This window comes from Amblyomma maculatum, chromosome 9 (genome assembly GCF_055883805.1).
Source record: "Amblyomma maculatum isolate TAMU_Amacu chromosome 9, ASM5588380v1, whole genome shotgun sequence".
In the NCBI taxonomy this organism is placed as follows: Eukaryota; Metazoa; Arthropoda; class Arachnida; order Ixodida; family Ixodidae; genus Amblyomma; species Amblyomma maculatum.
The window spans coordinates 25770809-25841963 of record NC_139352.1 but is presented as its reverse complement, the minus strand read 5'-3'; the positions used below and the strand labels follow the sequence as shown (position 1 = coordinate 25841963).

The following is a 71155-nucleotide window of genomic DNA, read 5'->3' as shown; positions in this document are numbered from 1 at the left end:
CACTCTTGGCCCATGTGACGTCACAGGCCAAAAAACTGTTCAGCTTGGTGCCAAATTTCACAGGAAGCTTCCTGCAACCAATGGAAATTGGCGCCTTCGGTAATTTATGGCTTGTAAGATAAGACAACATGCTCCAAATTGCAGATTGGAATATGACATTACATTTCATAAACCTTTGTTTTGGAAGAAAAATTGTGTTTGTTAGGCAACTAAGTGTCTGCAGACATCCTGTATATATACCGTATTTACTCGCGTAATGCTAACACTTTTTCTTCGCGGAAAATTAGTGCGAAGTTTTGGTGGTACGATAATTATGGGGGGGGGGGGGAATTTCGAACAAATGTTTTGGAGGGCTATAAGCAAATTTAAATAGGTGTGAATCAGGATTCTTAGGCCAGCTATTGTAAATATAATGAAAACGTTACTTTCAAGCAGAACTTACCTTTTGGTATAGAAGTGCAGGGTTGTCAAAAGCACGAATTGCTAAGGCACTTTATTTTCTGCATGCAGCCTCACCATCACTCCCCATGTGTCATGTGTAACAAGCTTTAATATAGGGCGAGCTCGCTTGCTGGGGCTAGGTCAAGGTAGGCGCTTGTAGGTCCTCGCTCGAGTCTCGTGCTGGCGCCAGGTCATCTTCTTTACAATCACACCTCAGGCGAAGAGGGAGCCATCCTGGCAACTTCAGGGGATAATAATACTTCTGGGTATACTTTAACCGAGAGACATGGACGGTGTCACGCCCATGGTCTGGCGAAGGTGTGACGAGCTCAACAATGTAGTTGACGGGTGAGGTGTGCTCAAGGACGCGGTAGGGTCCTTGGTATTTCAGTATCAGCTTGGAGGAGAGGCCAGTTGATGTAGAAGGCACATATAGCCAAACACGGGCTTGCGGAAGAAAGCTGTCGGCGGCGTGAGTGGCGTCAAAACGATTTTTCTGTCGGCCCTGGTCGGAAGACGTGAACGAATGGGCGAGCTTCTTGCACTCCTCAGCGTATCTAGAAGCTTCAGACATGGTGATGGCTTCAGAAGAATCAGGCCGGTAAGGAAGTACGGTGTCGAGTGGTGAAGATGGCTCACGTCCATATAATAGGAAAAATGGCTAGAATCCCGTAGTGGTCTGCGTAGCAGTGTTTGCATACGTGACGAAGGGTAGCAATGTGTCCCAGTTCGAATGGTCGGCAGCCACGCACATTGACAACATGTCGCCTAGGGTTTGGTGGAATCTTTCAGTCAGGCCGTTAGTCTGCGGGTGGTAGGCCATAGTAGCGCGGTGAGTGATGTTACATTGCTGCAGGAGGGATGAAACCACTACAGATAAAAATACATGAACACGGTTGCTCAGCAGTTCCCATGGTGCTTCGTGACAAAGGATGGTAAGATGAAGGCGGCAACATCGCGTGCCATAGCAGCAGGTAAAGCGGCGGTTTTGCCATAGCGGATGAGATGATCTACCGCTACAATGACCCAGCAGTTTCCGGCTGCAGTGTAGGGAAGCAGGCCGTAGAGGTCAATGCCTACTCGGTCGAAAGGTCTTTATGGGCAAGGGAGAGGCTGCATGGGGCCGGCGGAATGGCGATGGCTGACCTTGCGGCGTTTACAATCAAGGCATGAGCGGCGAACTTGCAGAAACCATATAGAGGCGTCCACTTTGCACATCACGGAAACATTTATCAAGTTCGGCGGCAAAAAACGAGGGCTTAGATCTTGCGTCTAAAACGCAGTTCTTGCCCCCAGAACTGTGATCACAAGTTTTCCTGCGAAAACTTTTCGAGAAACTCAGCTGGCGTATGCATGTTGAGCCAATCAGGGAAAAAAATGTTGCAAAAGTTAAAACAGGCTGCATGATTATTTCTACAGCACGTTGAAAGCAAAGCTACTGCATACAGGTGGTGTTGAATCAATGCTAGCAATTTGAAGTCTTTGGATGCCAGTCACGTGGTATGTGCTTTGCTGTTCAGTGGAGCAGAAAGCTTTGAGGTTGCTGATGCAAAATTTTTCACAATTTAATGGTGCCATGGCAAAGGACCGAGCAAGCACACAGGACCAGCACTGCCTTTTGAGCTGAAATAATGAAAAAGAAGCAATGAATGCATTTTTTTTTTCGCAACAAAGTATGCATGTCCAAGAAGGAAATCAAATATCAATAGTTAGTCAGGTGTGTCACTATATTAGCTCACTGCAACAGAACGTGAGCTTTCTCACACGTCTCTGTTACGTATGAGAGGATACGGTAATTTCACTTGTGGATCTTATTATGTCTGTACTGCATTGTAGAGAGTGAGCCTAATGGCATTCTTTGTGACTCAAGGCTAACTTCTGCCGCTGCCGGACTAAATGCAGCGGTGGACGCACGCTTTTTTCTTATGGCCTGTATAGGGGGGGTAGTTGCCACCTGCGACTGCAGCTTGGAGGAGGGCGCTGCAGCCCTGACCCTGCACAGCCGCCGCCCGCACTCCGGAATGCATTCGCGCGGGTGCTGCATCATTGAGTCTGAAGGGTTTTTGGGCTCGTCACCATTGCCCGCCATGCGAGAGCAGACAAGCAGAAAATTTTTCATCCTTGACCTTCTATCAGGAAATCAACCCACTACGAGATGCTGCATTGGCAAGCTGCGAAATGAGAGCACAACCACCCTACAACACATTTCTGGCGAGTTTAACTTTTCAGTCTCTTTAACTGAAGAACCAAAGTGCAATACCTGTCAATGTTTCACAGTAAGTGGGATGAGTGCGTGCGTGTGCGCTTGTATGTCGGGATCAGATTCCCCAGCAGTAAGCGCTATGGCAGGTTGTAGCTGCGCATCGCTACATGGTAAAGGTTCCGAACTAAACGAAGATCAACAGCAACAAAATTTATCGCAATAATGCACATCAACGAAGCCTGGCACTGTATGCCAGTTTGTTTAATATGATGTAAGTTACGAAACACCATTTGAACATTAACACTCTTAAATGCTTAACACACTTATTAAGTTATTGATTTGCGACTTTCACATGAAAAGAAAAAGCTGCGATTGATGAAACACCTTTTTTTTTGACGCAAATATTTTGCTACAGAACCTATCACACAAGCAGGAGTAACTAGCTCATTAGACCTACAAATGCTTCTTCGAAGGCTTGTGAACACAGATGACGTCTCATTTTTGTCAGTGACTGCTTTCGTGTAATTAGCAAGGACTATCCTTACGAATTTCTCAGCAGTTAAGCAGGCTGACCTTTTAGCATGGTTGTCCTTTTGGGCACCTGAGCAGAGCTGACCATGAATGCTCCGGCTCGATTATTGTCTTAAGCACCTCAAGATTATTTGTCTAGGTTCAAAGAAATTCACAACTCCGTCCAAAAGAGCCAACAGCTCTGGCTTAGGATAACAAAGTTCACTTCTGTTTTGCGTCTCGAGAAGTTTGAACTTTGGATCACGCCAATTACTGGTCGTGACAAGCAGAGTGTAGGCGGCCAATGACAGCGATTGTTTTGCTATGTACTCACCTAGCTCTCCTACAGCACGAAAAAAATTAAAAAGCGCTTGCTGCCGCCTTGCGTGTGGCTGAAATTCAATGCACTACGGGTGCTACGATGGCAGCTCGGATGGCAGGCCTGGGTAGGTCTGCAGCGCCTTCACACAACAAGCTGTGGCACTAGGCAGTGAGAAAAAGTTTCCTTGTTCTCCGAGCACGAAAAAAATTAAAGCGCTTGCTGCCGCCTTGCGTGTGGCTGAAATTCAATGCACTACGGGTGCTATGATGGCAGCGCGTATGGCAGGCCTGGGTAGGTCTGCAGCGCCTTCACACAACAAGCTGTGGCACTAGGTAGTGAGAAAAAGTTTCCTTGTTCTCCGAGCGAATGCGGAGGCCGAACAAAGCATGCGCGCACATGCCTCGAGACTGGCCGTGCTTCAGCATATATATGCTCATAGTCTGTGATTGCTTGATGTGTGCAGGGCTTGCTTGTTTGTTGCTTTTAGGGAACTAGTATTCCAGTTGACCTGACGGTGTTTTTCGTTACGAGTCATGATGCCATGTTTGCCTGATTTCACAGTTTGTTTTTATCCCTGGGGGTAGCAATTACCTGAACCTACGAGTTGACTGAGCCTCCAGCACCTATGCGTTTTCCATGGGCTTTTAAACGTGGCACGGAAGTTCACTTGGTTTTGTGGTTTGGGTAGCTCAAGTTATAACCGTATTTGCTCGAATGTAACGCGAGTTTTTTCTTTCGTGATTATTGGCTCTCAAAGTCTTCCCTCGCATTATAATCGAATCCTGTGATCTGGTTGGTCTAAATCTGTGCCAGGGTACAGCCGTATTGAATCTGCCGCCACTCGGTTTCAATCTCCGCAATTTTGTGATGTGTTCGCAACAAGCGTACCATGGAAGCCAGATCAACAAATTCCAATTCATCCAAAGTCAAAACGTTGTTGCGCTCTTGGCTCGGACGCTCAGAATCGCGCTGTTGCCTTTATCATGCGCTTGTCGCGTCTTTCGCAGTGGATTAGTGCGATTACTTCTGCTGTAATCTCATTTCGCCCAATGGCTACGTGCCATGCACAGTAAAATGCTCGCTTCGAAGAAGCTATTCTGATAGCAGAAGAAATCGGAAATTCTGCCGCTGCTCGACGGTTGGACGATAACTAACTTACCATACGTGGGTGGCGGATACAGCGGGAGGCGATTTTTAAATGTGAGCGCGACTGCAAAGGCTTCCTATGACATTGTCTGGGAGGACGAGAGTGAAAAGGAAGACTCGATTTTCGAGAATTCAGACTCCGGCGACGAATGAGCATTTTTGATGATACTGAAAGGGTTACATCGTCTATTAAGGGTACTTTTTCAAGCGCTTATCTCATGTTGCATTCATGGTTTTATTTTTATTTTATTTTGGGAAATACGCAAAGTCGCCCCTCGCGTTACATTCGAATAAATACGATAATTATGGACTCTGGTATAGATAGGACTGTTTGGTATTGTGTTTAATGTTTGTGACAGCTGTTCTTGTTTTTCTTTTTATTGTTCCCCGCCCCTTGACCTCTTTTCATTGCAGCGAGAGAATGGACAAGGCTATATGCGATGAATGGCTGAGGCATAGCAAGTGGAGGTCTAGCACTGTTGGTGGCGTCGTCATGCTTTGAAGGTGTTTTTTTTTTCTTCTTCTTAAAGGGGAGTGAAAATAAGAGGCAGACATACAGCAACTCATGGTACTAGGTACACAAATGGAGGAGGAAGAAGAAGAGGACACAAGCACCGCAGATGATGTGTGGCCCAAGCACGGCGGCACGGATGCTGCCATGTCTCTGCCACCGTGATTGTGTTTTTACTTTTTTTTTTTTTTTCGCCGTGTTTTCATCATCCATAGCTTGTGGGGGCTGGCGGGACTCAAGGAGGAAGAACCTGGTGCAAGATTGGTGCGTGCGCGTGCTGCGTGTTTGCTTCTGAAGACTTCTTTTCTTCCTATCTCTCTCCACCGAGCTTTTTGGATCTTTTAAAAATCTTGTGCTTGACATGCCACACTTGCCTTTCTGCGCACCCCTCTTTTTCATTTACCGGTGTCATGGGTGAATTGTCAGTAATACTATCTTTGTGCAGTGTTGGCCTTGTAAATAATTAGTTCTTTTCTCCCCTCTCCCACCCTCTCCTCTTTCATGTTAAGTTCCTCTCAATTTTTTCAAATCACTCAAGGGTGGTCTGTCGTTATGAGAACGCCATTCACTCTCTGACGATGATTTGAAGCAGTGACTTGCGACCCTTACCTTGCTTTCCTGCATGTCCTCCTGCTTGTCCCTGCTCCTCCTGCGGATTTACCTTTTTCTCCACCTTGTGTTTTTTGGTTCAGAGTTGAGAGAAGAGAAAAGACAAGACGCCCACCGCTTCTTTGGATGACGACAACAGTGTACGGACGTGTGCAGTTGGGTTTTGCTAAGCGTTGCGTTTTGTTTCTTATTTTGCGGTATATCCCCCCCTGGGGGCCTGCTATACATGAAACGTGCACTTAGGAAAACAATGGATTTCTTTTCTTCCTTTCTAAGGTCGTGTACAAAGTCTGAAAATAAATTTTTTTTTCTTTTTAAGAATCGAAATTGTGACTTGGCGGTTGATTGTGTACTATTTGTTTAATATGTGAAGTACATTGTTCGTGCTTTTAGTGTAGTGGAAGCTTTCATCTGCTAAGGATATTCGGTAAGCTCAGACTATGGGCTATAGCTGTGTGTTGTGGGGTGCAGTTGAATGACAATTGGAAAGTGATAATTTGGACTCTCCAACACGACTAGAGGTGCATTGATCTCTGCAGAACTTTGTAATGAAATGACTACTCCTGACCACAGCGCTGCATTTTTGATGTTGGTTGTTTTGTTATTGAACATGAAGTGCATATTTTTTCAGCAGGACTGAGAAAGTAGGTGAGTAGGTTAACATGTAGCGCTATCTACTGAAATTTTTATATATTAGGAAGCACTCGTGCTTAAAAAGGCATGCTTTATGTACCATCATGAATCAAACATGACCAAAAGATTTAGTGGTCGGAATGTCGACTTTCTAGCCTGTAAATTAAACTATTCCAGCGCATTTACTTTTTGTATTTCGTGACCTTCGTGACCTTGAAGACTGACAAGCAACGCCGCAAGCCTGTACTCGCTGCTCTTGTGCCTATGACAAAGGGCTTATGCTGTGCAAGGGCGCCACCAGTGAAGGTGCTAATGGGAAGCAAAGGGTAATGGTATCATCCTAAGAATTTGCCGAGTGCTTTTACAGTGTAGTGCTGTACCGGACAAAAAATGGTCTCCTGAGAATGTGGCCCTAGCTCTCGCCGCGGCATGTCATTTTTCATCTTTGTAAAAAATAATGCCATAATGCATCATGGATAGCCAGTCCCCTTCCGCATTTGGCCACTCCACTGACTCCACTATGAATTTCCTGGCGCCGTCCCTGGGTGGCGCTAGAGGCTGATGAAGGACACGAAATAGAAAAGGTTGGAGTAGTTTTTTTTTTCTCGCCAACTGATACAGCTTCCGAGCTTGTCCGCGTCATTTTATTTTTTGTTAATACTGTTTGGTTTATCATTCACGCGATTTTCTTAAAGGCGTGGTGCGGCTATTGAATCTTCTCTAAAGTACAAATTTGGCGGCCTGCAGCGTTCTTTGAAGAACGAAGATGGGACGGAGGGCGCAGCACAAATTTCAATTTTAGGCAGCCAGCCTTACATGTCGCACCAGACCGGCTGCCGGAGTACTGCGAATGTGGTAACGCCAGAGGCTTGAGTTTTCGGGTACTCCTATTTCACTTTACTGCGCCCTGTACATCTATGAAGAGTGGGCAGACTGCCCATTTGAAGCTACATGATTGCAGCCGCAGCAGCTGATGAAAGCCCAGAAGTTGTGAACAAGGCGCTTAAACGTTTTGGCGGGCTAGTTAAGCATCCTGTATCGAACACAGAGAAGCAAAAGATATCAAGGAAACTGGCGAACACAGCGATGCATTCATATTTTTGCTTAGTCTCTTGTGCTTGTCTGTTTTCGCTCTGCTCGACACAGGGAGGTAAATGTATCGCCATAGAATGTCCCACGAACGTCTTTGTGATCAACATTACCAGAACCAGCTTGAAGTTGGTTCCCGTTAATATAGGTTCTAGTAACGACTGAGTAGGGCACGAGTTTCGTGGAATTGCCCTGGTAGATGTGTTGTGCAAGTGACGGGGATTTTGATTTTTTTTAATTCTAGCTGAATTACAGGGCCGACAGTCGGGGAGGGAGGGATGGACGACCGCGTCTGCTTAATGGCACTTCAACTTTTCAGCCGATTTAACTTAACGAGTACTTTGGCTGGCAAGTTGAGCCTGCGTGAAAAGGGACTGCATTGAATCGGGTTATCTTCAGTTGACTTGCCCAGCATCATTTCACCTCTGTCGTCATCGGCCTTGTTGATCTTTTATCCCTCGTCATGTTAAATGCATGCTCATGGCTTATTTCTGCAGGCACCTCCTTAAATAAATCTATATTTTGAGTGAATGATGCAGGCCTATGAAAGTAAATCAGATGGTTTGAGTTATTTCGCTAAAGGCACAAATGAGTGATACGTACCAGTGGAAGCTGGGTTACATCAATAGCCGTGCTCTGTTGACTCACAATTGAATGTGTCGGTGCATCAGGACACTAATTTTGAACTCTAGGTAGGTGACTACCTTCTACTCGCCTGCCATGGCTTTCCTGAATATTAGCGGAATTACCTGAACATGTCGTTTCCGGACAATACGTGGTCAGATTGCAAAAGGGCCACGGCACACGTGAACATTGTTTATGGATATATTGAAGTAGGCGAGGGCTGTGTCCTTAGTCCGGGACTCCATTGGTGTAAGCTGCTGCCCTTGCTGGTTTGATAAACTGACGTCGTATACCGGGTGTGCCAGCTGACTTGAACCATGGTTTACAAAATAATATATTTGAGGTGGGTCAGTGAAGCCAGTTGCATACAACTACCAGCCTCTTTGTGCACCACAGGCAATTTTTTGTTTTGCAATCAATTCGCTAATTACTGAAATTTATATAATTTCAAATTGACATATATTATTTTGTAACTCTTCGTTCAAGTTAGCTGGGACACCTGGTATATTGCATGCACTGGACAGTGCTGCCTCCCACCCCTTTTGCGTTCACTGGGCTAGAATATAGACTTGGGTTTCTTTGGTAGACCCATACCACATGGTACAACGCGGAGTAGCGATTTCCTTGTAGGTTTCATAGAAATCAGTAAAAATACGCATTGAATCTGTTCCGGTGCAATGCACTCCTGACAAGGCTCCCCAAATCGCGAGGAGTTCAGCATGAAGAGGGGTACCTTCAGGTAAGTGGCAGGCATAGGCGCCTGAAAGGGAAGGGTTGTCATCGCATACCCAGCCCATAGATGCAAATTCGCTTGTAATCGATGCGTCGGTGTATATATCAGTCGTATCAGGGATTCGCCCTTGTCGGTGATGGGCAGCGAGGAGCTCGGTGAATGACAAAATCGCGGTTTATAGGTAGGCGATGGAAGCGTGTGACCCATGGCATCTCCCAAGGGGGAAGAGAATCATATAGGGCAGGTGTTTTATCGTTGCACTGTTCATCCCAAGCCAGCAGGCGACGCCCTTGGACAGTGTTCTCTAGACGTATTCAATGACGCGTCTGTGACTCAGAAACAATGGTAGCGAGCGGTGGAAGAGCGGCCAAACGCTCAAGTGTGCTTGGGTAGACCGGTAATAGTGCGTAGTGTTGTGCGATGAAGGCGTTCGACCTTGGCGAAGTCAGTCTTCTACAGTTGGAGGACGTGTGTGCCATAGAGGATTTTTCCAACCGCCGCTGCTCAGGCCAGCGTACGACAGGCATGTTGCCGCGCACCGGCGTGACGGTTGGACAGGCGACGAATAGTGTAGTAGTGCTGGCCAAAGGCACTGTAGCTGATGAACTCATTTCTGGGGACTGTTGCAGCTTGAGATGGGCAGGCCAAGAATGTGGATTTGCCCATTTGAGGAGTTGATGGTGTGGCCTCCGATGTGAAGATGGATCTTCATACTGGGGTTGGTTTTATGTTTTCCGTCGATACTAATCAGTTCTGCTTTATGTGGAGCGAGTTCGAAGCCAATTTTGGTTAGTGTATCTTCAAAACAAAGAAGGGCCGCCTGAAGTTCAGTCTGCATAGAATATTTGTCTACGTAATCCGCTGCCTCAGTCAAGACAGTAATATCATCGGCATATAAGCGAATCTTGCGCTTGTGCCAAGTTCCAGATTCTCGGCGACGCGTGTCATGGCCAAGTTGAACAATATGGGTCCGAGAATGGAGCCCTGGGGTACACCCCTATCCAATTGTAATATGTTTTGGGCACCCATCCCGGAGCTTTGCCACGTAGTTTAATGGATCTAGATGTCAAAAATTGCGGATACAGATTTGGGCGCGAGTATTTGGAAAGCATTTGGCGAGTTTCTCCAGGATAACCTCATGGCAAACATTGTCAAAGGCTTTGTGTATATCGGCAGCCAGGAGATAGGCATGGCTTTACGATGAGCTCTATTCAAAACTCTTCGCAAAAGCCAAAGACAGTCATGAGCTCCGAGGTTAGGGCGGAAGCCAGCTTGAGCTAGATGAAATCCAAGACTGACTTATTCAATGTAGTAACTAATTCGGTTATGCAGCAGGCACTCGATGAGTTTACAGAGATGTGAAGGTAGGGCGATTGGACGCAAACTACTAGGAAGTCGGGGGTTTTTGCCCGGTTTAGGGATGGGAAGAATAAGAGAAAGCTTGAGATCATCCGGTATCGTTCCGGTCTCCTGAATTGATGATTCCGAGAAGGGCATCCTGGGCTGCCCAGTCGAGGTTACGAAGCTCCTGCCAACTGACTCGGCCATGCCCGGGTGTGGCGCGAGCTCGGCCTCTGCCGAAGGCTGCTTGCAGTTCTCCCTTAGAGAAGGGGCGATCCAGGTCTGGATCAGGGTTTCTGACTGGGAAAATGGAAACTCCTGGTGGAGGCGTTAGGCTGGCGCGTGGGAAAAAGGTGCGTATAACTTTATCTTCAGCATTAGCAGGGTTGTCATTGGGAAGGAGCTCGGCGGGAGGTGGGGCCCCGCGTGCCTTGCCATTTAGGCCACGAAAGATGCGCCAAAGTTGTGATAGGCCTGGTACTTGTCCAAGACGGTCGCATGTAGAGTGCCAAGCCTCACTTTGCAGGTGAAGCTGGTATATGCCAGGATAAGCTTGAATTGTCGAAAAATATGAGATCTTTGTGACGTTTTCCATGAGTTCGAAAACGTTGCGTGAGGTGATCTGCGCGACGCCAAAGGTTAGCCAGGTGAGCATCCATGCCAACTGTGGAATCGTCACAGGGAATATATTCGAGAGCTTGAGTGCGGGCATCTCGGAGTACAGACAGGAAGGAGTCAATATCAGAGAAGTGGGTCGTAGAATTGGTCCGAAACTTGTCCCATTTGAAAAACGAACGTGTCGTCCGAAAGCGAAGACGTTTACGATTGAGAGCGAGCAAGATGAATCACTACCCCACGAATTAGAAAGGACTTCCCGGCGCCGAAGAAGACGCGGTGATGAGAATGTATAGGTCCAGTATAGTGTCCGCTTGAGAGGGATGGAGACCGATACGGGTCTACGTGTTAGGTTCGTTGCACAGGGAAGAAGAGTTTGATCGAGAGTGTCATATAGGATGCATATAGGTGTTTACCACGTTGATTAGACTGAGATGAGCTCCAGGCTGCGTGATGTGCGTTGAAATCTCCGCCGATAAGAATAGGATAGGGGTGTGCCTCTTTTTTATGATCAGGGAGCCAGGTACAGGGTTCTGCCATTATGTTACCTGGCCGGAAATAGGGCGATGTCACGACGAAAGGTTTTTGACCAGGGGTGGGGGGGTGGGGGGGGGGGAGATTTTTACTGCCACAATCTCCCGAGTGGGAGAGCAAAGGGATTGAAGCGAGAGCTGAGTATAGAGGGTCGATCGTTACGGATTCAGACGGCCGCCTGTCCATCTGAACGGCCGTTTTTATGTTGGATAGTAAGTGTCTGGTAAGTGCAGTAACCAGGAATGTAACAAGGTCCGCGCGTTTCTTGAAGGAGTATGAAAAGAGGACGGCGCTGATGCACAAATGTACGAAGGGTAGGACCATTCTGATTGAAGTTTCTGCAGTTTCATTGTATCCCATGAGCCATAGTACTCATGAAAGTGGCACATATTTACGGCGCTTATTATCGTCTGTGAGTGTGGTACGTTGGAACTCAAACATTGTCTGCAGATGGCTCTGCATGGAAGTGAGGGCAGCAGTAAGAGTTGCGTTAAAATCCTTTCGCAGTTTCTTCTAGAGCAGAAATATCTGAACTACGCCGCAAAAATCAGCGTCTCCGGGAGATGATAACTAAGGACAAGATAACGAAGGACACCCGAGCTCGTTCCCAGGCTCCGCAACGCAGCCGCTCACAAAAGGGTCGCAAAAGCCGCTCGCCTGCCCGCCGGCCGCAACCGGTCACATGCTAGGGCTAATCTGACAGGAATCCGCCCAGGAGGTAAGTATTTGGGAACCGTGGCATCGACGCAGAATATACACATAAGCTCTGCGTGCCGCAGTGCATCTGGATTGCCTTTGATCTGACTTGTCTTCCTGCCTGATTGTAGACGGCGTAAGTTTATTGGAAAACCTGAATAAACTAAAAGTAGCGCCATCCATCTCCTCCTCCTCCAGCGCCTCCGCTCCTCCTCGCGCGTTTCGATCGTGGCGCCACTACGCGGTGCACGGCTGGCAGACGCTTTGCGAAGCAGGCGCATGGTAAAGAACGTTGGCGCCGGGTCACACCAGAACATTCCAGCTTGTATCCTGTCACAGTGTGTTCAATTTAACACATTACTGGCTGCTGAAACATCAATATATAATGTCCAAAAAGGCAATGGTTTCAGCTGTCAGCGTGTTACGCCATACGTACGCGATTTCGGCGTAAGTTCAACTCGCCCTCACTTTCTTGTTCGTCAGCCGTTGGCCAGACTGCGCAACATGCTTAATCAAAACTGTAACTACGCGGCATAGGAGAACAATATAGCAACAGTCTGGTTCTTCTGCAGCTTTGACTGACTTGTGAGCTGCCGGTAAAGTTCAGAAGCGTGGCAGCAGTCTTGCACCAGTGAAGGTCTTCCTTACTTGTAGCCGACAGTCCCACCTCGTGTAGTCGTATTTCTGCATCCCTGGGCACGTTCATAAAAGGTGGCGAAGGTTCGCCTCGGCGGCCGGCCTCAGGCACTTAGGGCGCGTGCACGGCACTAGTAACGTTGCTCGGCACTGCATCTTCTTATGAGCCTCGCGGAGTCTGTCCGCAAAACATGTCCATGAAAAGTAGTCCCAGATACGTGAACGCGAGAGTCGGAGGCAGGTGTGATTGTGGAAAGGCATGAGGTTAGTGAAGTGTGTAGAATGTCGTAAATAGTAATTGGTGATGTCATCAATTCACGTGACTGTCTCATGACAACGATGACATTAAATAAGTGATGACATCATCAGTGTCATGGCAACAATAAGACATCATTGATTTGTGAATAGCTGAGTGGTATGTTGTAAATAAAGACGATGACGTCGTCAAATGACAGTCGCATGACTTGCCAATAAGTGATGACGTAGTCAGGTCACATGACAAAGTTGTATTACCAGGATGATTTTCAAACATTCGATGAAGTCATCAAGTCACGTGACACAGTCACATATGACCAGGGTAACTCACAAAAAGTGACGGCAGCAGCAAGTCGATCGTGTCACGATCACATGACCAGGATGACGTGCAGAAATTGGTGGTCTCAAGTGATTTGTCAGTCACATGACCAGGATGCCATGCAAAAATATGGTTACCTAGTCACGTGACCATGTCCCGTGGCCATGAGGACGCCGCCACTCCAAGTTTTCCTGAAAATATTGGCAGTGCACGCGCCAGGATGTACAAAGCGAAAGCAGTAGTTGTAGATAACACTGAATTGTTACTCTTTGTTGTATCTTCTCCGCCGCCTGGCGTCGTCGCTTTGCAAGTCTCTCTTCTCAACATTCGGGAGTTTACATCGCTCGCTTAGCTCTCAGCTTCATTTTTCCTACCGGTCGCTTCTTCACAGTGACCGATGTCGGCAGGATGAATGCTTGTAGGCGAGTGTAGCGGGCTCTCGAGCGGCTGCTCCGCGGCTTATATCTCCGCTGCGGCGCAGCAGAAGAGTACCGTGCATAAAGCCCCTCAATAAACTACCGTGCATGCGCAATAAGGCGCATAGCTAATTAATTACGTCACGAGCGGCGCTCGGTGGAGACTGGCGATATGTACCGGTACCTCCATAACATCACATTTTGGAGCGGAATCTCCACTACGCCATCAAGTCGCATGACAGTTACTGACCAGGTTGACTTGCAAAAAAGGGGCTGGGGTTCAACTCGCCTGAACCTAGTTTACAGCACGGAGCTAGATTATAAGCATGTGACACGGTTTGCTGTTGTTTTAACTCTTCCGTAGCTATCTGCAAACGGCAAGAAAACGCAGCCAAAGCACTGGTTCCAAAGCGCGACATTCTGTGAACCTCAAGGACAGCTCAGCCGGGTCTTGAGGACACGAATGTGTTGAGGGAATCTGAAAGAGGAGGTCCCAGGAGGCAAGCCAGATTTAGGGGAAGTATAGGCAAGGGAGTGGAGGGCAGTGTGGCATTGTGCAAGGAAATTTTGTATGCTTGTGGGGATATGTACCGGTACCAGTAAAGTTTGCCAGGTGTGTCAATAAGCAGCAGCAGGTGTGCAGAAGTAGCGGGCGACGCCGCGGCTCCTCGCACTGCACCTGAGGTCAAATTATCTTACCCGATGACCTTGATGAAACATGGCGTAGTGGAGCTTCCGCTCCAAAATGTGATTACGTCATAGAGGTCGCCTAACAGGGGCGGCCGCAGCCACATTTGTTTCAGAAAAACTTGAGGAATGGCGGCGCCAGAGTCCGGCCTATAGAGGCGAAAGTCCTAGAACGTTCTGTTCCGCGAGTCTTCTTCTTCTCGACCTTTTGAAATGTGGCACATGCCCACATGGGGGAATTGGTCAAGGTGTAGTGGCATATGCTCCAGGCGCCAATCAGGAATTCTGAATACTGTACAGAAGTGCGGAGCCACTTCGTAGTTTTCAGCACGCGGCCGACGCTGGCCGCGCCGAGGCGCTACAGGGCTCCCCTAGATAAAAAAGCCCCTCTATCCTTCCTAGACGGTCAGCCGATATATGACGATAAAAAAAGAACATCACAAGGCTATGTAGGATTAAGATACAAATGCTGTAAGTGCTCAGTCTCGGTCGTGTCCTAGTGAAGCTAACGGCATGGAGGAGGAATTTAGGAGGCCTGGCTTGTAAAAAATGTAAAGGCCAGGAGACGTGCAGGCTTCTGTGCGGCACGAGATGAAGGCACTGACGGCGTCGTAGAAGGCGGAACTGGACACTATGCGGACGTAGGCAGACCCTAATTAAAGGATGAGAAAGGGGCGGACGCGCCTTGCGTAGGCAGGCCACCGGATGCCGAATCACAGGAAAGTAGAGGGTTAGACGCCTACTACCAACTGAGGTTATTGCGGGAGATATCACCTCTTATACGGCGGTTTACATAAGAGATATATAACTTTGCAACAACAGCAAAAATAACAGAAATGATGTTTCAAGGAAGAGCATATCACAGCCAAAACAAGGCACCAAGAAAGCAGAAACACGATTATGAGGAGCTGCACATGACCGTCAAAGCCAGAACAAGGCATTAATAAAAACGTTCAACTTTCTATCTCTGATGTACACCGGCGTATCAAAGATGTCTTCCGCCATAAACTCAGTTGGCAAAAGGCGCTCTTTTTATCTCTCTTCCTCCCTGTGATCGTGTTCTCGTGACGTTGCAATGAATAAAAAAAATGCAATGTGCAGCTTCACTGGGGAGGGGGAATGGCCGGCTGTAGGCAGGGTGCATCCACTGCGGGAACTGATGGCGATGGAGGGGTTGGCTCAGTATCAGTGCTAACTTCATTCTTAATAGGTGAAGCAAGTGGCGCCACTGACGAAGACTTGCGTAGGCGACCAACTGAAAGGCTATAGACGACCGCGTAGATACCGGCGTAGATACTATAGGGTTAGATTATGATGATAATGTCCTCTGTCGTAGTGTCACATACCCACGACGAGGGATTGCACAGGGCACATTGCTGGAACAAAACACACCTATGGACAAGGAAAGGATATTTGGATAAGTTTGTGTCTTACACTAGGATTTGAACAAGACAATAAGAAAAGGAAAACGAAAAGCAACGAGTTTTCATTCTGGGAAACAAATCTACCTGGTGTAAATATATATCGTCGTGGATAGAATCGCACATTGGAGTGCATGTCGCTTAGCGCTTGTTCCGAAGAAGAGGAGATTCAGAATACATAGAGGAAGCCCTATAGTCGAGCGACGGGATCTTCAAGTAAATTCTATGGAGAAAGGTGAACCGAGGAGACGGAAAAGTGATCTACTCAGTTTCGCCACAGGGCTCACAAAGGTTGGCCGTGGATAATCCCGATCGACATAAATAAAATCTGCCATGGTATTCTGCAGCGAACGAGGTCATGGACACCTCGAGCATTGACTTTAACTGTACATCCGCACGCTCCTAGGAAACACCAGGAACTGAAAATTCGCTCGAGCAAGGAGAGGCTCATGGCTAAAGTAGCGGAGACGATGAAGGTGTTGAAAGCATGTTATAGCCAAGTATGCAGAATTTGGGAAGGGCGGACTTTGCTAACAAATCAACCCTCTCATTAGGTGCAATAAGGACCCAGCGAAAACCCATCGTCTATAATTTGAAGGGAATGGCTCAGAGGAGTATACCACTTCATTTTTCGAGCGCTGTCAAGACGGAACGGTTGTTTGAAAGTTTAATAACCTGAGAGATACTGCAGGGAATCCTTAAGGCCAACTAAGTTGTAAGAAGCTCATGATTAAGGGTATAGTCATCATCATCATCATCAGCCTGACTATACCCGCTGCAGGGCGAAGGCCTCTCCCATACTCCTTCAATTAACTCGGACCTGTGCTAGCTGCACCCCCTTGATCTCTGCGAACTTCTTGAACCTCATCCGTCCACCTAACTTTCTGCCGCCCTCTGCTACGCCTTCCTTTCCTTGGAATCCAGTTTGTTACCCTAAGCGACCATCGGTTGTCCTCTCTACGCACTACATGCTCTACCTTTGCCCATTTCTTCCTTTTTTATTTCCACTAGAATGTAATTAACTTGAGCTATTTCTCTGACCCGCTCTGCGCGCTTCCTATATCTTCACGTTACACCTACCATTTTTCGTTCCATAGCCCTCTGCGTTGTCCCCAACTTAAGTAGAGCCCTTTTTGTTAGCCTCCAATGTTTCAGCCCCATAAGCGATTACAGGTCAGATGCAACTGTTGTATACTTTCCTCTTTAGTGATACCAGTATATGCTATATACTTATATACTTATACTGTGGTTTTGCTCAGAGAAGTGAGACGACACAGCACCTTTACTTCCCCCGAAACTGAACCAACAAATTGAGTTTAACACGTTTCCAAACTCTGTGCCAGTTTGTCAACACCAAAAAGCCAAGCAAAATAATATGAAACCATGTAATACAGTGCTTTCGCACGTCTCAATTGGTTTAAGCAGAGGTAAACCCAGGCTAATCTTGCGCAATAGTGTACACAGCTCGTTGCGCTGAAAGGGCGCTGTTGCTGTGACCTGGCATCGCGTCAAAAGTCATGTCTGGTCTAACAGAGGAGAATGATGCGATTTTCGCCGCAATACTTACAAATCAGCAGATTTTTTATACTAGTCGAGAAACAAGTATCTATGAGACCAAGCCACCTCCGTTGTTCTAGATGCCGTACATATGTCGCAATCGAGAGAACACATTTCTAACGCTCTTTCAGGGCTGGTGCCCGCTTGTTCCACGCCTTTGTCTGCTCGTCCATCTCATCTCTAGCAGGCTGCTGTCGTCGAGCAGTGTCCGTGAACAGCGTCATCTCCAGACTACGAGGAGATACCGTCGGTTGTGACCCCGCGACCTCGACGAGCTCGACCGCACCTCCTGTAGCCGACGCAGCAGCAACAGAAGCGGCAGAGATTCTTCCCACCTGTTTAAGACAACAGGCGCCGCGGACTCCTGGCGCGGCTGACCCGCTTTCGGCGCGAAAAGTGTGCACGGAGCTGTCGTGACCCACCACCGAGGAGCATATTCTTTTGTTGTCTCTGGGCCTCCCCGGAGAACTGCGCATCGTGTATGAACACGAGTCCACAATAAGCCTTCTCTTTTTTAGTATCCTTTTCTTTTTCATTTGTCCGTCCTCTTTGCGTTCCTTCCCTCGCAGTTTCTGTTTTAAATGCCAGCAGAGAGTTTGTGCTGCCCACGGTCGTTCAGCTGTGCGGCACCTTCGGGACGCCATCTGCTTGCTCCCTGTAGTCGCTGTTGGCGCGGATGCGGAGGCGAGTGGGCTTTTGCGCCAACGCCAACGCTGTGACGGAACGCGCTTGGGACGTGCCGGTGTTCGTCTATGGAAATTTGTATTTCTTTCTTCATTTCTCGTTTTCTTTTATTCTTTGCCGCTCAAACATGTTCCGCGGCTCTCTGAGCATAGGGACGAGGGGTGAAGTATACATCACGTCTTTTTGTTTCTGTTTTTGGGCCCGGTCCTTATCAAACGGGTTACTTTCACGTTTCTATTTTTATCGCCCGTCGCGTCTTTCACGATGTTGCCTATATAGTCAGGAGAAATTGCCATCACTTCGGTATAGATGAGTCTATCCGCTGACGAAAGCAAACTTCGACACAGACAGCTACGGGGACACATTACTCGAAGCATACAGTAGTAGCGCAGTTAAAAATTATATATATATATATTTTTTTTTTGCATTGAAAGATCACTGTGGTATGACTATTTCGTCCTCTAGGCGTTTTCACCTCAAGATGGAAGGCACAGTAAAGAATTAAGACAGAATGGTTGGTTTGGCTGGTTTGGTTGGTTTGTGGGGTTTAACGTCCCAAAGCGACTCAGGCTATGAGAGACGCCGTAGTGGAGGACTCCGGAAATTTCGACCACCTGGGGTTCTTTAACGTGTACTGACATCGCACAGCACACGGGCACCTTGCTTTTCGCCTCCATCGAAAAGCAACCGCCGAGGCCGGGATGGAAGTACAACTTTATTATTGAAAGAAAAGGTAGGGGCTGGGAAGGTGGTCACCACGTGGCTCCAAGGCCATGAAGATCCCGAGCGACACATGCCCACGCCACGGCTCGGGATTGAATGCCCGGATCGTAGCTGGCCTTTACTTTATTCCATGTGTCAAGGGAGGAATCGGGCATGAGTTCCCTGAGAAGGAGATGGGTCCAACAATTCCAAATTATATTTTAATGATATTGTTTCACCGCTGAAGCGACAGTACGTGCTAACTTCTGAATTAAGCAACATTGAAAATATGTATGGGTTAGGGGATGTATCAGTTTGAAGTTTTCTCTACACCACGTGTTGTTCTCCGGAGAGTGAGCAGTGTGATGGTAGGTATGTTCTTCTCCCGAATGTGTATAGTGTGTGGTGTAATCGTGGTATGAGGGCTTCAGGTCCAAGGCGACGTACACAGCTTGGCCAGCTTCTACTCGAGCGTATGGGCTGCTCCGTTACGTGGCTCAGTACGTAAATAATTCGGCTCTTTACAGCCGTTTCATTCTGTTCTAACAGTTTATGAAAAAACCACAGCAGGCCGGACGAGCCTGATTTTAAAATGGCCGTGAAGAAAGAAGAGAAGCAGTTGGTTATCACAAACTATTAAAAGGAATCATGCATCCATGGGCTGCTACATGTGATGTACATCTACTCTGCTATGCTACATCCTCTCTCCCCCTGTATACCCTCTGTTCGTGAATTAACGCGCGAAAAGGATTCTGCCTGTGACCATGCTCTTACCTCAGGAACAATTATTCAAATATTTACTCTTGTACACGCTGGCTACTCGTCGTGAGTTAAAAATAGAGGGGGCCACCCACCGCTCGCCACCTGCCTGATGTCCATACAATATTTCTTTTCAGGGGCGCTTGGGAGTGAGCAACTTATGTGTGAAAAATTCGGACAATATTTGGTGCTGTAGAACTTGAAACGCAGCGGATCCCTTAAAAAATGTGTGATGAGTTTCTGATGTAAAGTCAGTGATTTTAGACAACAACTCATCAGATATTTTTCATAACGTCTGCGTTGAGTTTCAGACGCATTGGTGATGAACATTGGCCACTGTATTTCTGATTAAGGTTTGATGAGTGTTCTTGCTGGCGTTCTGGTTAAATTTTGATGTATTGCATGAAACATTTGCGATGCACTTGTGCGTGGTTTATGACGACATTAAATTAGTGTTCTGTCAAAAGAAAAAAAAAATGTATCGAATCGCAATCTTGTATTATATATTTAACATCACAACTGCTGCAGTGATATTGTTTTCAACGCAACGTAAACACAGATATTGTTAACTTTCTAAACCGGTTTAAACGGACAAGGGGCACTTACCAAACGCCAAACAGCTTGCATCAACTTTCTTAAAGGAGCAACTGCGAGATTAGTCCACTACAATGCTCTAGAAATACATCCACCCCGATGCACTTCTTATCGCAAAAATAATATTTGATGAGTTTCTGACTGAAACAAATGATTTTAGACATCACGCTCATGAGTTTTTTCTGGGGACTTATAGTTTGAGTTCCTGGAGCACTGCTGATGAAAACTGGCCACCGCTTTTCTGGCTAAGACTTGAGCGTTATTGCTGACATTCTGGCTAATTCTGTTGCATACATAAAAAGAATCGTGAAAAAATGTGTGCGTGGTCTATGGTGCATTTTAACTAGTATTCCTGCAAAAAAATAAAAAAGTAAGTAAATGTATCGAACGACATTTTTTGAGTTTTCTCTTAAACGTCACACAAATCAAATTCTCCAGTAATTCTTTCTTAAAGGCTACGTAAACATCCATAGTTTCCCCGAAATTCTGAACGGACTAAGGCTGAACCCGCCACTTATCAAACAGCTTCAATTAATCCTCTGGAAGGGGAGCAAGCAATAACGACGTCGAAACTAGGGCACTACAACACACTACAAATAGATTCCACATCGATGCACTTCGCAGGTCTGAATATATTCCTACCCGCTCTTATGCTTATACTGTATATTCAAACTGAGAGGCTTCCTAGAAAGTTTTGACGCGGAGTTGATAATAATTCGAGTTTTACAAAAAACTTGTAGTGCTATATAGCAAGTAATCAAGAGATTCAAATTCCAAAGTAAGCAAGTGATGTGCCTAATTACTGCAAGAGCAACTGATATAAAAAAGAAAAAAAGTACAGGTGATGCTTGAAAATGATAGTGCTCTGGTTTCTTATGCATCATCGCTGACTTTTTTTTTACACAAAAAGTTCTATGCCAAAACTCACAGAGAAATAATGATGTCAGTTTGACGCAAAACGGCTATGAAAGAAAAAAATAAACAAGATTTCGCATATCCGCATGATGCAAAACGTAATCCAAAAACTCAATGATTTATGACATCGTTATGATCAAGAACACAGAATATGTTGATTTTGTGATTTTTTTTCTTCTGACTTTCCATCGGGATTATATGATGATATGAGAAAGTCAACATTCATTTTTCTGGGAATATGTACAGAGTGCCCAAAGAGCTTCGCGCTCCGCGCTTCACGTAACTATTGTTGTCGATAGCCTACAGCCTTCAACATTGAGTTTTACAAAAGATATTTGCCAACACCAGAAAGGATATACTCTTTCTGGTGTTCATGAACTTATGTTGTGGAGAGAACTCCACTTCAGCATTTGCTACAAGTGAGAAGTAATGGACATGCCTTCAAAAACCACTACGGCGCAAAGACAACATAAGAAACAAAAACGACCATGTGCGCATATGGTGTCGTTTTCTTTCTTGTGTTGTCTTCTTTGCGCCGTTGTGGTTTTCAAGTCATGAACCAACTCGGCCCACAGGCCGTCATTCTAATGGACATGCTAGGTCTGTTTTCCTTTTGTAGAAGATAAGGCTCATACAACCAGGCAGGTTTTAGCAACAACCAACAGCTTCTGATTAGAATCTAATACAGGCATCGTTCAACAGTGCTCTCGGTGTTCTGTTGCAATTTCTTATCGCAAGTTTTATACCTCTTACAAGAGCTCTAGTCAAATACTGCACATAGCAATCGGAACAAGGGTTTCCATCCCTGCAACATAATTACAGGAGCGCCATGAAAACAAAAACTACCCGGCTTCGGCGTCTGTGTGAAGCTTCATCTGCTACCTCCACGGGGTCGGTGGCAGGTAGGACCCATAAAAATGAAGTCTATGAACGACTCATCTAGACTGAAATGGACTAGAATCGAATCAGAATAGAATAAGAGGAGGAACAAGTTGGTGACAGAGAGAAATGTGTTATATACCATTTGATCCGGATCAATATAATTGATATCCTTCATTTTTTATTCCTTCACATGCCAGCAAGTGATGGCCGTAGTTGCGACCTTGGAGCGTATCGACGTGCACAAAGAGGCAACAAGAATTAAGTTTCGATTTCTTAGATTGTTCGCCGCAGCATAGCCCATCGATAAGATTTTGACAGTCGGCTTGTCCTTCATTGTAATGCCATCATGCGACGCATATAGCTCTGACTCGCGTCCTTTTGTTTACGCACCGTCTGAGATGCACCTTCGAGAGTATGTGGCACACGTGTGTGACACAGAAGCGGGCAAGGAGGCCGGCTTCGCATGTAACTTGCATCGTCCCCCTCCTCCTCCTATGAGCCGCGTCTCATTGTTTCCGCCTAGCCCGAAGAAACGACGCGGCTCACATGGGCAGAAGAAAAAAAAAAAAATTAAAGAGCTAGCACCATCCCTCTCCCCTCTCTCTCGGTTCACGGCGCAGATCCGAAATAGACTACGTAATGACGGTAATATACGCAGGAGGCGGCTGCTAGGCGACCTGGAGGAAGGAACAGAAAAAGGAGAAACAGAAACACGCGACTGCTTATCCCTCCGGCGACGACTTGCCCCCTGCAGAGTCGAGCGCTGTATTCGCACGTACGCGTTCACATATACTTGTCGCCGCTGTTTCGCTAAGTGCGCAAGGACGCGTGGAAAAGAGTCTTGTCGGAGACGCCGACGCCTGTGTGTACAAAGAGCGAGCTACAGCGACGACTATACGAAGACGAAGACGACGACTGCCGCCGTACAGCGTGCAAGCGCGGCGCGAGGGTGGAACGCGGCGGCGCGCTGCCGGTCCCTAGCTGTGGCACAAGTACGTGCGACGATTTCAAGCAGCTCCCCTCCACTCGGCTACGCAGCGAGCGTGTGTGTGTTTGGGCTGGCCTGCTGCCGACGCGGCCGCCTCGCCTCGCCGCGGGCTTGTATGCTTCGGTGACGGCGTGCCGCCGAGTCGAAGAGGTCAGCGAGCAAGCATCCCGCGGTGCGTCACTCGCTCTTAGCGCTGTTGCGACGCGTTTGCAGGCGGGCGGCACGAGCCGAACGCTCTTCATCGCCCCTTTGCGCGTATGGTAACAGGACGAAGACGTTGCATCGACTAGGTCGCACCGGGCGCCGAGTTCGAGTGAAGGAGTACGTGTGCGGTGTGGTGTCCGCTCGGTGGAGCGGCCTGAACAACCGAAACCCCGTGGGCTTGCCGGCAAGTCGACCGGCGCTTCTCTCGTGACCCATATGCGAGACTCGGACGTCTGCGTTTAACTGGAGGTGAACCTCCGGTTGCTGAGAACGGTGCCAAGACGCACGACCGGTAACTACCCCCCTGTTCCAGGTAGGCGTAGGGTGGTGCTAATAAGGTGAAGTGGACATGATGATGTTGGTGAGTGCATCCTGGACATAACGGATTATCGAAGACAGCCACATCTGAGCGCCCTTGCTTTTCTCAAGCCCCTGCATCGCGGACGTCCTGCACTGGAACCTTTGGAGTCTATTTGCGACTTCGGAATACCGGTGGACCTTCTTGGACGTCAAAGAGGAATATGCTCAGTGTGAAGTGACTTCCAGTGGAAGGTAAGTACGTACCGTGGCATGGGATAATTGTGGCCTTCATAGGGGAGTAGATAGCATACACGATCGCCACAGCTGATGCCTACGTCGACGCTTTTAATTGAGTACGCGTGCAACTAGCTCGCTATGCGTGCCGTGGTAACGCGAGAGGTTGCAGTGACGCATATGTTTATTAAGCTTCAATTCCGGTTACGCGTGAAAGGCGGTATAATCGCTTGCCCAGCGGCTCGTCATTGGAAGGGCGTGGCGTCGTCCCGTCGTGCAGTGAGCTTTCACGCATCCTCGTGTCTCCGTGACAGATCACCTCCTTTTGTAACTCGCCCGTCGTGGGCGAGAAAGTAAAATCCAGAAAGGGGACGCCTTTGTCTTCGCTCTGCTTTCCTATGTCTTACTAGCGCAGCTGTTTTGAGGCCGCTGCAGTGCACTGACATTTCGTTACCGCGGAGCTCCGCGAACAGTTCGCGCGACCTCGACTTTCGTTTGTTACCGCGTCGCTTTGTTCGATGGCCTTCTCAGCAGAATTCCAAAAGGCTGCATGGTGACTGTGTTGCAATAATTGTTTACTTCGGTCCTTTTTTCGAGCAGAAGAGGAACAGCTGTACAAGATCACAAGGAAAAATGAAGTCCTTCAGGCAGTGCATCTCGGCCCCATCGGAAGGTAAGAAAGGCATATTTTTCTTGCACGTAGCATCCTTCTTTTTTTTTTTTAAAGGAGTAATATCCAGATACTTATTGTCTTGTTTTCATTATCTATAATTTCTATAATATCTTCTATAATATCTACAATATCTTCTATAATATCTATAATATCTACTATAATATCTATATTAATTTCTATTCTATAATATCTATATAATATAAGCTCAGAACGTATTACCAAAGTGTTAAAGGACTCTGGTATTACTAACGGCGTGACAGTTAAATAAGTAGTATAAGCTCATAGGTGAGAGACTGATAAGTAGCAGAATGAAAAAATGGGCCCGCTGATAGCGGTGTAGGAGCGACATTACCCCGGAGGGACTCCAAGCCACCCTTTCCACCATCTTCAAAATGCGCTCGACTCGCGAGGGGGCGGCAGTCGGACCAATCCACACTGTGCGCCAGTTCTCTTTGTGTTGAAAACAGTTATTGCCGTCTGCTCCGTTTGCATTAAGCGTTCCATATTTTGTGGCTTTTTTTCCCTTTTCATCGGAGCTCGCACGATACGCATGCATGGCTAGTGTTTTTTATATATTTGCCTTGCGTTTGTTGAATCAGGAGCGTTTTTTTTACCGCATGCCGGTGCGTTTCCGGTCTGAAGCCGAGACGCATTCCGCAGAAAACTGGTATGAGTCGCACACTAGAAGATTCGGCTTTCCTGTGTAGGGGAGCACCGGTTTGGGAAGGATACGACTAGCCTGGGCACTCCGGATCATTCAGTGAAAAAATGGAGTATTGAGAACGCAAGTTTTTAATTTGTGCGGTCTGAACGCAATTGTAGACTGAAAGAAAAATATAAAAGCAGCGTAGTCAGATTACTTACGATAAAATATTAACAGTTCAGAAATGCACACATATATGCAAATCATCGCAAACGATCAGGGCAATTTTTTTCGTGCCTGTGAAGATATGATGAAATCAATGGTGCCGATATATACACGCTTTTTGAGAACTTTGTTCTTAGACTGTATACGTTTAATCGCCAGTTTTGGCAGTTATGGATGCACTGCACAAGAGCGAACTTGAGGATGCCTGGGAAAGCTCAAACTTTTTCTCCGTTGTGTGATATCATATATACACGTGTGTGTGTGTGTGTGTGTGTGTGTGTGTGTGTGTGTGTGTGTGTGTGTGTGTGTGTGTGTGTGTGTGTGTGTGTGTGTGTGTGTGTGTGTGCGTGCGCGTGCGTGCGTGCGTGCGTGCGTGTGTGTGTGTGTGTGTGTGTGTGTGTGTGTGTGTGTGTGTGTGTGTGTGTGTGTGTGTGTGTGTGTGTGTGTGTGTGTGTGTGTGTGTGTGTGTGTGTTTACGACTGATGTTTCAGTCCTAAAGTAAAAAAGAAATGTAACGTCGCGCGAATACCTCGGCTATGCTGCCTAAGCCTCATGTGAATAAGGCCTCTGCTTCCGTCCCTTCAACCAAGATCTCCGTTGACGCAACAGGTATCGCCATAATTGTTTTTCTCCAGTAATGCCCTAATTCTTTTCTTTTATTCCTTTCCATTCCCTCTCAAAGTTTTGCAAATAAGTACCCCTCTCCCAAAGTCACGCACGCATATAGTGACGCGCCTGATGACTTCATGACCACGTGGGAGTTTTGCGTGGGCGTACCACATAAAAGTAGCCCGTGAATATCTATCCATCAGCGTTCATTCCAACAGCGCCGATAAACGAGGGGTTTAAAGATGCCGGTTTTAGGAGCATCTTAACTCCCTTACTTGCTCCCATTCCCTCACTTTACACCAGCATTAATCCCCTGGACCCACATTAGTCGCTTTTGGCTCTCGTTTGGCAGCTGAGCCCACGTTCACGGAATGAAACCAGGCTGCTGCGGCCGCAGTTTGGTGCGTGGAGGCGATAAAAAGAAATACATCCGGGGCGAGCGCACGCCAGAAAACACCCAGGAAGTGAGAATTATTCCGGAACCCCCCACTACGGTGTCCCTTTAGCCCATGAGCGGATTTGGCCTCTAAACATCACTTCTTCAGACGCTTTCAGAGACCTTGCGTGACAGAGGTATTAATATTATCTTGATTGATAGGTATTGGCACCCCTTTGTATCGGGGTGTGAAAAGTCTCCTACAGCTGCCTGTTTCTAGCGTCCTCAAAACCTCCGAATCATGCCTATTTTGTTCTGATTTCTAAACTGTACATTGTCTTCACAAAAAATAAAAAAATAAATAAAACGGCGTACCATGGGCCATGTACACGCCGTATGTATTAATTCGCCGAGGAATAAAATACACTAGCTTTAACATTTGACTATATATACCAAACAAGACTGATGGATCAAATGTTTTAAGCTTATAAATTGTTATGATGCTTGGCTTTTATTCTGGTAAAATGAAAACATTTTAATCTCTGTCACGGAAATAGTTTCAGAAAGGTGACTTTATGGGTTATAAGGATGGCTCTTGTGGCATAGTTAGTAACAAATGTTTGTGCACATAACAGCTTCATTGTGTAATTAGCAGGTTGTTTAAACAATTTTATATAGATAAATTCTTAATCGTTGATAGTTAGTTGCTTGATTGCAGATTTGTAGCCATGTTTTAATAATAGCTGCACCAATTTTTAGAAAACAGGGACACGGTTACAGGCTGGCACTGTGGCTCAAGAAATTTCGGCCATAAAGACGCGCGATTTTGAAAAGCTTGCAGCTTAAGGTGAACTCAAGGCAACGCCTCCCAGTGCAGGTCACTCCGTAGCGCACCCCCACGTGACCTTCTTTGTCCACGAATTACCGTCTAAGGGAGTAAAAATGGAGTAACATATATCCTCTAGCGCACTCCATATAGACCGGCACCGACCTGGACGTAAGCAAGATGTGGTGGCACTTCGGTTGCCAGGCTGGGCCGATTGGGTTGAAAAGGAGGCTTAACGCCTATAAGAATACATGACGACAAAATATTTTAAAGCAGTTTTCTGATTATACAGAGCGCCCATGATTTCATTCGGTGCATAGTATAACCATGAGCACTGTAGAACAGATTGTGGAAGTATGAAATCTCATCACATAGGCGGAGTATTTAAAACATTTCGAAGCGTATGGGGATTAAACTAGCATGCACGACCCACAGAAGAAGCTCATGTAAGGAAAAGTTACCAAAATTATTTCCAGTTTCGGACAGCACCAATGAACGCGGCTGATGGTTAAAAGTTAGCGATTGTTTTGAAGGAAAAGTGCGGCGAAATATGTTACGCCATTTTGAGGCGAATGTATATTTAAGCTCCGATAAACATGTATTGCAAACACCGAAATACCCCTGAAAAGCTCATTATCCGTTGGGTACTTCTTGCAATTGCGAGTTTTTCGACAAGACAATTTTTTCGAACCCTGGGGTAGATTTTCGCCACTAAATATATACAATACTATGCTGTTGGTAACAGAGATATACTCCTACCTAGAACAACATTCATTTGATGCAATCAACAATCTCAGAAAACTATTGCCGAAGACCCGCATCACTAGAAATCTTGAGGTTAGCAATTAGAGCAGGTTGAAACCTCGATCGGTTAAAATCATGGCAATACAAAGAGCTTCGCACGTTCTGAAGTGCGAATCTGCTCCCGTTACCGACCATATAAATATTCCGCATATTTAGTGGTAAAAGTGTGTGTACTCTCGGGGTTGGGCAGCATATATATACCGCTTCTATTAGGGAGTACGCTAGACTGTTACTCTCTTTTTACTTCCATATAGGTTTATTTGTGCTTAGAGTGCATACCCGTGATGTGGTGCTCGCCGCTGCTATCTGTTCCCGCTCGCACTATCCAGAGAAGATCGCGTGAAATATTCTCCACGGAGTGACGTGCTGTGTTGGGTATTGCTTGGCGCTCGCCAAAACCACGCTTTCCAAAGCGCGCGTCTTCTGGCGCGTGATGGCCGAAATTCTCTGGTGCACGTCGACGAGCGTAACCGTGTTTTCTAAATTTTAAGCACTGATATGACTATATGATAATTGGTACCTATTACTAACGTCCGGCTACAGATATCTGATTGTAATGGGTGAAATGTTGACTATCTGGAATTGACTAACCAGCTTACGAGTTCACATGTTCAACCTGCTTTCTGATGCCCGCGAAATCTACCATTAGTATGCGCCAGAAATCATATTTTTACTTCAAAAAGCCTCTCTTTCATGAAACTGCGAATGCATAGCACATTTAACTACTAGAGAGAGGCTCTGCTGATGGCGAAGAAGGAACGACACCTATTCACTCCTGTGCATGGGTAGGGAGGTACTAGCTAATTCGGGATTTGCAGACAAATAATAGAGAAGGAACATGAGATTCCAGACTACTTTCGCAAAGCATTAGAAATCACATCCACTTCGCGGAATATGGATCCCATATTACTTTCGCAAAGCATTAGAAATCACGTCTACTTCGCGGAACTATAGGATCCCATATTCCCATTCGAAACTAATAGAGAAAAGAGACAAGAGCTGAAGCACTGAATAAACATCTAAAGCACAGTTTATCTAAACTGTGCGGCAGTATATACACGGCAGTATACACGAAAAAACGCAGCTTAGTTGATAATAAACATATCAAGATGCAGAGTGCATCCGTTCCTAAATGAAATCCATTAATTGCAGAAGTTGACATTGCTCTTGCCATATCTACAAGTAACTATGCTAGACATTCACAAGCTGTAATTACGGACGCTAGGATGCATGGCCTGGCGGGTCTTCCTTCCCCCTACAACGAAAAGATAAAGCCTGCACTCCGGCCAACGTTGAATTATAGGCTGCGGACATGGTAGGTAGAGGGTCGGGGCATCTATCATTCGCACAGCTTCACAAGCCTATAATATCGTCGTACAGTGAAATTCTAAGGCTTCATAGAGACACACGCAAAGTTTATGCACATCCAAATCCTAAACTAAAGAGCAGGCAAACACCTATGCATGCTCGAGACCAAGGCTTATCCAAACCTCTGTATAATAAGCCGGATGTATATATCTCACTTATCATACACATAGAAGCCCCTTCTGTGATGAGATCGCTGCGCTCTGCCACGTTACACGGAGCTGCCAACAAAACAACAAAATTTCCATAACTAAAAACCCAACACAGCAGCAGTGAGACTTCGCTGCATGACCAGGTAAAACCGGCGGACAGGGCTAGACGAGGCAGCGGCCTCTCCAGCGACCCTACAATATGGGCTCCTTCCGTCAGCTGCTAACCTTCGGAATTTCCCCTAATGATTGCTCTTTACTGCCTGACTTACGAAGAGATCACGACATCCTGGAATCGATGGTGATTCTGAAAAATCGCGCGTAGTTACGGTGAGGTTAATTGCGTGCACCGCCAAGTTCTTAGGTGAACATTTACGGCGCGGCTCAGGTGCCCAAAGAAGCAAGTGGGACAGATACTGCGCCTTTTTCTTCCTGTGAACCAATTATTATTATTATTATTATTATTATTATTATTATTATTATTATTATTATTATTATTATTATTATTATTATTAATAATAATAATAATAATAATTGCTCCTGCACATGCTAACACAACGGCGCGACACTCTGAAACATAATATCGATTACTTCAGCTGAAAGTATTGCGATACATAAATTAATTTGCTCCTTTTTAGCTTATGGCTATCTTTTTTAAAGAGCAGAGTGGGGGAAGAGAGGGGGAGGGAGATGTTCTGGAACAGGTTCCAGATAGACTGCAACACAAGACGATTGGCTGTGTCCAAGTGACACCAGCTGTACTGGTAATGCGGATAACTGTAACTTTGGAAATAGTGGGACTATATAAAGCTTGCATTCCGAAACTATGACATGAAACTATAGCTGTGCAGGGTGGACACAGTGATTGACCAGTTTCCAGTTCTTAGTCTGAGTGTCTGTTTTACGCCTTATTTTTCCCTCAATGGCTTATCTCTGACAGTGCTTACATTCTCCCTTTGGCGTTTCTAGCTACAAAAGAGGGACCCCGTTACGCAAGGGAGGCCCCCCCCCCCCCCCCCCCCCCCACCCCCGTCTCCCGCTTTTTCATGCGAGAGAATTTACGGACAACCATGCGTATCGATACAATTTTATCTACCAAAGAAGCCCAAGAATATACATATTTTAAAAGGGACCCCATTTCTCCCCAATCGCCAGTCCATGAATGATCTGCGTAAATTTACGTAAGTCGTCCCCTGCTCGTACAGAGTGCTGTATGCTATAGGCTATAGGAGGTGCTATACGATTACCATTATGTCCGAGCTCCAAATGCTCAGAATGTTTGTGTATTGTTTGTCTTGGAATTAGTTCTTCAATTATTGCTTTTATGAAATGTATACATGGCCACCAAGAAATTCGTGTTTACATAGGCTGTCCCAGCTAAGATAAACAAAAATAATAATAATAAAAAACTTTCTTCACATTTTAATGGAAGCAAAGCCGAGCCCACTTATAACGGCCGCAGTTATAACTGCCGCTCGCTTATATTAAGGTGCAACTACCGTAAAAATATGTTTATGGTTGTATATGGCACTAAGACCCGGATAAAACAACGAACGCGGCCGCTATAATGGCTACACCATTCGGTTATAACGAACGGTAAGACCCGGAAACTCACTCACTATCGCAGTGAGTTTCCGGCCGACCTATCTTCCTTTCAATTCGATAAACACATCTATTTGTATCTATCTATCCGCCTGTGCGGAGGCCGAAGGGCATCTCCAAGGTCTGGTTATAGGGCTCTAGAAATCTTCTAGAGCAATATAGTCTGGTATACCACCCACCATTTAAAGTTCAGTAGGAGCATAATTGGAATTTGGGCTCGCGTGATCCGCGAACTCACGGATCACGTTGACGCGTGGAGTGTGTCGCCGGAATTTAGCTGTGGTCCCCGAAGGTCTTGTGACAATGAAGGTGTATATCATCTCATTATTCATATAACATCGTTTGTAGAACAATGGTAAGCCCCATAGCTTAATACTCAGTCACGTACTTTTGTCATTTAATCATTGCTATAGCCCTATGATGTCACGAAATGTTATGTGGTACAAAAAAATAAAGGTGGAAAATGGTTAATGTAGCATCACGTGAGTTATATGTAACTTCAATTAATCATATTACGTCATTCATCATAAGAAGAAGCATCAGGTGATTTAGGGTGATTTGCGAAAAGTGAAGACGTAACACCGCAGTCACGTAACAAAAGTGACACGTGATGACTTGCAAAAAGTGGTGGCTTCACATCGCAGTCATGTGACGAATTGTCAAGTGATTCAGTATGACTTGAAAAAGAGATGACGTCACACCGGATATACGTAACAAAAAATGTCACGTGATTCAGGATATACAACGAACGCTAATACAATATACCTTGAACTTCTCCACTGCAGTGACCTCATAATTCTTAATTACGCAGGCTTTAAGTTTTTCCAAAAATAAGGGGAGAAAGGGTTCGCTAAGGCTGCCTTACTGAAAGCACCTGGTTTTCTGTGGCGCCCGATAGCTTACCATTTCGCAGCTCAGCTCTGAACCCATATTTAAGGATTTATTTTATGACAATTGAGTCGACAAAAAGAAAGGCTGGCCGGTGCTATAAACTGAACGGCCAACATTAACTTTATCCACTTCAGAAGAACTCAAAAAAAAAAAAAAAAAAAGAAAAAAGAAAAACAACTACGAGAACAGCTCATCCTTATACTTTTTCTGCGTCTTATTTATTGACTTGCAATTGCATTTTCTTTGCCATGTCTACTCTGTGTTTCGATTTGCAGGCAATAACTTCGAAGGTAGTGGTTTAGTTTCTGTTTTTCTTTCGCGCGCTTGAAAATTTGATTTTCACTCCTCATGCGAACCACGGCTCGCCAACGCCTCCTTCTCTGAATCGCTCCGCTCGCCCCGCCTGATGGGTTCACTTAAGCCGGAAGTTCATTCGGTGACTTGAACTGTTTTTATGTGTCCAAAGAAACTATTCCTTTATTTTAATTGCGGAGGTAAGCGCTCACTTGTTGATCGGCCCCTTACGTCAAGCGCCGCATTCCACACGAATGCCCTCACTTTCCCCTTCCCCAACCTTTTCCCCTTTCCCGAGAGGTGCCGCTCTACCTAGCGAGGTGTGGTCCGTTTTGCTGTGCGACAGCCGTCAAACTCCTCCTTTTTATAGAAATGTAAGTAGTGTTTCTGTCACGCTTGTGGAAGAATTGTTGTTAGATTGGGTAGACAAGTAATTCCACAGGGAATGCTTGGCATAGCGTCGCTATCTCCGTAACGCGGCTAGAATTCTGTCCCCGAGTGCATTGCATGGCCGATTGTGAGCTTAGGCCTAGCGCACTTGAGTACCGGCGTTCTTTCCGCTCTCGTAACTAAACCTACGTTGTCCGTTTCTAAAGCGGGACCTGTGGACATCGCTTTCAGACTGTGCTTAATCGGTGCGCACCAACTGGTAGCCGTGTCGTCGTTCATTTGCGGACGTAGCCGAAAGTAAACAAAATGCATCGCTCTTCCAGGCTTTTCCCGTTTTCTGATCGTTTTTCGCACTTCAGCGCTCCGATTGCCTGTTGCTGTATTTCACCCGACATAATCTCGTTGCATACCGCTACTGCAACCGTACAGATCTTTAGACGTGCATTTGTTTCTGGCGTGAGCTATCTTGTCGGGCAGTCATAGCTGCACGTTTTGCTGACCTTGTCAGTGAAGCGAGGTATGCCGACGGAACGTCTTGATTTCCTAGGAACGGTTAGGTAAACTGTTGCGGTAGCTTCGTGTCGGAAGGTCTCGCATGTTCTGCAGTGATTTTCGTTAAACGCGATCTCTATTTTGCCTAAGCTTTACTCGATTTCTGTACTTGTTGGGCAGAAATGGAACCGCTTTGTCGAGTAGAAATGTGAGAAGGAAACTGGCGAACGCCGTGGCATGTTAGTCATGGCGAATTCCGCTCGGTTGTCGGAAGTTGACCGCTCGGTCCTGTTGTTTCTTCGTCAGACGTCGCTTGTAGTTTGAAATGCCTCATTTTGTTGTGTTTTTTCTTTAATTTCGCAGAGCGACCACAGATGGCTGCTATCCGGAAAAAACTAGTAATAGTCGGTGACGGCGCCTGTGGAAAAACGTGCCTCCTGATAGTTTTCAGTAAAGATCAGTTTCCTGAGGTCTACGTGCCGACTGTCTTTGAAAACTATGTCGCCGACATCGAGGTCGACGGTAAACAGGTGAGCGGCAATTCATTGTGAGGCTTCCAAAAATTTTTTTTTTTTTGCCTTGTATTTGTCGGTGTGCTAGAACTGGTCTGACGTGTTGTACTTGGCTGATCGTTATGCAACCCTGTAGGATATTTACGTTGACTAAGGAATTCAAACTTTCATTCTGTATGTTTCGCGCGTCTGTGCCATTCATTTGTGTCCTTTTAACCGATGTCATTCTCACAGGTGTCAAGGTGTAAGGTTGTGTTCCAGATATTTTTTGTCTAGCGTCGAAATTTTTTTCTTTTTGCATTGATACCTTTGTGAGCGTGTCTAATTTTACCGGACACTCGGGTTCCTTAATTAGACGTTCGAAATTTCATGATCAGTTGCAGTTTGCAAGAATTCTTTGCCTGAGCAAGTTCCCAGCACTATCACAAAGGTAGCATTTTATGTACTGAAACATGGTTTCTTCACTCGTAACCTAGAAGCGAATCTTTGATTCTTGTTTGGACATTACTGCAAAAGGAAGGTGAAACCTTAACACTGGGTGGGACATTTGGCTGGTACCTTGTGGTTCACAGCATTTAATTTGCTTAAATTAGAGAAAATGGTTATTGGGCCTCCCGGCCCTTGCGCAAGGCTGTTATCGAGGTTTTCTCATAATGTCTCTATACTTTTCTTCGTTTAATAATTTCGCCGTCCTTAGCATTATTATATACTGTGGATGGACTTTTAAGGCACCATGCACCCCGGTGTTCCCTCAAAAAAACTTGATCCACAGTATATTGATTTAAGTTGACTAAAAACCTTTTTGGCACTGTGACTGCAGATACTCTTGCAAAAAACAAACAAACAAACAAACAAACAAACAAACAAAACAATAAATAAAAAAGGAAAACCAAGCGGATAATATTATGGACAGGAATGCATCCTATTGACACGCTTTGGATTTTTTTTCTTTTTTTTGTAGATTCAAGTTTATAAGTTATTTGGAGTGTTCTTGCTAATTTATTCAAATGATTGCAGTTTAGTAATGCTGATAAGAAAGAGATGTTTAGGTACTGAAGAAAGTATGTTTTAGGTTCTAAAGGTAAAAAAAAAAAAAATGCACAAATAGTTTTGGTGAGTTTCATCAGTGTGCAGAACAGTGGTAGGTTCTAAAAGTAAAAAAAAATTGACGAATAGCTTAGTTAAGTTTCATCACTGAGCAGAACAGTGGTATCGCTGTTGTGTGATGTTGAAGAAAACAGCCGTATTGTGCAGCCTTTCTTGTGAATTTTCACAAGATTGAACAGTTCAGAGACTGTGGCATGGTTGGCACTTTCTTTTTTCAGCCTGCTGGTTACGTTTAGGCTAAGTTTAATATAAGTGTCTTAGCTGTGCATTAATATTTAGAGCATCATGGTGGCTACAGAAAGGTTGGAAATGCAAATTAATAGCTCGTAAAGCTCCTAAATGCTCTCAAACGAGAACGAACAGTCTAGTTTTAACTGAAGGACTGTTGCAAAACCAAACCAAATTATAAATGTCTTTATTGGCGTCATTGAGTGGTCTGAAAAGTGAGCCATTATCATCAGTTTGCTCTTGTTATATTGAAGAACACTACAAGGAGGCAATGCAAAAAAAATGGTACCTTTTGCCTATAGCAGTTTTTGCTTTAAAGGGACAGTCAACTTTTTTGACAGTTGTTTTGTTGCGTCAATCGAAAGCTGTTGCGCTGAGAAACATAGTGCAACAATTTAAACTGAATGTTCCAACATGGTAGTCCTGTTTTCTCTATGGTAAACAGTGTCGGCAAACCCTGATTTCAGGGACACAATATGTAATTAGTATAGCAACTCTATGGACACGAAGACTGCCGCTCCATTTAGGCGGCTTGCAGCATCAATATCGAGGGTGACACTAAGGTGAACAGAGTTTGAAAGTGTGACAGACGGCTAAGGTAGATTTAAATAAAATAGTGAAGAGACGAATTACATAGAACCGGTAATATCTGTCAGATATACCAACAACCGCTCTTGCCTGTAGCAGTGCTGTTGATGGCAAAATTGCCGCAAGTATAGCGAAGGCGTCGGTTGTGCAATTTCTTTGTTGAAAGCATTTTAAAAGCAGATCGATCAAGATTACATAATGAAAAAAAGCGGCACTTTCAGTGTTTCAGAATGTCACTTCAGGTTTTCATTGGTGAATATATTATGTTCTGCATTGAGGTTTTTGGTTTCTATCAGGGAAAATATGTCACTAAAAGAGAGCACACTTTCGACACGACACAGAGTGTGTCTTACTCCCTGTGTCCTGTCAGAATTGCACTTTCTTTTTTAGTGTACCAACTGGCCCGGCTACTCTCCTTGATGGCAAATATGCGATGTCTGTATGTGGTCAAAAGTTATGTATACTTGGGGACAACTTTCTGTGGCAATGGAGCTAAAGCTACGGGGGCGGGGCTTTACTAACTGTGTTACTACGCCTTGTAGTTCAGAGTACCTGGCCTCGGCTACGATGTCGGCACTGCGCACAACGTACACTGTCAAAAACAGACGCGCATTGCGAACGCGCACAGAAATGGGCAGAGAAAAGCGGCAGACGCATCCCACTAGGCGGTCATCGACATAAAAGTTGCGTATTAAACTCTCGCTGCACTGACTAGTACTGCAGTATAAGCCTGATACAATAATAAGGTTAATAGTTCCGTAATAGTATAATATTCTAAAGCATCACCTGTGAAATTTCTGGAGGCACTATATTCTTGTGCGGAGCGAGCTGGTGCGTTTCGGCTCTGTAGCTTCCACCACATTGCCACAGAAAGTTGTCCCCAAGTATAGATTCATCTTGGACTTTTTTTTATTTTCGACCACCAGCTTGTGTAATAATATTTACCCCATATGATTATATTAAAAGCTAGGTTTGCTAAAGGAAGCTGTACATTGGTAACAAAAAGAAAAAAAAAATTACAGAGCTAAATGAGTAGGCCATGCGACGAAAAATGAAAGTGCGAGTTTGGCTCTAGAAACGTGGTTGTCACGTGTTGGCTGCACTGTGCGCTAATTGAGAGAGGACTGGACACTGCAAGATCCGCAAGTTGAGGCAGCGCTAGTGTTGGTGCTGAACCACTGTGGAAGCCAGAGTATGGCACTTTCATGCTGCTTATGCGTAGTTTCGCTTTGTTGGTTGCTTGTTATGGCTTTACAGGTTGTCGGTATCCTTACATGTTGTGGAAAAAGGGCTCCAAGCCAGGGATAAGTGCAGACAGTGCTGCTCTCGGCAGTAATCGCTAGATGTGTATGTCGCATCACTGCCTCCTAGCACACAATCGCAGTGCAAATTCCAGACTCCTTTATCTTAGTGGCTTATTGTAGGCCACTGAGTGACCTGTTGTAACTGATAGCGAATGGCCACATAGTTGTGATAGGCGTGCCACTAATGCTCGCCTTTCTCGGTTAAGAACAAATTAAAAAAAAATGAATTCGGTGTAGATTTATTGGTTTTTTTACTTTAGTCTGAAGCGTCCAGCCTCTGCTTTGAGCTAGGGAAGGACCCAGGTCATAGGTTGAGACTGTTGATTCTCGAGGTTAGCCTGAGTCTGAGTGTCCCTGAAAGTTGGAATTTCTAAGGTTTGTGGTGAACATTCCGGCTGCCATTTGAATGCACCTTTTTTTTTTTTTTCCTGAATGGGCTCTAATAGTGATTGGTTAACAGTTTTATTAAGAATAGCTGTGCTATGGTGGTGAGAAGTGCAAACCTGCGCATATTCTGGCTTAATACATCCAGAGGTAACGGGTGGAGTTAACCTGGAACCATTCACTAGCGCCTGCCATTAGCCTGCAACAAAACCTTTGTATTAGAAACTCGCCAGTAATTTTGAAAAAAAGTTAAACACATTTCACTGTATATCACTGGACATTCCGATGTATTCCAAATTGGCTCGGTGTACTCTGGTGTCTCTTTGAGCCTGTGTTTCGCTGCATGTTGTTTAGCTGCATGCGTTAGTCTTTTTTTTTTTTTTTTTTAACCAAGAAAAGTGTCGGGACAAGCTTAAAAGTTTTGTGGAAAGCGTGCAATGATGTGCCACAGAAATTATGATTACCCGTTCCTTTGCTTTTCACAAGTGGGTCATCGTATTTCTTTGTGAAGTGCCACCATTTCTCAAGGTGGGGGGGGGGGGGGGGGCTGTAGTATGTTTGTTGGGGCAGAAAATTAAAAAAAAGGTGTGGCGCCTCAGGTTTACTAACATGCTACCACCGTTGGTTGGCGTTTTTAAAACATGCGGCTCCAGTGGTCACCGTTGTAAGCTGGTTCGTTGTTGCTCGTTTGCGGGGAATCTTTTCTGCTTGAATGAAATCCCAGGAGGGGGCTGTTACAAATTTTTGTTTTTGCTTGGAAGATAAACTTGAGGAAGTTTTCTAGAGCAATCTGGTGTGCAGCAGTTCATTCATCTTTCTTTCGTTTTTCCTTGAAAGAGCGTTGGTATGGGCTGCAGAGCTTAAAGGTACCCAGAGCACAAATTGAATGATGAAAGAACAGCGCGAAAAAACACGACGAAAGAACGTGTCAAACACAAGAGAGCGCCCGCCCTGTGAGGACGGGACGGGCGCTCTCCCTTGCTTGACGTGTGTTGGCGCTGTTCTTTCGTCACTCAGCCATGAACCAAATAGGCCAGGCAAATGTCTTAATTCTGTGATTGAAGTTGGCCTGTATTGGTGGGCTGTGGCATTCTAGCGGCAAAGGAGGAACTGTAAATTTGAGAGCGTTGTGCGGCTGGACAATTAGTGGACATATTCAAAAAGAGCCAGAGAATTAGTTGCTCTGGGAAGCCCTGGCTGATCCCAACTGCTGCTTTCAGGTTGAGCTGGCACTGTGGGACACAGCAGGGCAGGAGGACTATGACCGGTTGCGGCCCCTGTCCTACCCGGACACGGACGTCATCCTCATGTGCTTCAGCATCGACTCGCCCGATTCGCTGGAGAACATCCCCGAGAAGTGGACGCCCGAGGTGCGCCACTTCTGCCCCAACGTGCCCATCATCCTGGTGGGGAACAAGAAGGTGAGGCTTTATTGCCTGGTGCACAGCCATGGACTAGTGGCCTGCCTTGTTCCCGGGGCAGTTTCTGGGCAGTGGCCATTCTCGTGATTGGACTGCACTGGAACGAGGCTGAAGGGGCATCGATGATTCTGTGTTGTAACTGTTGCTTTACCGTAGCCATGAAGCATGCTAGGTGTGTTTCTCTTGAACAGCCACAGGGCCAGAGAAACTAGGTCCCGCCTACTGAAGTAACGAGGTTCAGACTTTTTCTAATCTCACTTCAAGTGTTCTGTTCACCGAAAATTCGTTGCGCTCACTTGGCCTCTAGGCCACGCAAGCACGTTCATATGGCTTGATTAAAGCGGGGCTTTATACACGATTTTACGGAAGAGTGAAGGGTGCTGCCATATTGGGGCGCTGGGCTACTTCTGTAGTAAAGGAAAGAGTTGACGACACTCCCAGCTACTCCAGCTAACTTTGCTGTAAGCCCAGTGAACACGCTGCTGTAGAATGTGAAGAGACACCCGTGCTCCTGCCCCTTTATGGTTCCCGCGGTGAGCACGGAATGGTGCACAAGCACTCCAGCAATTGCTCCCGCTGCACACAATTTTGGCTCGTAGAGTATTCCTTTAGGCCACATTGGATAGTTGAAAGCTCGCCTGAAATAAAGGCTTTGAAGGTAGATGATGCAGCCCCCCCCTTTCTCTGTCTTTCGCAATAAGTTCTGTTTTCATGCGTTCGGTTCTGTGCACTTGCGTCACTGCATCATGAATGGGATTGCATCAGGGGAGTTGTAAGAAAATTTTGGTTTTAATGTTGGGAAGTTCAGATTTTTGTCGATTGCAGCAAAACAAAAATCAACCCGATATCCAAGTTTCGTCCTCAGGGCGTTCTTAAAACCTCCAGGGTGAAAACCAGCAACATAAATATGAAAAAAAAAAAAAAAAAAAGATATTGCCAAAATGCAAAAACTGACACTACACAGCCCCTAGGTATTACCATGTCCCTGAGACTAAAGCTCCTGGTTAGTAACTCTTCCATTTCTTTTTATACTCTGAAAGGGCACAAAATGGCAAATCGTCGGCGAACCACTAGGAGAGCTGAGTTGGCAGAGGAATTCTTCCCAAATGCTACCTACTGAGGAAGAATTAGCTCTTCCACTGCCTCACGTTTCAGTTCAGCCGTAATCAGCCCTGCGATGAATTCATAAATGCCATATCTAGACAATAAACTGGGGAGTGCTTTTGGCAGTATTTATTGCTCGGTACAGTAACACACGACTGATCTGGGCCCTTAATGCTGGCAGGCCATTAAGGTTGGATGCGAACATATTTGTGATGATCTGATTTCGCTCACAAGAGCAATGGTCATATCTCAAGGTGCTTGAAGCATGCTTTGACTAGAACGCCAGTCAGCTTAAGTTTCAGAAACCCTCAGGAAGTTTTCAAATAATGCTCCCGACACCTGCATGTGACAATTTTATTGTTTATAATTTACTGTATATTTATAAACTTTGTTACGATTCCCCTTTTTATTGCACCCAAAGCACAATTTTGCTTTAAATGTAATGTCTTCTCTTATAGGAAGCCTGTTGTTAATTTCACCATTGGGCATGTCAGCCGACATTGCAACGTAAAAATTAAATCTGAAAACTTGTATTTTGAGTAAAAGAAGTGTGTGTGGGAGGGGTTGAAGCATGCCTTGACCTGTAGAGCGTAGGAACGGAGTGAATATTTTGTCAACTTTCTGCCACATTTTCACAAGATTCTATAAGCGTGAAATTTCGTGTGAGTAGTCTTTAAATTATTCATTTCTGACGTGCTCGTGGGAATTCGGCGTAAATTGCTGCTGGCGTAAAATTTGTGCAGGACCTACGCAATGACCCGCACACCCTGCGGGAGCTGGCCAAGATGAAGCAGAAGCCCGTGGCGCCCGAGGAAGGGCGCACCATGGCGGAGAAGATCAATGCCTACGGCTACCTGGAGTGCTCCGCCAAGACCAAGGACGGTGTGCGTGAGGTGTTCGAGACTGCAACGAGGGCTGCCCTGCAGGTGGGTGGCTGCTGCCGGACTGTGCATGGGCGCTCTGCTATTGTGTGTGGGCGCTCTGCAGGAGGGCGAGTTGGCAATCTATTTCGTAAAAACAGCGCGAGACAGCCAGGAGAAAGCGTAAACACTGGATGAGCACTCTCCTGCTTCTTCCTCGCTTTGTGCTAATCGTTTCTCGCAGTTTCTACGAAAAAGAGCAGCTCGCGGTTGTGGCTCCGACATCTGTACCATTGGCAGTGGCGTGGGAGAGAATATGTAAAGAATTCGTGGGTCACTGTACACAATGCTCGGTGAACAATGCTCTTCACCGAGGAAGTGAACGAAATTGTATCACCCATGATCTAAGATTGTATTGAGCTCCTGCTGTGCTGTAGATTTGAGACGACTGATGTGCACTTCAGCATCTCACTCTATGCTCTCTCTCTCTCTCTCTCTCGCAGGTCAAAAGGCCGAAGAAGACAAAGTGCGTCATGCTTTAGAGTCGTAACCTGTAATTTTTTTTTCCCGTTCCCGGTGAGAAGCCAGAAAGGGGGCTGGAGGAGCTTCTCTCGCTGCAGTGTCTTCGCCGCTGCCGCCGCTTTTGCGTGTGTTGCCTGTCTCTGTTTCCTCTTCCTCCGCCTCTCCCCACCACATCTGCGCCCTCATCGCCACCTCATGGTAGCACACCGCCGCCGCACTTCACTATGAGCATGCGTGTTGTGAAGACGACGTGGACCAAGCATGGCGGCACGAAGCACCCCTCCCTCCCCCTCTCAACCACTTGGAGACGGGTGTGCAGCCTGTCACTGCTCCTCTCCAGGGCTGCAGTTTCCTCACATTGTTCGAGCTCCCGGCGACGTCGAAGAAAGTGTTGCCACCTGTGTGCCGATACTGCCGCTTCGTTGCTTTGTGCAAAAAAAAAGACTCTTCAAGTTTGTGTCGCGTTTGTACGAGGGCATTTTGTGACTGCGTCACGCTACCGCTGGCGAGAGGTAAGAACGCAGTACACTGTGACATGGTAACTGCACCTGATGAATGCGGCCCGTGTAACGAGAAACCGGCAGATCCCGTGTGTGCTTTTGGGTTTGGGGCAAAAAAGCGCACTTCCACACGTGACGGGTGTTTGGTTATCACGTGCGATGTAGAACTATGAGAGGATGGCTAGTTTGACCTTGGGTCGATAAAGATATGTGTGCAGGGACAAGAGAGGCGAGCTTTTGTTCTACACGGTGCTTGAAACTTCGTTTCTGGATCGCAGTGGGCTAGTGCACATTTTCCAATTAAGCACTTTGTGATTCAGACCAGTGACATTGTTTCCTTTTTGCCTGAACAATTTGCTCCAGATTTCCGATAATCATGGCCGTCAAAACAGAGTAAATACGGTGCGTTGCAGTTCACAGGTTGTGCGCTGGGAAGAGTTTGAACTCCATGTGTGGCCAGCACTTTTGGCAAAGCGTTGCTAGGAAGAAGCCTTTTTTTTTTTTTCTTCACTGTGTGTTTAGCGTTTTTGTAGCCAGGAGCCACAGGGCTAATTTTGCCATGCTTGTCGAAGCGTGCAGCCTCTTGAACAAGTGCCTGGAGAGAAGGTTCTTTGAATCGCTGGATTTTTTTTCTTTAACTCTGTCTCATGTGACCGCAACTGCCTTTGTCGTAGTGCCGAGCGAGCGAATTGGAAGGCAGAAACACCGTCTTTTGTTGCCAAGTTCTCCTGACTGAAAAGTCTGCATTGAGAGGACCCTAGAGGCCGTCGTATTATTTGTGTGTATGCATTGTGTTCCTACTGTCTTTTTCTTTAGGTCATCGGGAGCCAAAAGTTGTCTCATAATTCCGCACAGACTTTGTGGTTGAGTTGCACGCGTTGAGTGTTTCACGTGCTGTTGCTCTCTAATGTGCCTAGAAATTTTTCCCCTTTGCGAAGCGGCAAGTCGGTGCTAAAAGTTGAAAAATCGGCCTGACAGAAGTTGAGCGACCTTTTCTGAAAAGGTCCAACCAAGGCTGTGTAGAAAGTTTTGTTACCTACCAGAGTACTTGATTTTGGGCCTTATGAAATGCTACACAAACTTGCAGATGCTTGGGTTTTGGGTAGTTTTGACCTCGTGCTAGTAATTTGTTTCTTGTGTATCCCCCCACCACTCCCCTTTAGTCACCTTGTATATTGCTTGCAGAGCAAGCTTTGCCTGAAACAGAAACAGGACCAGATTTTTTTCTTCACTTCTGTTTTTCTTCACTTCTGTGATGAGTGTTGTGTAAAAAGCCTATGGAGGCGTGTGTTGTGTGTCGGAGGGTAAAAGGGGCAACATTCTCTCCTAGTGGATCAATTTCTCTTCACTATGGGCTTAATCCACCGAGCCAGAAATGCCAACAGGTGGTGTAATCTCGCACTGCATTACATCCATCAGTTTTACGTTATGGCTGCAGTTTACACATGCGCCTTTGCAAACTTTTTCCTGTTGCATGGGATGTTTTGTTAAAAAAGAAATGCTTTAGTTTTGCAGTCTCAACATCAGTATAGCAATTGTATCAAATATGTGAATATGTGTATACTTTATTCAATGATTACCCCGCTTAGCCCGAGGGCGCTACAGCAGGGGGGTTACAGGTTCATTTGGACGATGTTCGAACAGAAATTAGAGATTCAAAAGCAGTTCAGTTTCTCGTGCCCCTGTGTTAATGAGTTTACAAAGATGCAGCGTTGCTGGCTCCATAGTGTCGCCAAGCTTTTCACTTTTTCTCTATGCACGAGCGTGTACACAAAAAACGGCGGGCACATTTTTGACATGCACTCGTGAGCAAAGTGATTGTGTCTGTTGTACTTTTCACTTTTTGTTGTAATTGCAGAGAGCATTTTTTGTTCTTTTCCCTCTGTCGTGTGTGGATGTTGTTGCTCTAGCTTGTGTAATGTGTTTCTGGAATGGCAGGCGGAAGAAAATCACACGGAAGAGCTTTTGCGGATGTTACCCGTGGTTGTTGCGGATTCTCTCGCGGCTTGTGTCGAGAGCCGATCACAGCTCCGGTTTGGTTAACTATAGCGCTACCTGGCATGCAGCCTTATTTTTTTTTTCTTTCTCAAGGCTGTCACTCGCGAGTTAATCCTCCTCCTCCAGTTTTTTTTTTCTTAGGCAATTCTAACTGGAACAGTAAGTGGCAAGGCACACGACGACGATGAGCCCATCTTTATAACTAAGAGATGTTGCGTCGTGCCCTTTCCCACCCTTGTACATATTAAATATGAAAACGCTGCGTCCGTGTTTGTTTTCTGACATTGTTTGTTGCTGTTCTTCTCACCTCTTCCTTTTTCTGTATACCAGAGCCGCGGCGCGTTTTTTATACGGGGAAGCCAGACAGCTTATAGTGCATTGTTTTCTCGGTCATGTGTGTGTATGGTAGGCCTCCTGTAACTATTATTATTATTAAAGCATACTTTTTGGTGAGTACTGTGCTGATGTCATGTTTTGCGAGAGAAAGACAAATGAGCAAACTCATTTTACATTTTCAGCACCGTTTATTGACTCTAGAGACAATAAGGATGTTAGTCTTTACACGGAGTTCACACACGACAGAGATCTATGTACAGAAAGAATCGGCATCGAGCAAAGGCAAATGCAGAGTTGACCAAATAAATTAACACAAGGTGTCTGTGGCAGCCTCCCAAGAACTATTTGCTACCTCAAATACGGTATTCCTCATCTGCCCCTATTGTGAGTCAATAGCGCAGACTGTGAAAGCCATGCGCAATGTGAAACACTAAAGAGGGGAAATTGCAAAGTTGCACGTAAATAACAATAGATCAGTTTTTTGCAACATATACTTACCGACATGAAACACAGTGAAGACGATGGGATGAAGCGCCTTCGTCTGTTCCTTCGTCCCATCGTCTTCGCTGCATTTGTCTATTGTTATTTGCGCCTTTAAATATTAAGAATGAAATGTAACCAACTCACCCAGGAACAAGTTCTCTTAATGACATGAAATTTGCCTTTTGCATATATTTTCTAGTATGCTAAGGTTGAGAGTATTTCTGCCGAAATAAATGTACCGACAGTTCACACTTGTGGCACACTTGGGTACAGAAGCACATTTTCACTTGTGATTTGCTGCCATAGACAAAGCTGATCAAGTTGGCCCGGTGAGTTCGACGTGCGTAAATTAAGACATTCATGTACCTCCTGTTGAGTGGTTCAACGGTTGCCCTCCCTCATTCCGTTTGTGCAAAACTAATTCTTGAACAAACCATTTGCATGCTGGCAACATCTGAAGAATAGAGAACCACACCCACATGCCAGTCATTTTTTTTTCTCTTGACACGAGGTACAGAGATGTGCCCTCGTCCATGCACCTGTGCCAAAAAACGAGCTACTTAGTTATAGTTGGGTTGGCTGCCGGTTTGCAGCTGTGCTAAAGGGGAGTTTTTAGCTCCCATCTATCGCGCCTTGCTCTGAGCTACGTAAAAAAAAAAGTGTCGAAAGCACGACCCCTGCATAGTGTGCTTATGGAAGTTGTTCTCGACATCCCATGGTATCTCTTTTCTTCTCTGATACTCGTCTCCTAGTTGATGGGGAGAGGCTCGCATTATCGGGCAGTGTGTACAGGGCTTCGGGGACCGTCTACGGCTGGCATGGGCTTCTGCCAGACATACAGGCAAACCAAGTACTAGCTGCGAACAACACAAGCAGCCACCAACAGTGTAATCCGGTAGAGTTTCATCCAGCAAGAGTAATCCAGCACTATAAAAGGGAACAGCAACGGTCCGGCACGGTTAAAGATCACTGCCTATCAAAGACTGTGCGGTTAAGTTTAAATAAGCAAGCGTTCGCTTGACTGCCAGATTTACTTATGAGAATAAAACGTAGCATCACACACTCAAACAATGTGACCCAGAACAATGTGCAGCAACGACTTCATGACAAACAAAAAATGGAACATTTTGCACACCTATTCTGTGCTCACAAGAATGGAACTTTTGGTAGGTTTCCTGCGTGACAAGCAAGTGATAGCAGGACAAATCAATAACGGCGCTTACTCCACCATTCTGCTGTGCAAAAGTTTTTCACAAATTTCTAATTTTAAGATCGGCTTTATTAATGCCAGTATAAATCTCGTTTAATTAGGTCCCACACTATAAGTCACCCTAATTAAACAATATGGTGTTAAATGTTTCCGGCTACCTGCACATGCCCGTGGTTAATGAATGACCAGTCATCTTTCGTTCTAGGCAATTTTAAGAGACGCCATGTTGCCAACAGCCAATCCTCCGTTAGCTCTGCGTCCATATTAGCAACCTCCACTTTTCGCTATAACTATACACGAGAGACGGTCACAACCAGCACCGGTAACGCTAACAGAAACAAAAGCAGAGAATCTTTTGTAACAATTCAGGCAAAGCACCAAGAAATAAGTGTGAAGAATTGTGCTGATTTCCAGTGCTGATGCTTTGGACAACGCTAACGACGCATATTTGTCGTCTCAGCAGCACTGGAGGATGCAGTGCTGAATCCATGACACACCGAAACATCATTCAAACCAACAGCGCTGCCTTTTGAAACCACTGAACTTGATGCAAGTTTGAGCACCCCCTTGCTTAGCTTTTTTTTCTTGGACCGGATTACTGACCAATGGGACTACACGGACATTGCAGTAAGCCTAGGTTCCCAAACTATATTTCGTTTACCCTGGTAGTGCGGCTCCCGAAAATAAGAGGGCGACGTGTGCCATATAGCAGGACACTTAAGTTCACATTAGTATTACAGCAACGGACAGCGCCGGCAAGCATGCTTTGGCTCTCAACAGGGGGAGGGAATGACTAATGAGGCATCCAACGATGAGTGGAGAGGAGGAGGGTGCGGATGAGGGGAGATAGTGGGGGGGTAGCCTCAGAGGTATCCAGGGCAGAGCAGCAGGTCCCAGTCGACGTTGGTGCGGAACACGTCTCCCTGCAGCCATTGCTGATAGTGGAGCTTGAACTCCGGGCTGAGCTCCACCTCTCGGCCCAGCACCGAGAGAAAACTGTTGTCCACCGGCTGGAAATCAGCGATGAGGTCCTGCTGCTGCTGCTGCTGGGAGGAGGCGGAGGAAGGCTTGTCATAGCGGCGACTGTGGAAGCTGTTGATGCTCGCCTGCAGCGAGAACTCCTCGGCCTGGAAGTCCCATGGGCGCGCGTCGAGGTCATTTCCATAAGCCCAGTCGTCGTTGAGGCGGTGCCTGACCTTCTGGTAGATGGCAGACATGGTCTTCATGTTGGACTTGCGCCACTGACGGCCCAAATACTTGGTCTGCATCTTGAGCAGCTTGAGTACGTACAGCTGCAGCGTGGCGTGGCGCACCTTCAGCGCCCGCTTCAGGATGGGCGCCGACTTGAACACCACCAGCATCTGCGCAGCAGTGGGACACATATCATGGTCGTGCTTCCAAAGTGGGACACGGCCTCCGCGATTGGAAATAGGGCTTTTACCAAAAAAATTGGCTGTGGTTTAGCTCTGGTTAAACCGGGTTGAATTGCATTAGCAATACATCCATGGATGCGCTTATGTATGGCTATGTGGGCTGGCAGGAGCTGCCAACTTGGGTCTTTCGTTTCACATGGGACGGTTATGTTAGAATCAGCCTGCCAGGACCCTGGCATTTATATTACCCCTATAAGCCACTAAGGCACGTTCACACGACTTGGTTAAAGCCGTACTCGGCTGGGTTGCTGCTTAAGGTCAAACGTGGCCCTTCCCAGGACTAAGCGACGGGCTGAAACCTGGCACGGTACTGCTAACGCAATACAAAAAAAGAAGGAATGCCAAAACATGAAATGCCATCACCACTGTTCATTTTTTCAAGCAAACTGCCGTTTTTCAATAGTATTGATGTTTGGTTGCTAATCAATGAGGCAAAGCTACGCTGCCAGTCGACTGTGACTAAATCTTGTTAGGTCGCGATATCACTATTTGAATCTCATGGGGTGAAAAGAATGTTCAATTTTAAAACCAGACTTTCTCAGCAGTAAATGCATTTTTCAATGATTTTGGTGATCAAGAAATGGCACAGTGACAAACGGCCTTACAACTGATTTTTGCTAAGAAAAAAAAATGCTTGGAGCTATCCTCAGTGTCGCCCTAATTCAAGCTGGGAGCCCACGGGCACGAGAAAATCAATACAAAAGACCATAAACGCTGGGGATGTTAGACAGATGCATGTGGTGACTGACCATGATCCGCGAGTGCTTCCATTTGGTCAGCTTGTTGAGCACTCGCAACAGGTTGATGCAGGAGAAGACGTTGCGCCAACAGTACGGTTGCTGCTCACCAATCTCCTGCACACACACACACACAAAAAAAGAAAGAAATGCATGCAGAGAGCCCCCTTCAAATGTGGACAAATGAGGCATGGGATTTGAACATTTTTACGGCGAAAGCCTTTCTTGGCTCATGGTGGCTTCAGCAGGAACGTGTCAAACAAGACAGATACATAGCAAATCCAACAGTAGTCACATAACAAGTATCTGAACATTGGGTAATCAAAAGCCATAAGCCAATCCAGAAAGGTTGTAGGTCAATCTGGAATCTAATCCCGTAGCCAGATTATAAGCCAATGGTTATACTAGATGTTATAATTTGAAACATTAAAATCAATAAAAAAATAAAGATTTTCGCTTTACTGCACCTAAGAAGTCTTAAGTGTATCCCAGAATTTTTACACTACACTTTGTACATCCTGAAAAAGCAGCCTGCAGTTGAGTGTTAGCTTGCAGTCATATTCGTGACTCATGTGGCAAATGCACCAATTCCATGATGCTTGCCCAGGGATAGTAGAGATTTCCACTTTTTGCTATAGTAAAGTGCATTTCAGGGGTCACCAGACCACCAAAACTGCAACAGCACAGGGCTGTTTTCGAGCTCCGGGCACTGAAAATTGGACATATGAAGCAAGGGGTCCTTCTCGATGCCTATGAACACCTAAACAAGCGCTTTATGGACGTCCTATGCTGTGCGTTGGTGCTCTGCCAGTGTCAAATGAAAAGAAAAAAAAAAAAAAAAAAAACAGAAGCTTTGAATCATTTGAAAAGCACACCGCATGTACAGGGTATTCTTGCTTAAGGCACCCAAGGCTTTTCAAGACAGGTACACTTGGCCTAGTCTCCAGTGTTAGTTTTGTAGCGAGAGCTACACTATGCCAGCCGCTTCGGCTCTTTGCCGTGATTGCACTTTCGTTGTGGTCGCACCTTGGCCGTGGTCGCACTGACCTTGAGCCGTTGCCTAGCAACCACTAGAAGAAGAGGAGGAGGCAGTGGGAGACGGTAGCTGGCAGCTGACATGGCTGAGCACTAACGGGACGAATAGGGCTTCCTGACATTACTTTTGGCAGAAGCTGCCAACTCGGGCCTCTCCTTTCATATGGGAGGGTGATATCCCAATCAGCCAGCCAAAACCTTTACATTCACGTCATCTTTAGACCACACATGCACATTCATACAGCTTGGTTAAAGTGGGGCTTTATATGTTGGCTGGTAGCTTACGCTATTGTGTCATCACGAAGGTAGGAGTGAAAACAAGAGAGAAAGAGGTGCCAGTAGAGGGCTTCGGACAATCGCGCAACAGATGCTTCTACTTCATCAAAATTTAGTGGTCAGAAGTGCCCTCTATGGCATAAGTAAAGCTGTAACCATAGAGTAAACTACTATGCGTAAAAGCCATGTCTTTAATTTCAAGCCAAACCTAAGCGTAGCACGCCACGCAGATAGCTCTTGCGTAACTCCAGGTTTAACCACGAGCTAAACCACAGCAAATTTTTTTCAGTTGCTTTACCTAATTAAAAAAATCAGCTAAGTTCTAAACTCTTCGCAATAACGCTCCGTCTCACTCGTGTAGGGCAGCTTTCTTGAAAACGTTGGCTACATCTAGTGGAGGCATATCGTATATGCAGTCATGATCCTCATGGTTAGTAGTATACTGTTTGTAAGGAAATCTGATGTTATAGCCTATCATTTTGTTTAACATGCAACTCATAAAGTTACTAGGTTTGTATCAAGCCAAGTAGAAAAGGGTGCATACGAACCAGGGTTTCTGCTGTCAACTCGGGCTGCTCCCCAATTACACATGCCGCAAAGTCAATCACGGATATCCTGTACACAGAGAGAGGGGTCGGGTGTAGAGGGAGAAAGTGCTGATGAACTGTCCGTGCTTCCAAATTTGTGAACACACAAAGATAAAATTGGAACCGCTTTGTCCAACCAAACTTTTCTTCAGTCGCTGTAGCTGGCGAGCATGAACACACCTCACAACTCCTGGTGTATATAAATAGTCAGCCCCAACTGGACAAGTTGTGCAGTTGGATAGCGCTGTCAGTTTTATTTTAAGGCGAAGCCCATGAATGGTGTCTGAAGGAATGTGTTAAACAAGACAGATCCATAGCCAATCCAACAGTAGCCACATAACAAGCAAACACTGTGCAAACTGGCTAAAGTATCTAAACATTGGGTAATCAATAGCCAAAAGCGATAAGCCAATTCAAGAGGTCGTAAATCAATCCAGAAGTCACAAATCCAATCCAGCAGCCACATAACAAGCCAGCAATGGTTAAATTGGCTATTGTATAAATATTGGGTAATCAATAGCCAAAAGCTATGCAAAAAATAAAATAAAAGTGAAAAATAAGAATACAACATAAAAATAAAATATATTAAGATAAAAACGGTTTTTGCTCGACTGTACCCTAGAATTTTGCAATAACAAGAAAGTGCTGTGGTGAACAGTGTGTTTAAGCCAGCATTTCACAGTTCTTAAGCATATAAGCAGATCAGTTCAGAGACAAGACCAGAGTGGCAATGATGGGAAGGCAAGGGATGGGTTCGCTCTCACGTGTTCTTTGCTGCAATGTAGGAGTTGATGTTCTGGTTGAAGAATTTCAGCACCAGCGGGATGCAGTTGGCGAACATGAGCTGCTGGCCCATGTACTCAAACTGGAGCACGTGGTTGATCTTGAAGTGCTTCAGCAGGAGTAGCAGCACGGCCGAGATGGCTTTGATGATGATCTCCTTGTGACGGTTCACATCAATGCCCAGCTTCATCGACTGCAGCACAGTCACACTGGGAGCAACCACCACGAAAAATGAACCTCAATGGAAAGAGAACATTTGAGTTTATTGTACATCTAAAGTTTCAAACGCTTTCTGTCTAAGATGGCTTCGAATATGTATTTTTATTGACTGCATCATTATGAACCAAACGTGCAGCAAACAGCGTCTGCTTAATTCTGGTCAAATTGTGCACACTCCCTCATTAATTGATACCTTTGCTTTCAGATATGCTCCATTTATACAACACGTGGACAACTTTTGGTGCAATCTTTTAGGCCACCTAGCAATAGCAGCAAATAATACTCCTCAAAAGAATACTAAGCGTAGGAGTGCGTTCCCCGCCATTGTTCTGCCAACAGACTTTGCAATCAGTACTAACGGCAACTTTTCTCCCTTTTTCTGAATTTCTAGTGCTACAGGCATCTTACAAAAACAAAAAAATGTTTTTTCCGATTCCTAGGTAGTTACTTTGACAAACCCTGCTATTTCAATACTACAGTTCTTAACTATTCTGACAGTTAGCCACAAGAGCATTTTCATTGGACATGCTAATGAATTGGCTTTCCTGGAGCCTGGGTATATTACCATATTTACTCGAATGCAACGTGAGGGGCGACTTTGCGCATGCCCAATGGGAAAAAATAAAAGCACAAATGTAATGCGAGATAAGCACTTGAAAAAGTACCTTTAATAGGCATTGTGACCCTTGCAGTCTCAACAAAAATGCTCATTCGTCGTTGTCGGCAGAGGCAGAGTTCTCGGAAACTGAGTCTTCCTTTTCACTCGTTTTCCCAGACGACATCTTCTTTTAAATGTGAGCCATTGCGGTCAGGCTTACATTTAAAAATCGCCTCCCGCTGCATCCGCCACCCATGCATGGTAGATTAGTTACCGATTAGCCGTCGAGCTGCTGCATAATTTGCGATTTCTGGTATCAGAATAGCGTTTCTTTTGATGTGCACAGTGCATAGCCATCATGCGAAATGTTAACAGAAATAATTGCACTAATCCACTGTGAAATATGCGGCAAGTGCGGGATAAAAGTGGCAACATGATCCTGAGCCTACGAGCAAAAAGCACGTTTTGACTTCGGATGGATTGGGATTTGGCTGATTTGGCTTCCATGGTATCCATGTTGCCAACACATCGTAAAACCGCGGAAACCGAAAACGAGTGGTGACGGATTCAACTTGGCTGCAGCCCGGCGCTGCTTCAGGCCAACTGAATCACATGTGAGGGTAGACTTCGAGAGCAAAAAATCTTGAAAGAACTCGCATTACCTTTGAGTAAATATGGTATTTAGAAGAAAAACTATTTGTTTTCAATCAAAATGACAAACAGTGCCCTAAAGGGTCAAGACAATCAGGTAGCTTGCAGGCATCTTTATCCCAGCCAGACAACCTTGCAAATATCCCCAAAGCCAAGAAAGCAAGGAAATCCTCACGGCATTTCCTCGGGCAGTACGTCGGCCATGATATTAACGGATTCTGTCTTGGCCTTGGACGTTGGCGCAGCAGCCAGAAGAATCTTCAGCAGTGCAATCTGGACATGTAACAATGGCACATCAACGATCTCCGTACCTCTTCCACTTTAAACATGACACAAGGAACTGGGAATCAAAAATGTTCAACTGCAGAAGAAGGCCAATGAAATAATTTGAAATACAACCTAAGCATTTAAGTTTAACATTAATTATGACCTCAAGTCTGAACACAAACTTTCACTAACACGTCATGGGGAGAGGAAGAGGACTCGTTACAGCCTGCACTTCGGCTATACCTGAGGAGTTTTCAGCAGTAGAAGTACCAAACTCGTCGTTGTTTTTATCTTTGGAATTGTAAATAATAATGGTAAATAAACCGTAACTAAATTTGTCTTCCTCATGTTTCCATTTCAGTTTGTTATGATGTTGCATGCAGAATGAATCCATCCTGTAGTCATGCGATGTGTACGAAAAGAGTGACGCGGTCCCTCCTCCACTCTTTCCACCCAACCTAAAACCTAAATCAGTCTGTTTGAATGATCAGAAACACAATTTGTGGACATGTAGCTAATGTACCAGCCTGTGACCTAATATAATGACGCTGTTGTGACCTAAAAGTTGCATCATCTGTGGTGTCAATGCCACTGCTAAACGTTGAAAACGTGGTTCCCGCTGCTCTAATTCAAACCCACTTTTGGCCTACGATGTCACATGCAAAAAATGACGCAAATCATGACGTAAACGCGGACCCCGTGATCGCTGTAAGCGCCAATTGGCACAGTTTAGTAGCAGCCAGAATGAAAACTACCGCTAGCTGAAGCCGTCACTTTGTTTACACTATTTGTCACGAAAAACTCACCATATACTGTGGCATGCTGGGAAGCATGGCCTGGTACAGGATTTCGGTTGGCGTGGTCGGAATCTCGTGCTCCTTCTGAAAAAATAGATAAATTCAGTTCACAAGAAAAAAAAAAAAAAAGGCTATCCCATCTTTTCGGCTCTTGGATGGCTCAACAACTGGATCATCAGCTCACCATTGACAATGGGTGCTTTGCAATGTCTTCTTCCTTTTTCATCTGCACCTCAGCCAGTGATGTGTACATGTGCTGTCAAAAAAAGAAAGGAAAATGAAAATGTATGGTCCTTGCTGCCAGATCCATCCTGACACATCGTCATGTCGAAAAGTTGCATTGTAAACACAAACAAGTGCTGCACGACAGGCAAGACGAAACAAAAACCACTTCCTGTATATATGAAGTCGAGCCCCCTGTAGAAAGTGAATGCCACGTGCCATTCACTTGTTATATCTGGATGTTCAAAGTCAGGGTGTCTAGCAAACCACTATTTTCAAAATCCCTGATTTTTTCAGATTTTTCCTCATTAATCCAGTTCAAATTCCCTGACGAATGAAGAGGCTCAGAAATGTAGCTGCTGATGATAATGAGCACAGACAAATAATTCACAACAAAAAGCTATTTATTAACCATATTCTGCAAAAAAACAACAACGCATGCAATACTTTTAGTCGTTGATATCTCTGGTGCTTCAGTACAACCTCGATAATTCGAACTCGGTTAATTCGAAATCCCGGATAATTCGAAGGTTTTCTGCGGTCCCGTATTTTCCAATGTAAATTTGGCCGGATAATTCGAACAGGCGGCCTGCGCCAGCCCGGTTAATTCGAAAATTTGGACTGCTATGCGGCAATGCCTGATCCATGTTTCGCCGCAAACCCGGCGAAACGACGGCCCTACGGAGCCGCGAGGCAAAGCCACATAGTAATGGTGATGATTTATAGGTGAAGCGCCCCAGCCGGAGCACTCTCTGTACAAAAATCGGTCCACAGTGCGCCTCGCGCACCGCCGAAACACGCGCCTGCAGAGGAGAAGACGTGCTTCACTGCAACACGGCGGGCATACCGGTTTTTATCACGTGACCTCGCCCCCACTCCATCCCTTGGTGTGCTTCGCCCACTCTTCCCCCGTGCCTCCAACGCTGCAAGTACGCCACCACCACCGCCGCGCTGGTCTCGCCTGCGCCATTTCTTTGTGTTGTGCGCTGTGGTTAGGGGTCGGCTACTGTGCCGTTCTTTTTGGGCGGGACTGTGCAGAAGTGCTAGCTTTGTGACCGTAGCAGTGCAGAAATGCCAAAGTACAAGACTTTAACACTGCAGCAGAAGTTCTGCTTGATCCAGGAAGCAGGCAAGAGCACTTGTTCGAAGACCGAGTTGGCCAAAAGGTATGGCGTGCCCCTCTCGACGTTGTCCACAATATTGAGCAACAAGTCAAAAATACTAGAGGCTTACGGCAAGACCTATTCTTCGAAGCGGTCACGAGTGCGGGCTCCCACGTATCAAGATGTGGAAGCTGCTCTGCTTCGCTGGCTGCAGAAAGCAAACGCTGCCCACCTTCCCGTCAATTTAACACTACTGCGGGAGAAGGCCAACGACCTAGCTCTACAACTTGGGCACGAGGAATTTAAGTGCAGCAATGGATGGTTTTGCCGTTTTAAAGAACGCAATAATTTAACCTTTCTCACCGTCTGTGGTGAAAGCGGCAGCACTAACGAGAGCGTTGTCGAGGATTGGAGAAACCACACATTGGCGCCGCTGCTTAGCGAGTACGGTGCAGACGACGTTTACAACCTTGACGAGGCTGCACTTTTTTATAAGATGCTGCCAATAAAAACATTCGCAGTGAAGAACACCGCCATCAAGGGTAGGAAACAGGCCAAGGACAGGATTACTGTGCTGTTCGGCGCAAACATGTGTGGTAAACACAAGCTGCCGCTACTGGTCGTCGGGAAGACGGGGAAGCCTCGCTGCTTCAAAAATGCGCGGCTGCCGCCAAAGGATGAACTCGTCTACAGGCACAATAAGAAAGCCTGGATGACAGGTGCAATATTTGAAGAGTACGTGCGGCAACTTGACCGCAAGTTCGCGGCCACGGGCAGGAATGTCCTATTTGTCGTCGACAACTGCCCGGCACATGGCGACATCCCACATCTCCAGGCCATCAGGATGGTATCTTTACCTCTGAACACCACTTCGATCTCACAGCCGATGGACCAAGGCGTCATTCACCACACTAGGAAGATTTATCGGTACCACCTGCTCAAGCGCATGCTCCTTTGCTACGACAATGGCAAGGAGTACTCCATCGACCTCCTCGGAGCCATATGCCTCATGGTGTATGCTTGGAAACAAGCGGAGCCCACATTGATCAGGCGGTGTTTTGAACACGCTGGTTTTTACAGTGAAAGCAGTGTTGATGCCGATGCAGACCACCCATGTACTACTACTCTTGACGAAGAAGGAGCAGAGTATTGCGACCGCATCAATGCGCTCTGCGCAGAGGGTGAGTCCAACGCAGTCGGCTTCACCAAGTATATCAACATTGAGAGCGAAGAGCAGACTGGCTACTCTGACTTGGAGAGTGAGATCACTGCTGGTACGAACATGCGCGATGACAGCGACGATAGCGACGACGACACCGACGAGCCTCCCCGAGCCCCTGCTCTTGGTGAAGTTATCGGATTGCTGAACGTTATCCGCAGTTTTGTTGAGTGCCGCGGTGGAAGTTCAGAGATCTTTCGTCTATTTGACCAACTCGAGAGCATGACCTTAGGAGCCACAAACTACCGGACGCGGCAAACCAGCATCTCTGATTACTTTCAGTAGTAATTCAAAATATGCCGAATAAAGGTAACACGTTCCTGCAACGAATTTTTTTGCCTAAGTCTTATTTCTTGGTGTGTTCGGTTAATTCGAAAACCCGCTTAATTCGAAGATTTCTCGCGGTCTCGATGACTTCGAATTAACGAGGTTGTACTGTATATGTTATTATCAATAGGGTGATGATAGGCAATTCAGTATCTATCAGCATCATTGGCTTTTACTGTGCACGCGATCATGTTAAAGGCACCTCTGCATAGGCATCATTACTATCGACACTCTGTATTGTAGAGGAATCGCATATGCTGTTGTGGTGGCGACGCTTTCACCACCTCATTGACTATGCCGCTCTTTCCATAATCATCATCATCATCAGCTAGACTATAACTGCCATAAGGTGAAGGCCTCTCCCATATTCCTCCAACTAACCCTTCCTTCTTTTCCTCACCCACTTCTATTTTCAATGCGGATATTTCGCATAATGCTCACTGAAGGAAAGTTGTAGACGAAGCCCTCACTGCATGCACAAGCGCTTGCATTATGCAAATGGCCATGTCGTACCTGCTTGAGCACACGCAGCCCCTCATGGATGGGTTCTGGAAGACCAGCCAAAGAGGTCTGATCATTGGGCAGCTGGTACCCAACAAACTTGAGGCGTGTCGCGTCGAGGAACTCCTTGATGTCCTTGGGGCGCACTTTGGGCACCCAGGGCAGCCCCAGGGCCGCGTTGGCCTCCGAGAGCACTGAACCGAATCCACCAGTTTCGTCGCGCGACAAAGGCGGTTCCCGGGAAGTGTCAGCCGAATCGGCTGGCTGTGGTTCCCCGGCTCTGCCTTCTGCGGGTTCCGGCGCGGGGGTGGATGGCCGCAGTGCGGCCGCAGCTGCTTCGGGGTCCTCAGGTAAGCCAGGGGCCGAGGTGTCCTGCGCGAGAAAAAAAAAGCGAGAAGGGTTTTGCGACAAAACTTCTTTTAAAGTGTTATAGATGAATGAATCATTTGCAACTGCATTTTTTCCCAAAAAGTAAACTACTGTGAAAGGAATTAGGCTGGCCACAAAATAACCTGAAATGCTTCCATTCTTAGTTCTCCAAGTTATATGCAAAAGATGTGGTTTGCAGTAAGCTTTACACCGTAAACTCTGCACAAAGGCTAGTCCAGTTTGTGAGAAAGAGGCAATGTACAGGGTGTTTACATTCTGCGCGATGACGGAACAAATTAACCTTTGTAAAACACTGTTGCGCCATGACATCCAATCTAATAAAATATCTATTTTCACCAAGTAGACCTCGGAGAGAAACGGCAACGCTAGGGGGTCGTCATTTTTGGGCTCTATTTCTATTTCTTTGTGATTCACGGGCTGAAAAAGGAATGGGAGACTAAGAAAGGGACGTTACATCAAGAATTAAAGTTTTGGTGCATATTAACTAGCTGAACAAAAACAATTACAACTTGGGATTTTTCTCTGGTTACTTTTAGAGCGTAGCTTTTATACACCTGTTCGGCGGTTGAACCACATTGCCGTTGGCGCTGTTGCCTGAGTAACCGAGAGAGAGAGCCATGAGACAAGAAAAAAAACCTTTCTCCAAAGAGCCCCGAGTTCTGCAGCGTTCACTCATGGCTCTTCTTTCTCTTCTTCTGAGAAATTCTGTTAAAAATAAAGAGTGCTTTGTAACTCCACATACATGCATACATACAAGGATCTCTCAAAATCTTTGCCTCAACACATCACGAAAATGCTCAAATAGCTGTGCTCAAATTTCACACTAGAGTATTGTAATCCACCTTCTTCACAAGGCCGCTCTAGGCATGCGCGGCGCAGCCGGAACTGATATTGGAGGTCATTCATTCATTCATTCACATTCACATTCACTCATTCATTCATAAGGATGACCTGATGTGCAGTTGATATTCGGGACAGGCGTACGCGACAGATGATGGTAACTGTCAAGAACACTCATTGCGATTTCGCTTGTGGCTGCGTCTCTCAAGGTTGTTTTCAACCAGTAGCAGACAAATTTTCAGCTACTCCCAGAGGGCGCCGCATTTTGTGAAAAAGGCAGATTGTCCTTAGAGTTTTATTAGCAAAGATTGCCGACTATGAAGTGCTCATTTGTATGTGGTACACAAAACATATGGGCTTAACCCCATAGCGAAAAGACCAGACAAAACGGAAGGACAAGGTTGAACACTACACTATGTTGGTTCTACAATTGTGCTCCTAATCGAAAAAGGACTAGCACACAAACAGACAGCAGAAAGTGCTAGAAGCCAGAAATGAGTAACACCGGTGCTACCACCGAATTCTGGCGGCGATTATGGGCAAAAATTTCTTATTTTGATAAGCACATATCCCCGTGTCCCAAGTCTGGTGCAAGCGCTGAAACAAAGACACTAGCCTTCCCTTAATCGGCTCCTTAACTTTGAAGAGAAATGACCAAGTTCATTCACAGTACTGTCAAGTTATTAGGCATTCAACATGAAAGTACAACTGATTACTTCTTAAAAGCAACAATGTAAAGTGCTCAGCTCATTGCTTCTACTGCCCATGTCATGGAGTTTGCAAAAGGATCAGGTGTCAGTATGAAACATCAGATCCAGTATGCTTGTCAGTGCTTCGACATGAGACTTACGGCGTTCATGTACAGTTCCCGCAGGTCTGTAAAGAAATCGAGGAGTGTGTTTACACAACGTGGCACAAGTTCCAGTGGCATCAGTCAAAGGATTTGTGTAACCAATCTAATGTGAACCATTATGTCACACAACAAAATATCGGACCACGGGGCCTGTCCCACAGACGTTTCTGTAAAAGAAAAACAAAACAAGTCAAAAATACACTGGTGGTGCTAGGCTCACCATTGACATGCTCTGACGTTCCTCCATGTCCCTGAGCTCTTCGTCGGCACCGGACTCCCCCTCCAGGTCTTGGAAGTCATCCATGCTGCTCTGCTTCACCAGGCTTTGCTGCTGCGAGAGGCCGGTAGCATTTATTTCGCGGGTTTTGTTCCACATATTTATGAATTTCCTTTCAGCCTTTTAGCTGAAGGCCCCCTCAGCTTTCGAACATACACTAGAATCTCGGTGATATAATTAAATATCCAGAAGAGTGTACAGTCGAACCCTTGATATAACAAAGTTTTACGTCTAAGCTGTCATGGCCAGAGTACGTTATATACAATAGGTCATGGTCCACATTCTGAATAATTTCTCAAGCTGCGGCAGGTGATCACGCAAACCACCAGGAGCCTGCTAAAAGGTGCCTGGCAAAGATCCCTTTCGAAAGGGACTACTTGATGAAATATCGACGAGAAAAAGGTGCAAAAGAGCACTCCGAACTTCTCTGGTCTAAAATATACAAACAAGCCCGAGTTTTTTCCACATTTCTGCACTATAACTATTTTGTACTCCTGTATGTACAGCATGGTTGTTCTGACCGAGGATAATTTAAAAGTGCAATAAGATGCATAGCATGCAGGATTTAATGAACAGTTCATGCTTTCTTTTGACATGACAGCAGAGACAGGGATTGCATACAGAGACAAGGGTTCTATTGTTGGATACAACTCACGAAGCAGGCGGTAGATGCCCTTTAAAGGAGGCGTCAACCAATCCTCATGACCCCGTAGTTAATCTCATAAATAAGTGGTGAGCCTCCATTCACTTGTCACACCCTGTGTTGTTCAGCTAGCAGGCCCAAGGGGACTATGCACAATGATTGGTTGACACAAACGGCTACGAAGGCGGGGGTGCGAGGGGGGTCCTTTGAGGGGCAAAAACCGCTTTTTTCTTGAGGTGTAACCAACTGTATTCCTGATGAAACACCCAGATAAGAGCCCTAGTTGTGATGAAACTTCAACACAAAGCTCCTAATTCTGTTCAAAGAACCAAGCGAGTAATGCCAGTGCCGAGCTAGTCCTTACACAGCAAAGAGTTAGGGGTGCGAGTCCAAGTTAATCCCGACTTAAAGGAGTATAAACAGCCCATTTTTGGGATTGAGCTTTATTCTTTGTTGATGCCTAAGACACTGCAATACACGAATCACCAGGTGCTATTCACTTCCGACCGCTGAATAATTTATAATCTAATTTCTTTTCCCCCTGTTTCGGTTTCAACAGCCAAACGATGGCTGTGATGTTAAAGTCTAGGCCACGTGACCAATGAGAAAAACAGCAATATAATCGTTCCTCTGTCCTTTGAATTCACTACAACGCAGAAGCCAGCCTGCCTCAAGAATGGAAATATTGGTGTTTCTTTATTCTGTGCGTGACCTAGACTTGATTGTGACGTCACAGCCATCTCTCTGCTGCTAAACTGAAACCGTTACTGGTGAGGAAAGAAAATTTTATAATAAATTATTTTCAGTTACAGATAAAAACCGCATGGTGATCCATACATAGGAATGTGCTATGCACAATTAATAAGAAGAAAAATGCCACCAAAATTTGGTGTCTATACTCCTTTAAGACCATTAGTCCTTAGTCCGTTATTCCTTTAAGACGTTAGTCCTAACTGACCCGTTTGAAGGGGCGGTTGGTCTTTCTCTGCTGCTGTGCCTCGATGAGGTCGGCAGCTGAGGTCGGGGGCGAAGAGGCCCTCATGGTGCGTGCCACCTCCACTGTGTCCTCGGGTGCAGGAGGCAGCTGGTGGGCTGCCCGGTACTGCGCCTTGAGCATGCGCAGCTGTGGCGTCCCGCCTAGGGAAACCTGGAGTGCGTACACAGATTATTGTCGTACTGAACTGCAATGTCGGACCAGATACATCCCACCGAACTTTCAAATGCAACGTCCAGCAGTTCTCTTGAGCTCTGTTGCTTTGCCACAAGACCACAACTTCAAATTCCGCAGCTATGGGAGCTGCCTTTGGTGGGTGCAACATGCAAAAAAAAAACTTTTTCATGCAACGCTCCTCCCTTCCTTTTTTTTTTCTTCTTTCCTTCAATGTCTCTACATATTTCCTAAACCTTGCTTACCTACGTCACCAGTTAAGCTGGCAGCCTGGGAAGCACAGCAACACATACTGAAGATGCCTTTTTTTTTTTTTTTTTGTAAAACAATAAATAATAAGCACGTAAGTTTACTGAAAGAACAGCATTAAAGGCCTCGTTCTCCAGAAAATCCAGCATCGGCCTTGTGAGTGGGGGCATAGTTAAATGGAAATCACAGGAATACCTCTGACAGGTGGTTTGCAGAATCATTTACTCAATATTACGTCAAATATTCATGACACTGATAACGACTCCCAGTTATCACCCTGTTCTCTATCTCCATATTACGCTGAAATTTTCTCTTGCTTTATTCTACCTTGTATTTTTCTCTCTCCCTTTCTACAGCATGTTCAAGGAACGCTAAACAAGTTAGTCTGCCTCCATTTGTAAAGTACATTTTGGTTATTGAGGAGAAAACAAACCAAATGCAAATTATTCAAATCAGATGTAGCCGCCAAGCACCCACTGTCCCTGCCAGAGTTCAAGTAATCCCACACTGAAGGATCAAGAATCACTGGGATTGTGTTTGTGTCTGTTGTGTTCCCCATCCTCACTCCAAAGCTAAAACAATCGCGTTCCCTCTTCCTTTAAAACCCATTTTAACTTTTTAAGGCTGCACACTGGACCAATGAAGAACGAAGCATTACCGTTTTCGAAATTTTGCGTCCGCAGTTAAAATCTCGACAGAAGGCTTTCCTTTCGAACAAAAAGAAAAGAAGAAAGTACAGAATGATAACACAGCCAGACTGATCATGTGCCAAAAGCAGCTGACACGGTACTTGAAGACTTTGGACTCCTGTTTCATAAGTGAGCAGGCAATACATGAAAGTGAAATGAATTATGCAATAATTTTATGGCTAAAAGTTAACTGATTAGAACACAGAAGAAAAGGAAACTGCATTGCACTTGTGGGATTTGACCTCACTGCCTACAAATTTTGTGTATGGCTGGCCATTGGCCTATTGGTACAAATGCATGGAAGTATTTGGCTTGGTTTAAGAGGATTAATGTCTCAAAGCGACTCAGGCTATGAGAGACACCTTAGTGGAGGGCTCTGGACGTTTCCACCCCCTGTGGTTCTTTAACATACACTGACATCCTCTTCGTGTCGCCTTCATCGAAAAGTGCCAGGATTCGATCCTGCATCCTTGGGCACAGTAGTCGAGCGCCCTAATCACTGTACCACCGTGGCGGGGCAATGGAAGTATTAGAGAGGCCATTTTTCAGCCTTGGCAGCTGCAGGGACATGTTACACAGGGGGGAGGTGTAGACTGACCAGAATGGTCTTCCAGAGCAACAGCAGAACTTTCTTGATCGGGAAGTGGGGAGTGGCACCACTGCAGAATCTGATGATCATCTGGAACAAGGTGATGGCCAGCAGCTCTTCACCTAGGAGTGGTTGCGCTGCATGGGACAACAGAGGTAGTAGGTAGAGAGGCACTCTGCATACCTGACAATGGACATGGACTAGGTTTTGCATGCTTTGCAAACTAACCTGCCTGAGGACTGGTAAACTAAGGATTGAGCGATGATAGAACACAATTTCAGCTTTTTGAATGGCCCACGGCACACGTAAGACTGCAGCTCGTTTGCTGCTTACATAATATATAGCTCTGGTCACACATGGAGAATCATGCTTTTGACTGCACTTTAACTCTTCGTCAATACCTGTTTTGTCCAAATATTCAAATGAGAGACAATAGGTTATGTTCTGTATATTTGTGCTTATTTCGAAAGTGAAAGCTCAACGAATGCTTCATGCCTTCTCTGTCATGTAAGCCTATGAGGCTCATTTGTCGATATAGAGCACAAAGTATGCCATGTGCTATCCTAGAATAACTTACAAAGTATTACAAGGTATCAAGATAAAGTGAAGGAGTCATTTACCAAGTTCAGCAGCGAAAGCTGTGCGGTCTCGCTTCATGTCATCAGTGTCTGTCTCCGAGGAGACACGCATCACTTCGACGAATATATACAGGATGCTCAGGATTGCCCTCAAGTCCGTGCTGTCGCCCAGTGATACGGCTGGCTTCCTTAGGGCAGACGTAGCAGCACTGCTGTTTCTGAACACAAGCCAAGCCAGGCCAAGCATTAGCAAGCGTAAAAACACACACAAACACGAAAAAAAGAAATACTGCCCCATCAATTTTTCGGGAGACACACAGAACATCTGCACTCAGTCTTTAACCTTATATTTAATTTTTACAGTGCCACATGCTAATTTTTCATTTTGCTCAGAATTACGACAGCTCTTCGTGACAGGTGAATATGAAGCAAAGAACTTAATCTTAACCTAGATGGGTTAGAGCAAAAGATGCCAAATAAGAAACAAACAAAAAACGAAGACTGCACAGCAATAAAAACGGGTGGTCCCATTTACATATCAAGGCACTGACACAAATCTTTATGCGTAGGAGACCTATACACAACAATGAGAGAAATACTCCAATCCGGGAAAAAAAATGAACGAGATACACTGATACTGAACGCTTTTTCATTTCAAGGCAGGGTGGTAATGTTATGTAAGATGTTGAGAACACAGAACATTTCTGCTTTCCTAATTCCACACCTATGGCACTGACACAGCTTGAATTCGTGCCATCGAGAAAAAGGGGAGCTACTGCACAGGAATGAAGTGAAAAAAGAACATTTGAAACTTTAAAATTGCAAACTGAACCCAGTGTTATGCATATGATTCAAACTGGTTCCATATGAGCTTTTTGATGTTTCAATTGTCTTTTTCAATAAGAAAGGTGACTCCACAAGACTCGATGCAATTTACAGTCAGCTCAAGATGAAAAGCAAACAGTGGCTTTAAAAAAACGGAATATTTTCTTATTTTCTTTGTGCACCTTCAGCAGTTCAAAATTACCCTGATCCATCTATTTGGGTAAAGGATCTGCCAAATTACAAACGTTCATAGATTGCTTGTATGGAAATATGGAGCTGCAAAGGTGACATGCAATACAGATGCGTGACAGCGTCTCATTCCAACATCACTGTACTATAGCGTTTTTTGTAACAGAATTACAGCAAAGCAGTAGCTTGCAAATGTCTTTGGGTTTAGAAGACTTTTGTGAACATACGTACAGGAGAGCTTTCACAAGCTCCTGTATTAGATATATCTATTACAAACGTGCATCAATGTAGGCACACTGATGCAGCCACACCAATACACGCTGGTGGTGCAACAAGTGTGCGCTTCAACTCACTCAATCTCCATGTTGAGCAGCTGAAGAAACACATGAAAGAACCCATGTCGGTAGAGGAGGAAAACGTTGTTTCGCGCCCTCTGCGGCTGTTCTTCGAGCGTGGTGCACTCGCCAAACGCCCCCTGCATGATGTACAGAACAGAGCGCACGGCCTGCATCCGTGAGCCACGGGGACTGACGTCCACGCCGTCCATCAGCCGTAGTGCAACATCTTGTCGAGCTGTTTCGCTCAGTGTGTGCCATTTTGGTTCGAACCCTGAAATGACGATATGTAACACTGACAATGATTTACAAAAATAGAGCACCAATGGCAGGACCACATGAAAATGGTTCATGTTCCTGCTGTTGATTCTAAATCAGTACTATCATTCCGAATCAGCACCGCTATAATGCACTAAATGATTCACTACGTGTGTCCACAACCATGCGGTTTTGTCTTAATATATCAAACGTTTACTGTAAAATATACGTGCCAAAAACTTGGCTCCAACCAACGCATGTAATAAGTATAACTAGTAGCCTTTTTATTAGTACGGCAGGGTCATTAGTGCACATTGTTAGTGGTTAACAAAATGAAAAGAGTAAAGGTGAGACATGTAAGTTCGGTTTTACTAAACAGGCGAACAAAAATGCAGAATGTGCGTTTAACCAATGAGAGCAAATGTGAAGCTATGAGCGAAACCATCGTGGCTGAGAATACACGGAGCCAGCTTGACCACTTACCATATTCTTTCATAGTGTCTTCGAACGCCTTCTTGTTTTGGAAGAATTCGGCTTCTTCCGTGTACGTGTAAAGTTCTGCGAAAAGGAAACCTAGAGGTGAAAACTGCGCCCGGAAACTCGTAGAGCGCAACACAAGCGCGACAAGCAGCCGACTTACCTGCGATCTCATTCTCGTGCGTGTCGGCGTCATCATAAACAAACTCCAGATCTGGAGTATCCCCAGACTGCTGAAAATAACAGTTGCGTACCTGAATTTGAGACGCAACAACGGAATGAGTTACAAAAAAGGAGTGGATCACAGTGTGCGAGCACGGCAATCGATTTATCCGTAGCAGCGCTCTAAAATGTCGGGAGGACAACACGGCTTGGGAGCTGATAACTATCAGCATTAATGTGCATTGCGCTGTTTTAATATATCGATCAGCACTTTAATTCACAAGACGAGAATGAACAAAAGGTAACTGGCCGAACGATCCTCAATGACAATGCATCTCAAAGTATCAAGCGATTGTCAAGAGAGCTGCCATCATTATACGACTCAAATGTAAGCATTCACAAGCCTTATAGCGACAAGCTTACCGGCACCACATAAATAAGAACAATAAAGCTTCATCAGAGAGATACAGGAATGTCATGATAATGTGTTCACCTCCATTGTATGTAAGAAGTTTCAACCTCATCAACTCCACACGCAAGGAAAGCAGCAGTTGCAAATTGATGGATAAAAAAAAAAGAACAACCGAAAACCGGAAGCGGAAAGTCCAAGGCCGGCGTTGCTGCGACCCGGTTGGAATAAGCTACAAGCTTGGTGCAACCGGGTGAAAATAAGCAAATCGTTATTGCAACCCATGGATTGGCTTGGCTTTGTTTATTATTGTCGGATTGGGGTTTTTGCAGGAAAGCCCAAGGCAGATCACGTGTCGTGTGTTTGTAAACGACGTTTGGAATGTCTGGTCGTGTGAATCACGATTTTTGCGCCGTGCACATTTCGTGCCTCAGTGCTCATCTTGCAGTTTCTTCATGGATTACGTTAGTAACGACAGAGGCGATAGACGCATTAGAGGCTTCGTGCATCCACGGAAATTGAAAGAGTGCTCCTACCTGCGGACCCCGTTGGTCTCTCCGTTCATTCTGCAACAATCATATTTGCGTGTTGCCTCACGAACAGGGCGTCTTGGATTTATTTTTGAAGCATGAATGGTGCACAGTGTGGCATACTAGAAACCAAGAGCGTATGTAAAAGGCCTGTGTATGGGGATCGTGATTTGGTTTGTGCTGCCATGGAAGAAGAATATTCTCAACGTGTAGGTGGTCTTGGCTTTCGTTTTGAAGGTTGCGGTGTGTATGTAATCACCGTATGTGATCGCTTGGCTGATTCTGGAAGGGTGTTTATGTGCTCTTTCTTTTGCAATGCCGGGCACTCCAGATAAAACGGGTCTTTTCGAAGCTGCGACCAGTTTTCCCAAAACTGCCTTAGCGAAAGGACACTTCTATTTCGCCTTATTCACGAGGTGTGCGCGTTCGCATAGTGTGCAAGAGTGTGTAAAAAATATTTAGCATTCACCCGTTCCTACGTTCCCTGAATCGCACAGGGTACAGGCACTAAGATGGAGCCGAAATGGTGCATTTCGCCCTCAATATATCCCAATATTAACTTCGAGAAAAATATCCAGCAGGTTCGGTACTCGATTTTCTTTTACCGCTTTACCCAAGTTGCGTCGCCGGTCTGCACGCATTTTTCACGTTGCCCGCATTCTGCTGAGCTGCCTGAACTGAACAAACCTCTATCCACTAGATTGATCCAAGGCTTTCTGACCGACCGCGCGCGGTTTGTTACTGCTAATACCCAGTCCTCTTTTTCAAAGTTTTCTTTCAGCTATGTGTTCCACAAAGCACTGTCCCTTACTCTTAACGATCTCCCTTCAGTAACTTCTACCATCCACATTTTTGTTGATGACTGTGTACTTCGCTGCTCTGTAACCAACTCGTCCGACGCTTCTGCCTTATATCAATATCTAATTCGCATACAATAGTGATGTGCTATGTGGCCTCCGTCCCTGAGTAGCTTTAAACTGTTGATTTCTTCTCACCACTGCCAAAACAACACATCCTACTTACAAAATTAACACTAGTACTACTTTTTCAAAGAATTTGTTTAAGTACCTTGGTGTTCACCTCACTAATGGCTTAACATTGTCTTGCCTTGTAAGCCATGTAACTAATTACTCTAATAGAACTGTTGGATACCTCTATCGTAACCTACCCATGGCTGGCACCTTCTTGTGTAAAATTACTAGATTACAAAACCCTTGTGTGATCACAACTTTAATATACCAATCATATAGTTGATCCACACTACTCTAGAACCTTATGAGCCTGTTCAAAACCGTGCCACCAGTTTCATTCCCTCGAATACTCCTTCAGCATCTCTGCCATGAAATCTCTGTTACAGTCTCTGTTCTCGTCGCTGTACTTCATGCCCCTGCCTTTATCACAAGCTTTTCATACAAGACCTCATGGCAGTCGTCTCGGCTAACCTGTGTATAGAACACCTCGCACAGGTCATCGTAAAAGTGGTGTTTCACCGCATGCCTGCACAACTACATTTCATGAATCATTTTTCGCAAGCACTGTTCACAACTGGAATCATCCGTCATCAGTGATCCTGTAAGCTTCAATACTGCCATCGAAGAACCTGTCTAATCATAGCCATGTATACCACCAGCCTGTCGCCATTTATCATTGTGCACAAGCCCATTCCCTCTGTAAAGTCTTGCATTAGGACCTCTGAGGTATCAATAAACACATAAATAAAAGCATGGTTGATAAACATTCCTTACAATATGGGAACTGTGATTATGTTCGGCAGGAATATATATATGTAACTGGATCATGTTGAACGGTGTTAAGCTTGAGCTTGGCACAGTTGTCTTTTCTGTGATATTGAACTTAGAAATTAGGATACTGAGTGATAACACTGACATGGTGGCTTGCCTTTTGAACTTAGAATGAACTTAGAATATAGAATTTGATTGCAGTATTCCTTTCTTTGCATTCATCCTAAATGCAGGGGTGGAAGTGCTGCTCCATTTGCTTCATTCTGCTCCAGCCTGCTTTCTCTGCTCCAAATTTGCTCCAACTCGACTGCGTCAATGTTCTGACATTAAATTTAGTGGAGCACATTTTTGCCGCACAGTGGGCCATTACTGGTATTAACAGCAAGAACCGCAATCCGAGACAATTAAGTTCAGCGACTATGAGAAGCGCAGCTGGGCAGTAGTCTGTTATGAGTTCTGTATACAGGGTATGTGGTTGGTGTAGTCCAAACGATGGCAGCACACCGGTAGCAGAGGTGTAATGCATCTCACCCGAGCCTAATATGTATAAAATTTTAATATACTAGAAAAGTATGCAGCATAATGTTTGCTTATAAGCAAATTTGAGGAATTCGTTACGGAAAATGTTCTGTGCTCTTGATATAGCACCTACTCCCGGCCTTTTGAATCGCCTGTGGTGAGGGAAATGAGATCAGCGAGTGAAGCAGGCGCACCAGACTACTGCGAGGTTGCGAAGCACTGGAAGTGGTAGACGAATATGTTTACTTAGGACAGGTAGTAACCGCAGATCTAGATCATGAAAGGGAATTAACTAGAAGAATAAGATTGGGATGGGGTGCATTTGGTAAGTATTCTCAGATTATGACTACTATCTTACCGGTATTGCTCAAGAGGAAGGTATACAGCAGTTGCATCTTACACTTACTCACCTATGGAGCTGAAACATGGAGGCTAACGAAAAGGGTTCTATTTAAGTTGAGGACTACGCAGATGACTATGGAATGAAAAATGGTAGGTGTAACGTTAAAAAATAGGAAGCACATAGAGTAAGTTAGAGAAATAACTTGAGTTAATTACATTCTAGTGGAAATCAAGAAGATGAAATGGGCAGGGCATGTAATGCGTAGAGAGGACAACCGATGTTCGGTTAGGGTAATAAGCGATTCCAAGGGAAGCAAATTGTCGCAGGAGACAGCAGAAAGTTAGGTGAGCGGATGAGGTTAAAAAGTTTGCAGGAGTAAAGTGGATGCAGCTAGCACAGGTAGAGGAGTATGGGAGAGGCCTTCACCCTGCAGTTGGTATAGTCTGGCCGATGATGACTACGAGCCATTGGAAACTTGTCCAGCTGCAACGAACTACACGGTTTGTTTGTAGCGATTCTGCTGTGAATACAAGCAGGTGCTTCACCATCTAGCCTGTCATGCCTACGACAGACAAAAGCACACTTGGAACTCTTATGGAGGTGATGCCACTTAGGTGCCAGTCACTAAATGTGTTTTCAAAAGTGTTGGAAAGTCATACAGGGCCTATCGCCAGTGTGTTGAAACTAAGATAGCTCAAGCAATAATTTGAGCAGCCACAGAGGGCCATAAAGTATAGAATTTGAAGGGGAAAAAGGCTATACTTAAAGTGCCACCTATCTTCCCTGAAGGCGTTACTGGCCAGTACCCAGAAATTTATCGGCACAGGCGCAGGATCAAAAAGAATATGCACAAGATAGAAAGCAGAAATGTACTGTTCATTGATGTGAACTTCGAACTAGTGGCAATACTTGAGTGCATCAAAGTGGTGAAGTCCACCTTTGAATCTTACAAAACAGTATAAATCTCTTAGTTTAACGATCTTCAGTTATGAAGTGTAGAAGGCAGCATTCCATTTGCTGCTATTTAACCCTTTGACTGGTTTTGCCGTACAGGTGCTGCGGCCGCATGCCGTCCCGCGGCGTTTTTGCAGTACAGGTATTGCGCTAAACGCGTAGCGTTTGAAATAGTTCGACACTGGAGGTGATTTTTTTTTTTTTTTTTAAATGTTCGACAGTCAGAGTTAAGTGAGGAAGCTAGAATTCTATTATTAAATGTGAGTCTAGAATCTTGCTCCAAGACATAATGTGATTGCTCCAAAACTCTCGTTTTATTGCTTCAAAGCTGCTCCGAAGATACTTTGTTAGTGTTCCCTGAGCTGTTCTAAAATGCTTGAGCCTGCTTCTACCTGTGTAAATATAATTACTTTCTTCCTCTGTACGGCGCTTCAACCAAGAAAAAGCTTGGTTATAATTTCTTTTCCGTGTTTTTTTATTTGTGTGACTAAACTATTTAAACTAATATTCTGCCTTGAGATCTAAACCAACTTAATAATCTCCTTAATAATAAGTAAAGCATATAAGCAGAAGGAGCGATCACTTTCACTTTGACATTAGATGTTGCAGAAAGTCAAGTTCATCATGGTTGACAGCAAAGTCTTGTTCATTGTAATAAATTTATGACTGTATCAATACTTGTGCTTGTTACTATTGGAATGAGGTCTTTGAGATTGAGAAATATGTGGTCAGAGGTAGGGAGATGAACACAGCACCGACTGTCAACTGAGGTTTATTGGAAAACGGAGGAATTTATGCACATTTTCATAACATGTCACTCAGCCGAAGTCAAAACGTCATATACACATATACCAGTTTTCTCTCCTAACAAAGCACTTACAAAAAAAAAATAATAATAAATAACAATAAACAAGAAATCACAAAAATCCAAAACGCAAGTGAAGTAGTATACACCATGAGCAAGCACATGCCTCACCGCTAAACATTCGAGGAAGACAAATGAAAAAGCCAGGTTGAGCTGTATATGGGCTTCTGTTGTCAAAATGTAAAGTATGAATGAGCAGGATTAAGTCGTGTCGTTAGCCTTAAAAACCACCAGATATAGAACCGGAAACTGCCATACAAGAAAAGATATAACATACTAAGCGTTTTGAGTAAACCTATGCTACTTACAGGATCTCAAGTTCTTTTTCACTGAGCATTATCGAAGGTGCACTGATGCACAAGCCCTTTTTCTGTTTGATGACTCTTGCCTCCAGAATCTCTCTTGTAATCTGCTTGTTGCTTCTACCAATAATCTTTGTTTTGTGAAGCCCATGGCTTAAAGTCTGGCTCAGTCGGAGGGGGTCTGTAGTGATTCGAGCATTGGTGGAAAAGGAAATAAAGAGAGAAAGTGGCTGGTTGCCTGTTTTGCAAATCGTTTTATACAAAGGGGAGAAATCATTATTTTTCTCCATCTCTGGTTTTTATTAATACTCAATGTGAAACTGTTGAAACGATAGATAAGAAATCTTCCAATTACACCACTGACAAGAACAAAACAATGATTACTTGGTTTGCATTCTTACAGTCCTCATGCTTGAATTCAAGCTTGTGGGGATCTCGGACCCCTCTTAAATATTACGGGGGGGGGGGCTCTGACACACCCCTTGGCTTTAAGCCCTGTAGAAGCCAGGGCATACAACCTGCTGCAGTGCAAAGCAACGTTTCCTTCGCAGATGTTTCTTTTTTGCAAGTTTTTCATAGGTATAATTGTGTTCTCAGAGCCATTCATTGAGGCATCTACCCGTTTGTCCAATGTAACGTTTCCCACAGCTTAATGGGACCTCATACACCACACCTGTGCTGCAGGGTACAAATAAAGTCTGGTGTTTTATGCTACATGCGCGTCGCTGCACACCACAAGTTTGAGTGATCCTACAAAG

The 71155-nt window shown here is 45.3% G+C and overlaps 3 protein-coding genes across 8 annotated transcripts in view; 2 read left to right on the top strand and 1 right to left on the bottom strand.

Moving 5' to 3' along the window:
* The window catches only part of LOC146178606 (ubiquitin-conjugating enzyme E2 N), a 13725-nt gene extending 7656 nt beyond the window's left edge, over positions 1-6069 (top strand). The window contains exon 5 of the mRNA XM_084578405.1: positions 5037-6069. Within this exon, the coding sequence (XP_084434531.1) occupies positions 5037-5074 (38 nt within the window). The 3' untranslated portion in view covers positions 5075-6069. The remainder of the gene's footprint in view (positions 1-5036) is intronic.
* A 16474-nt stretch (positions 6070-22543) lies between these two features.
* LOC146178605 (ras-like GTP-binding protein Rho1) lies at positions 22544-43880 on the top strand. 3 transcript variants are annotated; one of them, XM_084578403.1, is made up of 7 exons: positions 22544-22994; positions 23090-23578; positions 24161-24233; positions 33263-33429; positions 38243-38443; positions 40291-40473; positions 40911-43880. In XM_084578403.1, the coding sequence occupies exons 3-7, from the start codon at positions 24194-24196 to the stop codon at positions 40947-40949; spliced, it is 630 nt and encodes a 209-aa protein (XP_084434529.1). In that variant the 5' UTR covers positions 22544-22994; positions 23090-23578; positions 24161-24193; the 3' UTR covers positions 40950-43880. The 3 variants fall into 3 exon arrangements, with proteins under 3 accessions (XP_084434529.1, XP_084434528.1, XP_084434530.1); XM_084578402.1 differs by having other exon boundaries at positions 22544-23578; XM_084578404.1 differs by lacking the exons at positions 22544-22994; positions 23090-23578; positions 24161-24233 and adding an exon at positions 32235-32391.
* Positions 43881-43931: 51 nt separating this feature from the next.
* Positions 43932-65338, bottom strand: Strip (striatin interacting protein). 4 transcript variants are annotated; one of them, XM_084578398.1, is made up of 16 exons: positions 65227-65338; positions 64735-64825; positions 64578-64652; positions 63855-64110; positions 62530-62705; positions 61919-62046; positions 60173-60361; positions 58515-58625; positions 56224-56583; positions 53024-53095; positions 52849-52923; positions 51951-52048; positions 50289-50516; positions 49486-49552; positions 47639-47743; positions 43932-46817 (listed from the first exon to the last, which is right to left on the bottom strand). In XM_084578398.1, exons 1-16 carry the CDS (start codon positions 65230-65232, stop codon positions 46320-46322), a joined length of 2535 nt encoding a protein of 844 aa, XP_084434524.1. In that variant the 5' UTR covers positions 65233-65338; the 3' UTR covers positions 43932-46319. The 4 variants fall into 4 exon arrangements, with proteins under 4 accessions (XP_084434524.1, XP_084434525.1, XP_084434527.1 ...); XM_084578399.1 differs by having other exon boundaries at positions 58515-58622; XM_084578401.1 differs by having other exon boundaries at positions 64735-64801; positions 65227-65327.
* Positions 65339-71155: the final 5817 nt, after the last annotated feature.

Excerpts from the sequence above, each read along its gene's own strand:
- LOC146178605 (XM_084578403.1), top strand. The coding sequence starts at position 24,194 with ATGAAGTCCTTCAGGCAGTGCATCTCGGCCCCATCGGAAG. Across the intron at positions 24,234-33,262 it reads CATCTCGGCCCCATCGGAAG|AGCGACCACAGATGGCTGCT; the intron begins GTAAGAAAGGCA and ends TTAATTTCGCAG. Across the intron at positions 33,430-38,242 it reads TCGAGGTCGACGGTAAACAG|GTTGAGCTGGCACTGTGGGA; the intron begins GTGAGCGGCAAT and ends TGCTGCTTTCAG.
- Strip (XM_084578398.1), bottom strand. Across the intron at positions 58,626-60,172 it reads CCAACCGCCCCTTCAAACGG|CAGCAAAGCCTGGTGAAGCA; the intron begins GTCAGTTAGGAC and ends GGCCTCTCGCAG. Across the intron at positions 46,818-47,638 it reads GGAAGCACTCGCGGATCATG|ATGCTGGTGGTGTTCAAGTC; the intron begins GTCAGTCACCAC and ends ACTGCTGCGCAG.